Source organism: Vigna angularis, chromosome 11, assembly GCF_016808095.1.
Source record: "Vigna angularis cultivar LongXiaoDou No.4 chromosome 11, ASM1680809v1, whole genome shotgun sequence".
NCBI classification, from domain to species: Eukaryota; Viridiplantae; Streptophyta; class Magnoliopsida; order Fabales; family Fabaceae; genus Vigna; species Vigna angularis.
The window spans coordinates 19,676,520-19,748,608 of NC_068980.1; the positions used below are offsets into that span (position 1 = coordinate 19,676,520).

General features: G+C 32.0%; 5 protein-coding genes and 2 long non-coding RNA genes across 9 annotated transcripts in view; 4 read left to right on the forward strand and 3 right to left on the reverse strand.

The window, feature by feature from the left end:
- The window catches only part of LOC108333904 (uncharacterized), an 8,587-nt gene extending 4,578 nt beyond the window's left edge, over positions 1 to 4,009 (forward strand). Inside the window, exons 7-13 of one of the 3 annotated variants that reach the window (XM_017569405.2) lie at positions 1 to 118; positions 357 to 521; positions 966 to 1,145; positions 1,631 to 1,859; positions 2,415 to 2,683; positions 3,056 to 3,220; positions 3,641 to 4,009. The exon at positions 1 to 118 is cut by the window's left edge and continues 151 nt beyond it. In XM_017569405.2, the coding sequence (XP_017424894.1) occupies positions 1 to 118; positions 357 to 521; positions 966 to 1,145; positions 1,631 to 1,859; positions 2,415 to 2,683; positions 3,056 to 3,220; positions 3,641 to 3,847 (1,333 nt within the window). In that variant the 3' untranslated portion in view covers positions 3,848 to 4,009. Of the gene's footprint in view, positions 119 to 356; positions 522 to 965; positions 1,146 to 1,630; positions 1,860 to 2,414; positions 2,684 to 3,055; positions 3,222 to 3,640 lie in introns of those variants that run through there. The other 2 variants (XM_017569406.2, XM_052871251.1) reach the window with 2 other exon arrangements.
- A 630-nt stretch (positions 4,010 to 4,639) lies between these two features.
- LOC108333906 (COP9 signalosome complex subunit 6a) lies at positions 4,640 to 14,286 on the reverse strand. Its single transcript, XM_017569407.2, has 9 exons — positions 13,799 to 14,286; positions 13,222 to 13,310; positions 11,034 to 11,127; positions 8,116 to 8,177; positions 7,920 to 7,998; positions 7,281 to 7,373; positions 6,333 to 6,433; positions 5,533 to 5,588; positions 4,640 to 4,953 (listed from the first exon to the last, which is right to left on the reverse strand). The coding sequence occupies exons 1-9, from the start codon at positions 14,103 to 14,105 to the stop codon at positions 4,872 to 4,874; spliced, it is 963 nt and encodes a 320-aa protein (XP_017424896.1). The 5' UTR covers positions 14,106 to 14,286; the 3' UTR covers positions 4,640 to 4,871.
- A 14,002-nt stretch (positions 14,287 to 28,288) lies between these two features.
- LOC108332658 (uncharacterized) lies at positions 28,289 to 30,074 on the reverse strand. Its single transcript, XR_008246266.1, has 3 exons — positions 29,903 to 30,074; positions 29,237 to 29,792; positions 28,289 to 29,083 (listed from the first exon to the last, which is right to left on the reverse strand). It is a non-coding gene; the product is annotated as an uncharacterized LOC108332658 (long non-coding RNA).
- A 2,649-nt stretch (positions 30,075 to 32,723) lies between these two features.
- LOC108333908 (uncharacterized) lies at positions 32,724 to 33,530 on the reverse strand. Its single transcript, XR_001832622.2, has 3 exons — positions 33,342 to 33,530; positions 33,218 to 33,262; positions 32,724 to 33,042 (listed from the first exon to the last, which is right to left on the reverse strand). It is a non-coding gene; the product is annotated as an uncharacterized LOC108333908 (long non-coding RNA).
- A 9,141-nt stretch (positions 33,531 to 42,671) lies between these two features.
- Positions 42,672 to 45,494, forward strand: LOC108333907 (immune-associated nucleotide-binding protein 9-like). The gene is made up of 6 exons (XM_017569409.2): positions 42,672 to 42,771; positions 42,987 to 43,196; positions 43,738 to 44,006; positions 44,802 to 44,966; positions 45,055 to 45,150; positions 45,282 to 45,494. The coding sequence occupies exons 2-6, from the start codon at positions 43,004 to 43,006 to the stop codon at positions 45,459 to 45,461; spliced, it is 903 nt and encodes a 300-aa protein (XP_017424898.1). The 5' UTR covers positions 42,672 to 42,771; positions 42,987 to 43,003; the 3' UTR covers positions 45,462 to 45,494.
- A 3,008-nt stretch (positions 45,495 to 48,502) lies between these two features.
- On the forward strand, positions 48,503 to 50,079 carry LOC108332657 (uncharacterized). Its single transcript, XM_017567973.1, has 2 exons — positions 48,503 to 49,036; positions 49,966 to 50,079. Exons 1-2 carry the CDS (start codon positions 48,503 to 48,505, stop codon positions 50,077 to 50,079), a joined length of 648 nt encoding a protein of 215 aa, XP_017423462.1.
- A 14,515-nt stretch (positions 50,080 to 64,594) lies between these two features.
- On the forward strand, positions 64,595 to 69,047 carry LOC108334206 (receptor-like protein kinase BRI1-like 3). The gene has a single exon (XM_017569914.2). It carries the CDS (start codon positions 64,920 to 64,922, stop codon positions 68,541 to 68,543), a length of 3,624 nt encoding a protein of 1,207 aa, XP_017425403.1. The 5' UTR covers positions 64,595 to 64,919; the 3' UTR covers positions 68,544 to 69,047.
- The last annotated feature ends 3,042 nt before the right edge of the window (positions 69,048 to 72,089 follow it).

A 72,089-nucleotide genomic window follows, 5' to 3' on the forward strand; every position in this document is an offset into this window, starting at 1 on the left:
GTTTGGACAAAAAATTATTGACTACATGGTCATAGTGTTCACCGGAGGAGATGAGCTTGAATATAACCAAGTGACACTGGATGATTATTTAGGTCAAGAATGTCCAACAGCTCTTAAGGTATCTTATTATACTATTATTTAAATAAATATGTACAATTGTTTATTCTTGTTATTCCTAAATCTATATTAGTTGTTATTAAAAAATTAACTTAATCAAAAAATTTAGAGTTTTAAATATATATTCTTCAATTACATGCTTATCTAATAACCATCCAATTAATACTATTTTATGCTAATTGTTTAGATTATATATTTAGAACTTTGATGATTTTGATAGAGTTCTAATACTATTGTAGGATATTTTGCTCCAATGTGACAATCGCAAAGTACTCTTTAACAACAAAACTAAGGACAAAAAGAAGCAACTACAACAAGTTGAGGAACTTCTCAATCTTGTGAACATGGTTATATTAAAGAATAATGGACAACCATATACAAATAGAACATTTGTGAAATCACAGGTAAAAGATTTATAAATTTTGAAAACATTTCTTAAAATTTATTAAAATAGACTCCACAAAAAATGATATTTACTTAAACATATTATATACTAAAATGCAAATGCAAACAAAAGGGTTCGATGAGGTAAAAAAAGACTTTGGACTTCTGAAAACAGCGATTGATTAAATTAAGTTGAAGTCATTATTGTTTTATTGTGTTAGATTGATCAACTCAGTGGGGTGAATTGATTTTGTTATTTGTAATTTTGAGTATTTTTCAATATTATATTATATGATATTATAACATAAGTAATAAATATTCTCTACAGCATAATAAAAATATTAATATAGTTGTATATAAGTATTTGCATATGTAAAAGAATATATATGAGTATGCATATTGAATGTTACTTCATTATTTTTCTTTTGTTATTAGAAATGATAATTTTATGTGAGTATATATAGGAAGGGTCAAAATTGAAGCAAGAAACTAAAAATCTTTGGGAAAAGCTGGAAGAAGAAAGAGTTGAAAGACTTAAGATTGAAGAAAATTTTAAGTTAACAGAAGCTAAGTTGAATGATAAAATTCAAAGTTTGAAGTATAATCTTGAGTCAGCAAATAGAAGACAACATATATCCCGACAAGTAATTTCTAACTGTCACCTTTCTGATTTAGTATTATTTTATCTTCTCAACTCAAGTATTTGAAAAGTTATGTGTACGTATAATTATACTATGTATACAATGTACGATGTATGTGTGTGATGCATTGTCATACACTTTCGTATTCTACCATTCAAAGTTTTCTATTCAAATATTAAGTTCTTTTTACAAGTTGATAATAAATGTGCTTATAGATTTTCGTTAACTTGTTCATATTAAATGAGTTTGAAATGAACTTGGAAATTTATATTATATATGTTTCGGACAATCACATGGATCAACTTGGAAATTTATATTATATGTTTTAAAATGAAAATTATGCAACATATGTCATTATAAATATATATATATATATATATATATATATATATATATATATATATATATAATTTATGTTTTAAAATAGATTTTCAATTGCTTCTACATTTTACTTTTTATTGTTTATTTATGTTATTTTTAACATGCAGTTGCAACCTCAATTTGATATGATAGAACACAGAAAATCATTGGTTATTGAAAAGAAGACTCTAGTTTTAGTTGGAAGAACTGGAAATGGTAAAAGTGCAACAGGAAATAGCATTCTTGGAAAAAATGCTTTTAAATCAATCAGATGTTCTTCCAGTATGTCACGCAGTTGTGAATTACAACAAAATGTCACAAAAGATGGATCAATTATTAATGTTATTAACACCCCAGGTAATATATTACTTGTAATTAGTTGAATCATTTATATTTTATTTATATTAAAATAAATGTAATTACCTTGATTATTTCAATATTGATGAATGTTAAAAATATTATTTTTTAATTAAAAAAAATTTCATCAAAATTGCATCCAAATTAAAACAATTGAAACCCTAATCAACACCTTAATATACATATTAGGAAGATAATTATTAACATTTTTCTCCAACTTTTGCTATTTGATATTTTTGTCTTGATGGTTAAGTATATTTTTAAGGCCAAAAGGAAAAGGGTTTTATTTTTAATTTCTTTTGATTTTGTTCTTATCTTTTGAAAAATTTTAGTTTCGAAATTTTATCATTAACAATGAAATATGTCCATATATATATATAAATTTTGTTTTATGGTCTTTGAAAAGTTTGGACTTTATTTTAATTTTGCTTATTGTGGTTTTAATTAAAGTAATTATGTTATTGAAAGTCATAGTGTTGTCTTCTTGTAAGAATCATTAATATGCATAAATATAAATGATTTAATGTTAAGTTTAAAGCTTAATATATTTTGTAGGATTATTTGATGGAACTGATTCTGTCGAGAAAGAAATAATCAAGTGTTTGGATATGGCAAAAAATGGAATTCATGCAATTCTTGTGATATTTTCTGTTAGAACTCGTTTTTCTGAAGAAGAACAAGCTACTTTACGGGTCTTGCAAACTTTGTTTGGATACAAAGTTATTGACTACTTGATCATAGTTTTCACCGGAGGAGATGAGCTTGAATATAACAAAGTGACACTAGATGACTATTTAGGTCAAGAATGTCCACAAGCTCTTAAGGTATTTTATTGTATTATAATGTAAATGAATATATATAATTGTTTATTTTCATTATTCCTAAATCTTTAGGTGTTATTGAAAAATAATTTATTAAAAAAAATTATGTTTTAAATTTATATATATATATATATATATATATATATATATATATATATATATATATATATAATAAAATTAACAGCAAAATAAAAAATATTCTTTAACATATATTTTTTATATTCAAACAATATTTTAAATAAATAAAGAATTATCATATTATAGCCATATTGTTCAATCACATCCTTAACTATTAGTCATTCAATTAATACTATTTTATGTTAATTGTTTAGATTATTTGTTTAGAATTTTGATAGAGTTCTAATACTATTGTAGGATATTTTACTCCAATGTGATAATCGCAAAGTGCTCTTTAATAACAAAACTAGGGATGAAAGGAAGCAATTACAACAAGTTCAGGAACTTCTCAATCTTGTGAACATGGTTATATTAAAGAATAATGGACAACCATATACAAATAGAACATTTGTGAAATCACAGGTAAAGAATTTATAAATTCCGAAAACATTTCTTAAATTTTATTAAAATAGACTCCACAAAAATGTTTTTTATCTGAAAAAATTATAAACTAAAATTGAATGAAACAAAAGTATACTATGAGTTAAAACAAGACTTTGAACTTCTGAACCAGATTGATTAAATTAAGATGAAGTCATTTTTGTTTTATTGTGTTAGATTGATCAACTCAATAGGTGAACTGATTTTTGTCATTTGTAATTTTGAGTATTTTTTTCAAATATTATAACTTAAGTAATAAATATTTTTCTACAACATAATAAAAATAAAAGTATACTTGTATATAATGTTTGCATATATAAAAGAATATGAGTATGAATATTGAATGTTACTTCATTATTTTTCTTTTGTTATTACAAATGGTAATTTTATTTTATTATATAGGAAGGGTCAAAGTTGAATGAAGAAACTACAATTCTGTCGGAAAAGTTGGAAGAAGAAAGAATTGAAAGAATTAAAATTGAAGAAAATTTTAAGTTAACACAAACTATGTTGGATGATGAAATTCAAAGTTTGAGGTATGATCTTGCGTCAACAAATAGAAGACCAACTATATTCCGACATGTAATGTCTAACTGTCATCTTCTCTGAGTTTAATATTATTTTATCTTCACAACTCAAGTATTTGTAAGGTTATATGTGTGAAAAATGTGTGATGTATTGCCATGCACTTATGTATTGTATTTATGAACAGATAAAATAATGTGTGAAAAGTACTGTATTCCAATAAGTAAAATGTATGATTATTTATGATCCAAGAGAAATTTTCAGTCTCTAATTTTAAATATTTTAGGGTCATATTAAAGGGTGGAGAAGTTTTGTTTTTATTTATTAGATTTTTCATTAACTTATGTTATCAAAATATTAATTTGTTTTTTACCAAGTTTAAATAAATGTGCTTATAGTTTTTCATTAATTTCCTAATGACTTACGTGCGTAATACAACCCTGATACTTCTCACAAGTCATTTTACAATGAAAGAACAATTTTGTGATTTCGCTTAAAAATTGTATGCTTTAAAATGTCATATGACCTTCTATCTGTATGCTTTAAAATGTCATATGACCTTCGATCTGTATAATTATATGTAAAAGAAAATTGTGAAAAGAATAATCATTACTACGAATTTTTAAAACCAATGTCAAGAAATTCCCATGACAAACACTTGACAATTTATAAGTGTAAAAATGATTATAATTGTTTAACAAAAATAACTACAGATTGACTCATTAATGTGACTGTAATTCTTCCTCCGAAAGAATTTGGTCTCAAAGCACGAAAATGAAGGTTGGTGACTCAACAAAGAATCACAAAATGAAAATTCAGATCTTGTCCTTCAACTCTTCGTCCCCTCAACATCGCAAACCTTTTATAGAAAAATGCTAAAACAAATACCTTTTTTTCCATTTTAGTTGAAGGGGGCAATCATATGGTAACTTTCCATTTTTTTTTTTCTTTACTACCTATTCTCTAAAATGTAAGCAATACTAAGCTTCAATAACAAGTGCCTAACCAGCAAAAAGAGGTGAAAAAACAAAAAAAAAAAAAATCTAAGCCTACAAAGTTGGAAAAGTGCTCTGAGGATGTCCACCAGAAATAAGCAACCAAGTAGCTCTCACATAAAAGCAGTTCGTCCACCCCTTCTGGTATGCCTATCATAAGCGGTATTAAATTTGTCCACCAGCTCATTCATTCCACTACACGAAGATAAAAATGAAAATTTGTTAATACTATGTGCATTCAAGGTCACAGACTTTAGAACTGAAAGTTTTCACATTTCTTTTCTCGAAAATATATATTTATACATATTGGAATACATTGGGATAATATGACAATCCGATGGAGTCCCAACCACCAGAGAACATTTTTGTAAAGCAAAAAGCGAATAAAGTATTGATATTGTTAGACTAAAAGGGAGGATTCATGACAGATTGAGCTTCATGATTCTACAATAAAAGATCGATCATAATGTCATAGTAGAATCCATTTATATATATAAAAACTAAAGACCCAACTAAAATGACTCAAACTTCCTCCCATAGGATGTACAGGTATAGGAATGGCAGGCAGAGTAAAATGGAAGCAAAACTTATCAAATTGGTAATGGTGTTTCTAACCATTGCTTCATTGGATAACTACAAAAAATTGTCCTACCACACTGATTTTCAAGGAAGTTTGGCTAAAACAAACACTTGGAGCTTTTTCTTGTTATAAAAGAGGAGGAAAATTAAAATTACAAAACCTGAAAAAGAAAAAAGACAAAGTACAGGTCATACCTTGAGCAGTTAGTAAGCATTGCCAGGTAACTAATCAATAAGGTATCATTGTACTCCTACAAGGGGGGAAAATATTGTAAGCAAAAGAAAAGATTACATAAGCATTTATACTCCAACTGCAATATTTAGTTCACAACAGAGCTAAGCCCTCGTATTGCAGAAATATGAAATCTTCATGACAACCAACTCTAGATATCATTATTTAACCAAACAAGGAATGATGCATACGAATGGTGGATTTCTTGGAGAGATTGGGTTTATGGATCTCTACCTAGGAAGTTTTAATCACATTACCGTTAAGCCCACTCGTGAATTAACCAACAGAAGCAAAATGACAAAATTTGGGGAAAAGATTCGGCAAGCACATGTATCCACCCACCACGGTAGAACTAGAGAAACATCTTACCAAGTAGGTATAAATTATAATTACTTCGATAAAAATTTAGGCATAAGTAGCATCTATGATCCAACTTGTAGGGGGGAATACTATGCATGTGATTGATGGGTGAAGCATATTTATGTCCTCTGTATACTAATCATGCTGCTAGCGTAGGGTACTTATTACAAAGACCAGCACCGACATAGCTTTCACTTGTTATATCTATTCTGTCATTAGGATTTAGGAACCCATAAGCCCACTCTCTAGCTTAAAGAAGGGTGCTCATCACAGTTCATGACGGTTTCTCAAATGATTCCAAGTAAGAATACTCAAGCATAATAAGATTGCTCATTACACGCAAAGGCTAATTTTAACACACCAACAAGCATGCCATCAAGTCCAAAATTCAGCATGAACAAACCATTAAGAAATCATCTTGAAATTTCCCGGATTCAATAGCAGGCAATCTTCTCAGGAGACTTGACACTTGTCTTAATAGTGAATTTTCACAAGGAACATCACCTGCTTTTAAACAGTAAGATTAATGATCACATCTATTGGAATATCAATATATGAACATGTATGATTTATAGTTGAAGCAGGAAATGGAAATATTGCTCACATTTACATTTAATATACTGTTTTGAAACAGTGATTTGTGAATACGAATATAAATACTTAAAACCATGCCATGCAGCTAAAACTTGATTTCTTACTTTGACAAACCATTTCTGAAAACCTTAAAGATAATTGGTTGTTTTCACTAAAAACTAAATGTTTTAACATTTCTCACAATTTAAGAAGATTTTGAGAAAGAAACTCGACAAAAAGATACTTAATAAAAGAGTTTATTTCAAAACTTCAGCAAATCCATGAGTGTTTATGATTCGTTAATCCATCCTAAAATTTAGTCTATTATAATTTGTAACTGAGGATCTAATTTTCTAAAATAGGAAGATGTGCAATAAGATATATATGGCAATGATAACTAGAAAATTCCCCTGCTTCCGTGATTCCCCTTAATCCTAATCATACATCGATTATAAATTCAAACAGAATCTTGTCTCTAACTTATCAAGATAATTCAACTTATAATATATGTAGAAGATTTTATTTGCAAGTCACCCTCTTTGCAACAATAGAGAAATATACACTTTGAAACTAAGCCAAATATTCAATTATTATTCTCTATATAATTTCTCACTTTTATTTATTTATTAAACACTATAATAAAGATGTGGCAACTTGAAAAGCATACAAAGTTGAAAGATCGAAAGAATAATTCTTTTTATTAGACTTGAAAATTTTCTAATAGCAAAGAATATCTTATTTTCAAATGCTTACTTTTGTAGAGAGGATACCCTCATACCTTTTTGCATTGCAAGAAGATAGTGGTGTAGCACCTTTATTCTGCTATGAAGCATTTTGATGGCACTGTGTATACCAGTAAGGTGAGCAGCCACTGCGATAAGAAAGTATGACAGTGTTAGATAAAAACTAAAAAATCCAAAGCTTATCCCACTAGGTGGAGTCAGATAACCAACAACATTGACTTCCACAAAGACCAAAATTCAGGAAACCTTGATCTTCAACCACTTGTTTTAATGTGAAGATCGTCCCAATTTAAGTGCTTTATTGATAGGAACATGGGAATTATGGGGTGTCCAAGTCCCACATTTTGTAGTATGGGATGCTCGGTTGGGAGAATTTAAGTGTTTGGTTAGCTTTTGAGGGTGGGTTCCCCAAGTGCTTGGGCACTTATCATTTACTTACTCAGACCCTCCCTGATCTTAGTTGAACAAGGTTGTAATATATTAAACAGATATCATGTTGACTATCAACTTCATCCACACTTGTGACAAGCAATGTAAAACTTCTATACAAGAATATAATAACATAAGTATACTTACCTAACAGTAAGAATAAATCAAGTATTCTCCCTACTCCAATGGCTTAATAATGAAAGATAAGACCATGATGCAAATAAAATTATAGAAAAAACACTCACGCTGTGTAGCCGCTGAACCACCATCAGATGGCTTAAGATGAGCAACATGATCAACTGATATCCGTTCTGCTTCAACAGTCTTCAACAAAGCAAGAGAGAGAGAGAGAGAGAGAGAAGGAAATCCAAGTCAATCAATTAGTTGAGGAATAGCGATTTAAAATGTGAAAAAGGGTATAACAGAAGTCATAAAACCAACCTCAATAGTATAGCTTGAGAGAACAAAGATAAGTTGTGGAATCCCATCTATGACATGCAGTTCTGTAGCAAATTGTAATTACAAGCACCAGCAGACAATTTCCTTAGTACAATAACCAGCAGGCAATATGACAGCAAAGAATCGACCAAATATATACCAATAAAATAAAAACATAGTCCTTCATTAGAAAGAATAGAAAGCAGAAGTTCAAATGAAAAGAAGGAGAAAAAAATTGCCAAATTAGCCTACAAAAGAATTTCTTCACAACTCTTACTCCATGACCAAGGCTCTGTGTTGGGTAGTCATCATCTCCCCAGGTATGATATTATAATGCAAACAAAGTTTTTTCTTTGATTCTGAAAATTTAAAATTTGAGAGCACGATACCCAACTTAGTAGATGATAAAAATTCTCTTTCCTCTTTCCAGATGAAGTGTAAGCTACTGTAAAGATAGCTAATAAAAAATCTAGGATAGATTTACATTTCTACATTTGCTTCTACTAGGTCATAACCCCTCGTAAACTCTATTAGGGCCAAGGTGTGTTCCCTACATGATAATTTAGACCCTCACCTAGGTAAAACTAATTCTCCTGATGGTATTCCCTGAATTACAGTATTTAAATCCTCCAAAATTTTATTTTGCCATGCTCTCCTAGTCATACCTGGGTTGTATAGCAGTACTCATCATATGAAAGGTCCCCCCTTCCTCTACAAGCTTTTAGAACAATGATCCAATCTCCTAACTTTTTCATATCCAAAAAGTAATTCCTCAAATACTTTTCTACAATTATACCCACCCCCAATTTCTTGATCTAATTTTTCCAGTGTACCCCAAATAAATCCAGGGGTATTTAGTTCCTTTGAGTTTTCTCCTATCCCCTTGATTTCTTGTGAATAAAGTATTTATCCTCTTAATCATAGTGGCTACGGTTTCCATTGACATACCCACAAGTGTAACTAAATTAAAATTGCACAGTCCAAAACAAATCCTCCTCACATCAAGTAACTCCATTGCCCACACTTTCTCATGAAAAAGAAGGACCCTTGCATATTTTTCACCACACCTAGGTTTCAATGACAATGTGCACAAGTCATAATATGGGTGTTTCTTCGGCATAATAACCTACCATTAGCACTATTAGCTAATTGATCCCTACAAATATATTCAACAATGTTTTTAGTTGTTTGTAGACTACCTAATACAACCCTCACCTTTTACTTAAGGACCAGCTAGATAAAGATATGAGGAAAGCAAAGCACAGCATAGGCACATTAAGAGTTGTGGGCAATTTTATTCCAGTAATCCTATTTATGAAATTGAAAGTTCACATAGAGTAAATAAATTCACCAAACCACCAAAAGTATACGCCAAAATATTACTTTAGAATAGTTATCAGCAATAACATACTCATTTATGCAAGCAAATATAACAATTCTATACCCAAACAAGGATTAATAGGTTTCTAGGCACGAATGAAAATACAAAACTCTCATGATGGCAAATGGAAGAACAAGTGTTTGATCAAACAATTCAAGGGGATATTAGTTAGTGATATTGGAGGTGTTGCAAATGAATTCACCACCCTCAACTCGAACCTCAATCAAAAGAGAATTATTGTAGAACTTTAGTGGTAAGCTTGGATTGATCCCCATTTCAGATGACAATGTTGTTTGGTTGGAGAGAACTTATGACGACTCTCTTCATTGAAGAGTAAGTACGAAAGCTGTTGGCACTAGGTTAAGGACTGAAGGTAAAGTTCCTGATTCTGATGATTAAACAGTGGCTTTGTTCAAGGATATTTCAATATTGTTAAGGGTGTTTCTAATGGGAGATTGTAGAATTCTTTTCCTCTCTATGATAATACGAAAAATGGTAACTGCACTGAATAACTGCGGCACTGTAGAACCAGAGTAAAGTAGATGTTCTCTGCTCCAAGGAAACTATCACATTGCATTTCAGCATAGCAGGCATGACGTCAGTTGTCACCGCAGGAGTTCGCAGCCACTAGCAGCTGTGGCAGTGAATCTAAAGCTGAAACCCCTAATTATGTTGTTTGGTGGACTAAATTTCTTCAAATTAGCCCCCTTTTAAAACTCATCTGAAAGCACTATATCATTTGATGTTGCTCCTTTTTCTTCTAATATTGATGAGAAACTGAAACCTTTATCTGTTGTTTCTCCTTGCAAATCTTATTTTCAGTTTCCCATACATTATCCCATGCGGGAAAGATTTTCTTTGGAAAAGGAAATTTGAAATTCATAATACTACTACTTAGCTCAACTACTGTTTGAACAGCTTTAAACAATACAAAAATACTCATGTAGTAGGTTACACAGCCTCAAATAGATCAATCTCCCAAGATTTGTCATGAATCATCCATGTCTGACACTTCCTCACACATGGCTAAATTGCACAACTGTGCAATTCCTTTAAGAAAAATGGCATCATGTTCCGCAGCAGCAGGTCAATTAGTCCTAGTTCACTGGATTAGTTTCACAAGTTTGTTTTCAAGGGTTAGGAAGTAAAATCTTGTGGCAATGTGTCATATGAGAGATTCTATGGCTTTTGCAGTTCGAAAGCAATGCCTCAATCATCAAAAGTAATTCTCACCTCTGAATTAGAATGCTTTGGTGTTCACTGTTCGTCACATGGTCTGTGTTAAACATACTTCACTGGCTCTGCTTTTTACTTTTGTGTTACCTTTGTTGAGGATTTTTTATCCTCCAACCTTTTGTACTTCTTTTCTTTCCCCAATAAAATTTATTCTCATATTAAAAGAATCATTGTAAGAAATAAAAGAATGGAAATACAGTACAAGTAACTAAAAATCTTTCCTAGTTAATTTTTGCTTTTTCAATTTTGCAACTGTGGTTGAAAAAATGACATAGTAAGCAACAAAATGGTAAAGATTATGTACCACTTTCATAAATACTGACTGGGAGATCCTTCTGAGAGTGATTGATAGAAGGATTGAGAAGAACATAAACTGGGCTTTCATTGATATCCATCAGCTGTTCCAGCAGAGGTTCAGAATAATCAGAAACTACAGCAACTTGAATTTCAATGTATTCATTATCTGAATAATGACTGACGGGAAGAGAATTTTCAATAAACAGGCACAAAAATTTAAATTATTGTAAATAACAATCGAAACCAGAGATATGTCATCATTAGCATGTACAAAATAGAAGGTACAATATAGCATTAAAGGAAAGTACATTCATGTTCAGCATAGCGATGACACTTTGTAATAATAGTGCAGTAAGGTCTTATAAAAGCCCACAGAGCATGACAATGACACTGGGAAACATAGAAGGAAAAAATAGTGAAAGTTGCAATTGTAAAAATAATTTGAGAAAGATGTTTTAACTTTAGATGGATGGAACCCGCTGTCTAAGAAAGCTATGGGGTGGGAAGCTACAAAATTTTTCTTATGCCTTCATTTTGGAATCATATGCCTTTTACTCTCAAAGTCATGGCTCCTTTTGTCCATGTACTTTTGTTTTGTGGATGGAGAAAGAAAAGTGGTTATAGGCTATATACATTAAGCAATGGAGAAGGTCAAGGAAACAATAATGCAGTTTTTCAATAACAACGAAAATAAATACAAAGATGTATTTACAATCATTGATAATTGTTAGGTTCCTGGGTTTGGAACCTAACAAGAAAACACTCAAAAGATAGAAACAGAAATGAAAGAATGAGTTTTGCTATTATTCACTCGTAAACTCTCCATCCCTAACAATAATACCGTTCTTGTTAGGTTCCAAACCCAGGAATCTAACAATAATAGATAGGCATGTCAACTTTATCACTTTTTGAACTCAGTTCTATTATCCCAACCCAAAAATGGTATATGGTAAGGAGGTTACAAACGAGTTGTATGCTTGCATCAAGAAGTTGGTGTGCCGTAAAGATGTGCAACAAAAAAATTTAACTGAGTCGTTTGTGACAAGAGTGGAAGTGAACTCTTTAATGATGACTTTTCCATGCCAAAAAAATCAAGGAAGAAGACAAACCCTAGTGAGACAGTTAAACACTTTCATAGAGGCTATTCTGAGTGTTCTAAATTGTGACAAGTTACAATGTTTAAAATTACTTTTTTTGGTTTTATAGCTCAATACAAAAGAATTGTGATCGCACAACTTTAAAACTTGCAAAAGCTAGTGTTGGAATTAGTATTAAATATGGGTAGAAATTAGTTGTGTTAGGAATTACTACCTTATGTACCTATGAGTTGTACCTAGTTCTGTACCTAGGCTCCTAATGCAATTTTTTGACCTTTCATTTTCTCGTTGTATAAGTTTTCTATCATTGTACATAGATCATAAGAGAGGTCTTTCAAGCCCTCCAATTTTATATTTTCTCTCTTATTAATCTCAAATTAGTATCAGAGCAGGTCAATCGATTGAGTTCCTCAATGACGGGGAAAGGAGAAAGGGGTTGCAAAAGACCTACATTTAGTGAGAATCCTTTTAACCAGAATAAACATCTATTTGCTTCACCCTAAGCCAAATCATAAGCTAGCATTTTTCTCTAACTAGATTTCAATTTATCATAACCTAATTCAAAACATATATCAAATAAAATCATCTTCAAGAAGCATATATTCCTCTTCCTTGGGCATTGAACTTCTCCGAAACATGTTAATCCCGCTTTGGATAGATATAAAACTGATTTACAATATATAATTGAAGACAAATCTTATATTACAAAGTCAATTTAATGATGTTGAGTTAAGAATAAACTGGCTTAATAATATGGTACCATAGCCATTAATATGATATCAAAGTTATAAGTCTAAGACCAAGTTTGTTGGACTTATCATGCCACCTACTATAGGGCCTCAATTGATTTTTACACTCGATCGCCTCAGTGTGAGGGATTTTATTGGAAATTTCATTTCGTCTAAAGATAAGACCAATTCAGAGCATATAAGTGAGAGTATATCTAATCTCACAGAACTGGTTTTGTAGGATTAGCTTTAAATTCTACTATTTTAATAAAACACTGTCAAAACAACTAAAATGTCCTCGTGAACCCAAACCAACCTATCAACCACAGGAACACTCAAATTGAGACCAATTGAAATAACACAAACTTACAGCTTTGTGAATATGCATGTCTGATTCCTCCGCATCACTTCCAGTCGAATACCATCCCAGTATGTAGAAGTGTGGGAACACCTTCTTATCTGGAAAAAAAAATCATCAAATAAATAGATCACAAATTTGAGACAAAAAAAATTATGAGATCCATTAGGATAAACTTCTTCGTATCTAAGAAAGTTTCCACAAATTAGCTAATTTTAACTTGCAGAAGCTCGTTTCATTTTTCCTTCTTATTTTCTTGTCCAATCAGGGCTTACGGAGAAGTTGTTCCAAATAGACCCAGCTCATTGTAAAAAACGAAGCTGAGAAATTAACGCCACGCCAAAATTGTAAACCACACAACGCCAATGTTAGGTCAAGGTCGTTAAAGGTTTTAAACTGCGCTCATGATTTCATTACGATAATGTACAATGAAATTGGGGAAAAAGTGCCACCACAATTGCGATCGATAACAGAATCAAAAATGTTGACACGCGAACCATAAAAAAAAAAGACTGAACTAAACTTCATAAAATTAAAAAATTTGAAAGGGAGAGAGCCAGAGAGAGAGAGAGAGAAAGGAATACTAAACAGAGTTCTTGCTTCTTCTCGAGGAAGGTGCGATCGAGGGAATGAGTGGAAGGATCATAGAGGAGTTCGAAGCTGTTGAAGATCTCCACGGTGCGGCCCTTCTGCACTCCTATGACACATCCATAGACCCGGGGAGGGAGAGTCGAAACGACGCCGTCGCCACCGTTGGGTGCGGCGGCGTTGTTACCGTGCGATGGTGCAAGGGTTGGGTTCATCTGAGACTTGACCCTCGTGTAATGGTCGGAGATGTTTACTATTACTAGAGGATGCAGCTTGAACGTCAATCCGCTACTCGAAGACGAAGCCATGACCAACGAATTTGGGGGTTTAGGGTTTATAGCTGGGCTTCAAAATTTGAGCGTGAAAAGAAAGAGAAACGTTTCAGGAACACTCTTCTTCTTTCTCTGCTTCTGTGTCTTCTTTTGTGTAGAACTTCTGGTGAACCAAAACGACTATTGATACAAAATTGGTCCACTTATTAAGAAACTTTAACTTCTGACTTTATACAGATAATTTTATCATGTTATATAAAATAAAAAGAGCAACTTTTAAAATCTAATTTGTAATTAATTTTCATAGAAAATTCACACTATTTTCTCTTAATTTAATATGTTAATGTGTTAATTGATGTTGATTTATTGTAGAACATTTCTATTTTTTACACCCAGTTTTATATAATTAATTTAAGTAAAATATATATAAAAATATATAATTAATTTGTAAAATTAAAATATTTCTAAAATCAAATTCCCATTACAACCACTTGCAGAAAATTTAATACTGTTTCCAATTTACCCTTGATATTATAACAATTCTAAAATTAAATACATAAAATCTAATTATTTTAATTTATTTTTAAATTAATTAATATTTCTCATTTTTAATTTTAAACTATTATAATTAATGATGGAAACTAAAAGTGTGCTTGATCCTATGAATTTTCATAATTTGAAAAATATATAAATATAATTAAATATTTTAAATAAAAGATGAAAGTGTTTATTAGTTATGATTTTAAAAATTATTTTATTTAAAAATAATAAAATTTGGTAAATAATTAGTTAATTAAAAAATATTATTAGATATTATTAGTGATATTAAATATTGTTGTATTGTTACAAATTAAAAATATCTTACCATATTCTTATATATATTATAAGATATTATTCTTCACTGTTATATATTATTAGTATATAATAATAGTATATGATAAAATGATGTATTTTCCTTTTATATATATATATATTAGGTTTATAACTATGGACGAATAGGTTCATGAAGAAAATTTTAATAGAAATGATGACAAGTTTAAGAAAAAAGGGAGAAAGTTTTAAAGGTAGAGTTTTGAATTGGAAGAAAAAAGAAAAGAAGAGAAAGAGTTAGAGTGAGTTTCTTATTTGTATGTGATGCATTATTTCATATGAGTCTAAATTACAAAGTAGATGTTATTTAGTAAGATCATGATAATATGTTAATATGTGCTTGTTTGAAAATGTAAATGTAAGCATGTGTGTGGTGACTAGATAAAAGGTAGTGAAGGGTAAGTCTATGTAGTTGTACTAGAGGCGAACTTCGTCAGAGCTTCTAAGGAAAGTAATCGGAAGTGTCACATGTATATTTTGCTAGGACTTCCAAGGAGAGTAATAAGAAGTGACATGCATATTTCGTTTGGGCTTTCGAGGAGAATTATGGGAAATGACACATGTATACTTCGTCATGGCTTCCGATGAAAGTAAGGAGAGGTGACATATGTATTGGTAAACTGCATGCAAGACTTACAAATCAGCTCTTGACTTTAAGTTCCCTGGTAGTTGTATTATTTGTGGTGATAACATGTTTTGTATGTTTGTATGAATAAGTCGATTTAATTTGATGATGTTCTAAGACACGTGGCTATGGCTATGAAAGTTATAGGTAGGTTATTATTTTATGATTGATGTATATTCTTGTTATGATATTTTTGTTAACTCTCCCTTTTATTTTGATGGTTGTGGTTTTCTCCCACAATGATTATATTTTATACAGAAGCAAATGATAGTACAAGTATTGAAAAAGATGCACAACATTGGAGGGTAGTCAATATCGAGAGATATTTGGGACAATCTTTTAGTCTTAAGTTTTTCATTTTTAATAAAGTCTATTTCTAAAATAATTTCTATTTTTGTTTATTGAAATTTTCAATAAAAATAGGAGTTAAATTTATTCTATATTATGTAATTTGTATTAATTATAGATTATAGATTTTAGGAGGTGAAAATTTGGAATGTTTCAAAATGCTCACAAAGATACATTTGTAATTATATAAATACGCTTTTAAAACCAAATATTACTTTTTTTATTCGTTAATAATAATAGGCAACAATAAATTATAATTATTTTCACAATAATTCTCCTAAACTAAATTCCATAGTTGTAAAATACATATTCTAATAAAAATACGTGTGATTTTTCTAAAAGAAAATAATGAAATTTCTGTGTTTATTATAATTTTAATGAAAAAATATTGTAATTTCTTACCCAAGCCTTTATCAAGTAACATTCAATAATTATTAGATTTAATGCATAATGTGGTAAATAATTGTTCATAGACATATCAATTCGGTTCAACTCATAAAGTTTGCTTTTCGTCCACATAGATTAGGATAAAAAATGTTCATAGCCAAAAAAACACACGAAAGAAAAAGTTTATCAAGCCAAAATAGCAATAAAAGTTCCATGGGTAGGTCAACCCATTTGTCAATTTTTGTGAGTCAATATTAAGTTAAATAGTCAGGGTTGGGTTAAGCTCAGGATGATTCGGCTCCACCTTTAGCTTAGGTCAGCTAAATTTAACCATTAGTTTGTGCCGACCTGATTCTACCTTTGATCCGAGCTGACTCGTATCGATCTTTAAACCATTTTGAGTTGACTCAACCATTACCTTAGACTGATTCTTCTCAACATTCAATAAAGTTGGGTTCCATCGACCTTTGACTTAAGTAGACTTGACTCGACTTTCAAAACATACCAACTTGACTCGTATTTAGCTAGTGTTGACTCACCTTGATCTTTAGCCTAATCTGACTCACCTTAACTCTCTCGTCCGGGATGACTCATCTCAATCTTCAATCAAGGCCGCTTTTCTCGAAATTCGACCTGCTTCGACTTGTCTTGACCTTCAGCCCAAGTCGACTTGACTCAATTTTCAACCGGACCAACTCGCCTCGACCTTTGGCCAATATCAATTCACCTCGACACTTCAGCTAAGGTCAACTTGCCTTGACCCTTGTACCCCTGGCCAACTTGTCTAGACCTTTCAATCTTGATTGACTTGTATAAACGGGTATTAAAGTACCTACTATCCGCAGGTAGGTAATACCCACCACAGGTAGCAATTATCAATCGCAAAATTTATCTGTGAATATCTGCGGACACGAGTATTTTTGTCATCTCTATTCAAGCCCAATTAGTTTGAGTTGGCTCGTCTCAAGCGTGATTTGACCTTCAACTTAGGTTTGCTTGGCTCAACCTTCAGCTTAGACCGACTCAACTCGACCTTAGGCCTAGGATGGCTCAACCCGACCTTTTAGCCTGGGCAAACTTTGCTCAACTTTTGGTTTAGACTGACTTGTCTCGACTTTTGACTTAGACCAACTCGAATTGACCATTAGCTCGAGTTGAATGTATTGTATTTAGGAGTTAACTAAAGTTTTATACTAGGGTTAAACTCACTTTAACCTTAATTCTAACTTTAACCCACTTTAATTGGTAGATTTTTAGTTCTAAAGGCCCCTCATTTGGTGGTCCAATAAAATGAAAACTTGTTTAAAAGTGGATTGGGTCTCATGAGTCATGGGTTAAATTAACACCTTCACTAGTTTAAGGTATAAATATATCTATATTGTATTTTTATTATGACATAGTTCAATTATCTAATAAAACAATTTACAGTGAAGCATATAACATACTATAAATCATTATTGTAGCCTTTCTCTATACATAAAAATAAGTTCACACACACAAATATCTAAAGTAGCAAAGAATATAAAAACAATTCATGTTAGAATTCTAAATGCAACATACAAAAATAAAACTAAAAAATAAAGCTTTGGACTTAACATGTAAAATCATTTAGATATAACATACAAAGATTGAACTAAGTCTCACAAAAGTGTTGAATACAAGTGTCACAAACACTAGAAAATCCTAAAAGGTATCACATTCAAGCTAATAGATCTTGATACACTTAAATTCAATAAATGGCATATACACGTGGATAGCATCAATCATTTTTGTCCGTATGCAAGGTCATATAATCTTAAGAGAAACTTGCACCTTCTAAAGATGATTTGGACATATGAATACCTAATTCTTGAATTTGTAAACTCATTTTGTTTTAGAAGACCATAATAGCTATAGAGAGAATTATTGTTGTTCACCATACATTGAGTGATAGTGGAAGCTACCAACTTAAAGTCAATACGTTTTGAAAAATCTTTAAAACAAAGATGGGTGCTTGAACAATAAGGATCTTAAATATTTTTAAATAAAAAAAATATAAAATAGAGTTTTTTTTATAATTATAAGTTTTGAAAATTTGAAATTTACTCATATTTTTATTCATGTGTTAAATATATTAAGAAAGTAATTTTTGTATTTATGCTTATTAAATCCAATAAGGCTATGTGGGTGTGAACATTGAAAGACAAAAATGCAAGGACAATTATGAAACAAATTAAACCTAATGTGACCTAATAAATATCGGTCAAACATGCTAGTCAAAGCCAAATAGAAGTGAAGGAGAAGTATGCATGAGAAGTATGAATGAAGCATGGGAACTGTGACTCAAGCATGTTAAAACACCAATTAATCTAAGTCATTGATCTATATCTAAATTTGAATATTAAATTTTAAAAACTTCCTTCCTATTTGTTTAAGATTCTCAATAAATTTGAGTCTAATTATATGTACATTTACTTATCATTAGGTTTTGAATTTTCACATTCAAGAGGCTATAAATAACTTCTCATTTTTTTTTCTTTTGTAAACAACTTTTTATATATTGAAGAATTGAGAAATATTTTTTAGAGTTTTCTTTTTGAAAAAGAAAGATTTCTTTTTAATTAAGTATCATCTTGGATCATTAAATCAAGTGATAACTCTATCAAAACTTATCTTAGAGCTTCTCCAAGTGACATAAATACTTTTATAAATCTATAAGTTATTCTGGTCCTCTCTTTCTTTAACTCCTTCATTGGATTGAGTTTAATTCTTTCTTTTTTAACTCTTAAGACACTCTTATATTTGTTATATATTCATGTTCATCTTTTCATCTAAAAACCAAGCATTCACACTTGAATAATGCTATGGATTAATATAGTGTTTAATGACAAACCTTTTAGTGTTTTGGTTATTTTTTTCTCATTGTGTTGTTTTTGTTCTACTTTTTTAGTCATGTTCTTGTTTCACTTTTAGATGTAAACGTTCATACTTATATGATTTTATAGATTAAATTTGTATATAGTAGTAGTTTCATGTTGTTCTTCTAAAAATTATAACAAATTTTAATTCTAAAAGTAATCAAATTGTAACCGGAAATTTGATCTCACTTTATCAAACTTACGTAGTTGAGTATTTCCCACTAAAAATATTTATATAACAATAATTATTTTTCTCAAGAATATTAACTAATTTTCCATTAACAATATATATATATATATATATATATATATATATATATATATATATATATATATATATATATATATATATTCACTAGTGGAATATTGAACAAGTGAAAAATAATTTAAAGAAGACTTATAAGTAACATAGTTCAACAAGCTACTCTTAATCATTTAGATACTAATCTACTTGGTGACCACTTTGTTATATTCCTCTATATTCCTTGTCTTTCATATTAAAGAATATCAAACTTTAACTTCCTAAATGAAAACACTCATACATTGTTGTTGTAAACTAAAAGCAACTGCTTTAACTCACGAGTGTCAGTCATTGTGCGCTTCATGCACCACTTATATACTCTTTTACTACCTTTTACTTTAACAAGATTGAATAATACAATTTACATTTTCATTCTATTCTTTGCTCTCTGCTCTCTCTCCCTCTCTCACTCTCTACACCACTTTCATCTCGCATACCCTGCATCAGCCACGTTAATAGTGGTATTAAGAGCAAGGTTCGAAAACCTGGTGGATCAGTAACCGATCAAGAAGAAATGGCTGGCGTGATACATAGTAATCTTCCGATGTTCGACAGAAAGGGATTCGACGACTGGTGTGTAAAGATGGATGCCATTCTTGGATTTCAAGAAGTGGATGAAGTGGTCAAGAAGGGTTTTAAAGAGCCATTGAAGGGAGATTCTGAAGAAACAAATCGATAGTGTAAAGAGAACAAGAAATTAGACTGTAAGGCCCGAATGTTATTGCACCAATGCGTGTCAGCCACCATCTTCCAGAAGGTATCAAAGGCAGGCACGACGAAAGAGATCTGGGACATTCTTCAAGAAGGCTACGGCAACACAAGCAAGGTCAAGAAGATCAAACTATAGTCGCTCCAACGACAATACGAACTCTTAGGCATGGGAGAACAAGAATCGATTGTTGAGTATATAGGCATGATACAAGTGGTGGTGAACGTCATGATAGCGTGCGATAGGGTGGTAAAGGACACGAAAATCGTGGAGAAGATTCTTAGAACGCTAACTCCGCAGTACGATCATATTGTTGTAGCAATTGAAGAAAGCAAAAATGTGGAAGACATGAAAGTGGAAGAGTTGCAGAACTCGCTGGAAGCCCATGAACAACGTCTGCTTGAAAGAAAGAAAACCGAAAATGAAACGGGTAGAATCAAGCTTTACAAGCAAGAAACAACTTTAAACCCAGAGGACGAGGTGTTGGAAGAAGTAGAGGTCGAGCATGGGGAGGTCGAACCGGAGGTAGAAACCCGAATGTCTCTGATCAGAATGCTAAAGAGGAATACAGTGAACACAAAGATGGAAGCAAAAGAGGCGAAAATCAAATGAGAGGAAGAGGAAGAAAGAATGTTGATAAGAGGAATATCCAATGATATACCTGCAGTAAGTTCGGCCATTACTCGTCTGAATGCTGGCACAATGAGGCCGTAAAGAAGAACAAGAGTGATGAAGCAAATCTTGCCCAAGATACAGGTGACTCTGATTCAGATCATGTATTGTTGATGTCCATTACTGAACGGGTGCAGACAGATGATGAGACCAAATGGTTGTCTTCCGAACGGTCGCTTCTTGAAGTTAACAAAGAAACCGAACAGTCTCTACTATTGAATGAATCAAGCATTGCCAAAAATCGAGCGGATGTTGAAGCAGATCGAACAAGTGTTAACAATCGGATTCCATGTCAAACCGAGCGGGTGTTGAAGAAATCAGAAGGCTATTTTCGTTCAACCGAACAGGAGATAATGGAGAAACCAACAAAGAAACTAGACGAGCATCAATGGATATTGATGAAGAAACCGAACGGTCGTCTAACCGAACGGTCATCAACAAAGAAATTGGACGAGCGTCAACGGATATTGATGGAGAAACCGAACGGTCATCAACAACGAAACTGGACGAGCGTCACACAAGTGTGAACGAGCGTTGCATATGTGTCAAGAATTTGAACACGTGTTGATGTCTATCAATACGAAGCATGTAGAAGATGACAACTACTGGTACTTAGATACGGGCTACTCTAATCACATGACAGGCAAGAAGGAGTGGCTAATAGATCTAGATTAGAGTGTTAAAAGCAGAGTAAGGTTTGCTGATAATAGTGTGATAATGGCCGAAGGCGCCGGAAGGATTATGATCAGAAGCAAGAACGGACAACCCGCGTACATGAACAACGTGCTATACGTACCAAACATGAAGAGCAATATGCTCAGTCTTGGGCAGTTACTTGAAAAAGGATATACTATGAACATGCATCAAAATCATATAGAAATATTTGATGATAGAAAACGTCTTGTGCTCAAAGCTCCATTAGCCAGAAACAGAACTTTCAAGGTGAAGCTTAGTGCTACAACTATTCAGTGCTTATCATCTATCAATACCGAGGAAGAAGAGTGGTTGTGGCATTACTGCTATGGACATCTAAATTTCAGAAGCTTGATACAGTTGAAGGATAAAGAGATGGTGATAGGAGTTCCTGAGATTCATTCACTAGAGAAGGTGTGTGAAGGTTGTGTAATTGGAAAGCAAACCAGGAAACAGTTCAAGAGAACAACACACAAGAAGGAAAAGCAATCTCTTGAAGTTGTTTACTCAGACGTGTGTGGACCCTTCGAGCAAGAATCAATTGAAGGTAATAAGTATTTCCTTATTTTTGTTGATGAATGGACCAGAAAAATCTGGACTTATCTGATTAAGGAAAAGAAAAACGTTTACTCATGCTTTGTCAAATTTTGTGTCATGGTAGAGAGACAATCCGGACTGTATGTCAAACTGCTTAAAACTGACAGTGGAGGAGAGTTCAATTCTCATTAAATGAACAAGTACTATAGTGACAGAGGTATAATGCATGAAGTTGTAGCTCCCTACACTCCATAACACAACGAGCTGGCTGAACGGAGAAATAGATTGTTGCTTGACATGACTCGATGTATGTTAAAATGCAAAAGATTACCAGACTGCTTATGGGGAGAAGCTGTCTCCACAGCAACATATCTTTTGAACAGAAGTCCAACAAAAGCATTGGAGAATTGCACACCAGAGGAGGCCTGATCAGGTATTAAACCAACTGTTAAACATCTTAAATTTTTTGGCTCAGTATGTTACAGGCACATCACAGACACGAAGAGGAAGAAGTTAGATGATAGAAGCGAGACTTTTATCTTCATAGGATATCATTCTACGGGTGCATACAGGTTATACAGTCCGGAGAATAGACAAATTGTGATAAGCAGATATGTTATCATGGATGAGAGAGCCACATTTGATTGGAAGAAAGCTGAAGCAAATCAGAAATGTTAGACTGGAACGCATGAGAAACCTGTTATTACTTCAAGCTGGCTGAAAGATAGAACCTCTGCTGATAAACAAGCTAAGATACGTGATGATATTGATAGCAGAAGATCACAGAGGACGAGATTTCCTTCATCCAGATTAGCTGATTATGAAGTGTTTGCTGACAATGATGCAGCTGACCCTGGAGATTAAGCACAACTCGCGTTTCTTGCTGATGCATAAATAATCTCCTGAAAACAAGCACTTGATGTAAAAGAATGGAGAGAAGCCATGATTGATGAATTAAAGGCCATTGAGAAAAATAGAACTTGGGAATTGATAGAGTTACCTCAACATAAACAGGCAATTGACGTCAAATGGGTTTTCAAGACCAAAGTATAAGCCAAATGGTGAAATTGCTAAACACAAAGTGAGACTCGTTGCAAAGGGATTTCTACAGAAGCCGGGAATAGATTTCATTGAAGTGTTTGCTCCAGTCGCAAGGTTGGAAATGGTGAGATTGATAGTAGCTCTAGCAAATCTTAAGAGCAAGGAAATACATCAGCTAGATGTTAAATCAACCTTCTTGAATGGTCCTCTGAAGGAAGAAGTTTATGTCAGGCAACCACCTGGTTTCGAAAGGATAGGTGAAGAACAAAAGGTCTACAGATTGAACAAAGCACTGTATGGATTAAGGCAAGCACCACGAGCTTGGAATGATCACATCAACACATTGCTTCTGAAAATTAGTTGTGTGAAGTGTTCGGTGGAGTCTGGAGTTTACATAAAATATGCAGCACAGCAAAATGTTCTGGTGGTGTGTTTATACGTCGATGATATGCTTGTAACTGGAAACTCTAAGATAGCTATTGAAGAATTCAAAAGCAGGATGAGAGCAGAATATGATATGACTGATCTTGGAAAACTTAACTACTTTCTCGATCTGGAGTTTACTGAAACTACAAGTGGAGTTTTCCTGCACCAGAAGAAGTTCATCAGTGAAGTCCTGAAGCGTTTCAACATGACTGAGTGTAACAACACTACTATCCCAGTTACTGCTAACCTGAAGTTGACAAATCAACTTGATGAGAAAGGCGTGGATGCTTCGCTATACAAACAGATCGTTGGATCTTTGAGATATATCTACAACAACAGACCAGATATAAACTATGGGGTTGAATTACTGAGCAGGTTCATGAATGAACCTAGACAATCTCATATGTCAGTAACGAAACATGTTTTGAGGTACCTAAAAGGAACAATTGACTATGGTATTTTATTTCCAAAAGCAGCGAACAACTTGGAGAGTACTCTGGAAGTCTGGAGTGATTCTGACTGGAGCGGTGATCAGGTTGATAGAAGAAGAACCTTCAGATACATCTTCAATATGCGGGAGCACCCATCTCCTGGTTTTTGAAAAAGCAAAACGTGGTGGCACTCTCTTCGTGTGAAGCAGAGTACATAGCCGCTGCAGAAACGACGTGTCAGTGCGTACGGTTGGAAGAGCTTCTCATGGACTTAAAGCTTGAATACAGACGACCGATTCAGTTTACGGTGGACAACAAGTCCGCAATTAGTTTGTCGAAGAACCCAGTGTTCCACGGAAGGAGCAAGCATATCAGCATAAAGTTTCACTTTCTGAGAGATTTAGTGAACCAAGGAAAAATTGAACTGGTGCACTGCTCGACTGAAGCACAAGCTGCTGATATCTTTACAAAGGCCCTCAAGCAAACTAGATTCGAGAAACTTAGAGAAATGTTGAATGTTAAGTCTCTCAGTAGTTTAGTTTACAGGGGCGTGTTGTTGTAAACTAAAAGCAACTGCTTTAACTGACAAGTGTCAGTCATTGTGCGCTCGATGCACCGTTTATATACTCTTTTACTACCTTTTACTTTAACAAGACTGAATAAGACAATTTACATTTTCATTCTATTCTTTGCTCTATGCTCTCTCCCTCTCTCACTCTTTGCACCACTTTCATCTTCCATACCCTGCGTCAGCCACGTTAATAATCTTATCATAAAAAACACTCATACTTTTAATATTTTAATTTAGTTGCAAGCAAATATAATATCATATTTAAAAAATATATATAAAGTAATATATTGATAACTTTTGCAAATGTGTTTGATTAAAGATTTATTTATCCTTATTTTAGTATTGTTATTATTATTTGATATAAGTTTTTTAAATTATAAAAGAATAATATTTAAATCATCTTTCACAACAACAAAATAACACAAGAATTAAAGCAAAAGTTTTAAATAAATAATTAGTTGGAATTGGGATATGGCTACAAACAAATTAAATAAAAAAATATAAGTGAATTAAAAAAATAGTACGATATTAATAAATAGTTAAATAATAAGGACATTAAAGAATAAAAAGGACCACTATAATAGTCGAAGTAAATTAAATAATAAAAAACTTAAACTAATAAAGAAGACAATATATAATTAGAAGAAAAATAAATAATAGTATATAATATTAGTGTAAAAATAAATAAAATAAAATAAATATAAATTAATAATAAAAGGTGGTAACATCATCATAAATAAATTAAATAAAAATAAATAAATTAAATAGATAAATACAAATTAATATAAATTATGGATACATAATTTGAAATGGCATAATTTATATGAATATAAATTAAACAAAAATTTACGAACATAATTACATATAAAGTAAATAACATCAATATAAATTAATAAAAAAATTAGTCTGAAAATGATTACGTTGGACAAGTATATTAATAATTACTTATAATATTAAAAATATAGTGAAATTGTCAATTTGATGATATTAAGATTTATGAGACCCTATATCACATTCAATACTTATCTATACTTAACTCAGTATTTTAAATATATTAATTTTTTAATATATTAATATCAATGTATATACAAAATTTGTACTCTTGCTCCAAATTAACTGACCTTTGGTTAATTAATTAAGTTGTTATTTTTATATCTATATAGAAAGTAAGTATTCATTAAACTCTAAATCTCCTATCTACACTACAAAAATCTCGAATTTTAACAAAGGTTTTTTTTACATTTTCGATGGTTTTAATCCCTGAAAAATGCATTTCTCACTATTGAAAAAATCGCTGGAAAAAGCATCATTGACAAATATTTTCGGGCAGTTTTGTAAAAATTGCCAGTATTTGCGGAAGTTTATGAAAATCGTCAATATTTGTTGGGGTTTTGTGAAATGCACGTATTCAAACTACCGCCACTAGCACTTTCCTTTGATCTTTTGACTAGTAATTTTTCCTTCACCTCAGGAGGTTTAGCACCAACTTCAATGTTGCCTGGGTTTAAAGCTATCAAATAAGCCCCTTTAATAAGATTTGGCCCTAGTCCATGTGGGTTGGGGCCAAAAAAGTCCACAGGACCAAAATAACTCTTTATTAAAAAAGCCCACAGGGCTAAAAATCCCTAAAGCCCTATAGGCCAGGGCTAGCCCATGGGCTTTCCTTTTTACAAAATTTAAGTCCAGAAACATAATATCATCATACAAGTAATCACAAATCATGTGTATTTTTTATCCAGCTTTCATTTTATCTTTGTTAGTAATAACTTATAACCATAATTGATTCATGTATAATTATATTTTTTTACCAATAAAATTAATTTTCTACTTCATAACTGTTTCTATATTAATTAGTTTAATAATAATGCTTTTATACAATTATTTCTTAATTTCCAAATTTTGTTTTGATAATTTTTTCATCTTAATTTTGGTTTGTAAATTTGACGGTTTAGAGATATCCACATAAAATAGGTTTAAAAGTTAAAAAATTTGATTTAATTTGTAAAATTTTGATGGACTAACGAATTTATTTATAGATGATAATCTATTTTGTCACTAGGTTAAATCAATATCATTCGATTAAGATTTGTGATCAAAATTACATTATTTTTAATTGGTGTGAACATGTTAAAATTTTGACTTAATAACTTTTTAACTTTTTTAATTTTCCAAATTTAATAAAATTAATATTTATTATTTACAAAGTTATATAATTCTTTTAAAAAAAATTTATGAAACGTATAATTTAGTCATTTACATCAATTTATATATTTTTACGTCTTTTTCATATATTTTATATTATATTCATTTGTCTTTTTTATTAGTTTCTTATTAAGAGACATTGATGTAATTTATTTATTATTATAATTATTATAATTTTTATTTATTTTATATGTTAATAATTAAATACAATAATAATTTTAATTTTAGTATTATAAATTATAATATTATATCTATTTAAAAATATTGTATCTATTATTTAATTATTTTTTATTACAATCGGTTCAATTATGATAAATAATTCAATAAAAACGATCTTTGTTGGATAAAGATAAGTATGATTTTAAAATATTAATTTAATCTAAAAGGTTAGAAAAAAAATATGATTTTATAACCACTGGGATTACATCTAGATCTTGTATACTAACATATATGATATTCATAAGAATTTTGCCTAACAAGGATTTTCACTAAAAAGTTAGTTATTTTATTACGTGAAATTAATTTTAAACTTTACAAAGTTTGTGGTTTAATTTTTTAATGTATATATATCTATACAAAACATTCAACAAAAGAATTTTATATGACAAACTATAAAAAATAAAAATTTTACACCGATATTAAAAATTCATCCAATCAGTAGATTTGAATTTAAAATCTATCCATAATTAATATTTCAAATATTTATATAGATATCAGAATTCGATTATTGAAAAATCAAATTTTCAACTGTGTTATTTTTATAATTTCTTTTTTGAAATTTTTTTCATTTTCTTTTAAAAATAATAATAAAAATTTTCTTTTTTAACTTTTCAAAATAATAAAATTATATATTTAAAATATACTAATAATTAAAAAATTATTTTAAATAAGTTTTTATAAAATCAATATTTATACATTTATATTTAATTAAAAAGATATTAAATATCATGTAAATTTTGAAAATTATTGAACTTGTAAAGTAAATAAAAGAAATAACTAAAAAAACATTAAAAGTGAATTAATTTAGTTTGGGAGCTAGCCCCATCCTAACCCTACCCGAACCCACTTTATGTGGGGCTTTAGGGGTTGGGGCTTTTAAAAAGCCCCCTATTAAGGGGGCTAGAAAATTGGGGCTTGATTTTAGAAGGGGTTAGGGTCAACCCATGGGCCAGGGGCTCAAATGACACCTCTACCTGGGTTATTAATTTCTGTGAATGTCAACTTGTAGGTTACTTTTACTTGGATAAAAACAATTAGCGCACATGAAGGAGAAAAAAGACAAATGCAAAACACTAAAAGATACTATTGGAGTTTGTTTACCAAAGGCCACTCAGTTTACATTAACATCTAGATTGAGAAAGCTTGTCAAGGAGAAAGGGTTTGGTTATTTTTTTCACTTGGGGATAGTGATCAGCTTGCAAAAAGGATTTTGACAAAGCTTGAAAATTCAGTACCCAAAGATCAGATAGAATATATGAAACCTCAATGAAAATTTCCAATTATAAGCTAAAAGTTAATCCGAATCAGGATCTTAGACATTAGAAGCTTCAATGATTTAATTAAACAAAAGTAAGGATAAACAGCATCTCCTAAGTCAATTTACAACCAAACAATAACAACGACAGTGTTCCAAATCATGATGTGCTGTAATAATTATGTCTGAAAAACATGATAAAAATATTGAGAAAAGGAACTATAAACATGGAAACTATACAGAAATAAAAGAAAGTTAGGGATACACTAAACATAATATAAATAGTTTAACAATTTATTCAGATGCAGTTTAGATCATTTACACCCCAAATATAAAAATGACCACAAAATGAAATATACACAATCACAACAACATCAACATTCCATCTTATTATAGCAACCACTAACAAATATAAATATTCATAAAGCATTTTCAAATCTAAAACTATTACTTGGCCATGAGTTTCAAATAGACTGGTTTTTGTGTTGATATACCTTGCACAAGCTGAGTTGGATAACAGATCGAAAAAGAAGAAATTTGCACATTTGATGCTAACAGTTCGAATTCTTCTCATCAAATCGTAGTATACAATGCAGGTTGAAAAAAGTGCATATTTCAAGGTCATCATGCATTTAGTACCTGTATCTTTGTCTAGGGAGAGATACCAGATCTGACCATCTTTAGTGGTAGTTCCAATTGTAACATCATATGTTGTTGTTCTTCCCTGCTTAGATTTATGCTGATATTTCTTAGTTTGTTTAATTATATTGCATGTGCCAATGCCCAATTGTACAAATTTGCCCTTTTTGAATACCAATATCCCCAGTGTCCTAGAGATCTCACACATAAAAATTATAAAGAATTAGTAAGTATATAATTTGATTAAAAATTATGAAAAAGTGTAGTGAAGATTAGAATGAAATGTATATATACATTATCGAGTGAGAAAAGAAATTAGCTTTGGGATAGATCTAAAGGCATACATATCTGGATCTGGGCAAGTAGTTTCCTTAGAATTGCAGGTTTCCCATCCGCGTACTTGATCAGACCATGTTTTCTGTTTCAGAGAATTTGGAGTAAGCATCAATCTTTGATAAGAAGTATCATACATTGGGATAAAATACAGTTATATTCTCTTGAATGGCTTTGGTGAAGCTATTTATGTCTAAGTCATAGAATCTTTCTTCGACTGTTTCAATTATGTTGACATCCCAAACCTGTGTAGCAAAAAATTGGTGAGTAGAGTAGATGGTGATATAGATCATACAGTAGTAGTGAATGAACCTGAGAATTAGACTTATATGGTGAAGATTTTGCTTCCTTCTATACCGGTGAATGTTAATTAAATTTCCTCCTTTGTCAGAGGTAAATCCCACATGTAGAGGCGGCAGATTTACCATGCAAAAGAACCATTACAATAACTAAATTGGAAAGTCAGATGCTAGCTTAGTATATGGTGATTTTCGTGCTTTATCATGCTCACCTGATGTACATCTTCCATAAAATGAGAGAGGAACAGAAGAGCTTGTGTGAGGTTATCTGATATTATGATTTCACCAATTCAATAAGAATTTGGTCAGTGAGAGAATAAGATATAAATAAAAAAATTGGGAAAAAATAGAGGTTGTAAGCTCATAGCAATGGTTTACATTGAGTGTCTTTGCCATAGTCCAGGAGCTGGTTTGTGTAATTCTTAATCGCTCCCACAACAAATCTTCCCTTCTCACCATCCTGATCCTTGCAATCCCCTGAATTTTCAGACAACTGATCAAAACTATCCCACATCACCCCATCACCGGATTTCTAATCTATAAATTTCATAATCCCAAAAGCGAATCAGATTTATGTGATTCTGCACTATTAGCAATTGATGATTTTTTAGAACTGTACAAATAATGTATCCTATAATAGTGTTAGATTATTTAACACAAACACAGAAAATAAACACCAAAATCCTAAGGGGGACAAACATGGATATAAAATTAGGAGCCGAAGATGAGAAATGAACTTATTGTCATATTGATAATTGCAATGGTTGTCTGGCGTATCAGCAAAGTGCAATGCAGAAGATCAGTGCAAATAAACTTCGAGTGTTTGGCCAAATAATTATGAAATCACTTCGTAGTCGTAATAGTGTTTCCAGAGTGCGAAAGAAAAGAAACTAACATCAATTCCTATTTCCATAATATCATGTCAAATTACCAATTTTAATGAGATCATTCATTATTCGAGTGTTGTGGTCAAAATCTATTAAATATATACATGTTGCCTTAAGGGATGGCAACGGGTCGGGTCGGGCACATGTAGTACCTACTCGTAACCCGACCCGTCAAATAAAATTATACCTGCTACCCGTCACTCGTTTAAAAAATACCCGCGAATATTTTAAAACCTGTAGATACCCGCGGATACCCGCAAAAAAAAAATATTTAATACATATTTAAAATAAAATTTAAATAAAATTATAAAAAAAAAAAAAAAAATATATATATATATATATATATATATATATATATAATATAATATAATATAATATAAATTAAAATTTAATTTTAATTAAATTTAACTTAATAAAATATAATTTTATTTTATTTTTAATTAATTTAATTAAAAATTATATAAATTATTTTTTTTTTAATTTTTTGCGGGTAGCGGGTACCCGCGGGGCGGATAGTATACTACCCGTACCCGATCCGTTTAAAAGCGAGTATTAAAATACTCGCTACCCGTTACCCGCGGGTAGTAAGTATCCGCGGATAGTTACTACCCGTTGCGGATCTTACCCGCGGATACACATGCCCGCAGGTAAAATTGTCATCCCTAGTTGCATTAGGATATTGAAAGCAAAGCCATAATAGGAGAAATCATATAAAAGATAAACTTACTTCATCCCAAGACTTCCTTGTTGATCGCACCAGACAGAGTGTAACGCAGCGGAACAAAGCCTAGAGTAGCAGAAAGCGTGTTCGGTCACCTTTTTAAAATAAATTGGTATGTTTTTAGAAAATCAATTTTCTTTTAGAAAATTTATCAAATAGTTGATATGCGTAAAAGATAAAAAATGTAGGAAATAGAAAATCACACGAGTAATTTTTATACTTCAACAGAATCTACGTCCAGTCGTTAATCACTATAAAAAGTGATTAACAGTTCCACTAAAAAGATGTTTCATAGATTACAACAAATAATGAATAAAACAGATAAATAAACCTTCCTTCGTCGAACGAACCAGAAGAAGAACACTCTGCCAACTCGAAGAGAACCGCTCCGACTATCGACAAACGAAACGCGAGCTTCTCCTATTCACAAGACCAGGCAAAGCACCTTGCTAACTCGAAGAGAGCTTGCTCCGACTATCGACACACGAAATGCGACCCTCTCCTGTTCACGAGACCAAGCAAGGGAACTTGAACTATAGCTTCTGAGAACTTCCTCTGACAAATAGCATTCTGCAAGAGCTTCTGTTCAACAACAACCTCTTTTTGAACTTCACAGAAACCCAATATATAGCCAACTGTTCTGAATATCTAAGGTTAAGTCCCAACTGCCACGAATAATCGATTATTGTAAATGATAATCGATTATTCAAGTCCGTTACAGGTTTTTCAAAAATGTGATAATCGATTATATGAGGTGATAATCGATTATTCCTGGATGACTTTGTGATAATCGATTATTGTCATTCCATAATCGATTATTGGAGTTAAAAATGCAAGTTTTACAAAGTTTACAAGACTTTCCTACTATATTTAATTTCTACAAATTGCTTTTAAATAATTCTAATATCTTCTTCAACTAAAACTTCTTGCAGCATCATCAAAATAATTTTCATCAAGATTTACCAATACTCCTTATTGGTAACATTCCCCTCAGCAAGTCATGGATATAAAGGCACCTTAGGATTGACAAATGATATGAAATTGGAAACTGCCACAAGCTTAGGCTGCATTGTTCAATCATATGACTCCAAGTCAGCCAAAAAAATCATATACATTTAGTAAGAATGGGAGGGAGATAACAGGTTAAAGTAGTTGTCTCATCTACTTGCTTTACTCATAACCCTTCCCAAATTTCAAAAGAAAGTTTCTAATGTTACTACCTTCTTTGTATGGTCTAGAAAATGTTCAGCATGTGTTATTTGCCCAGTTTTGTTAGTTGTCATCTCTAGTAGCTTTTAGATTAGTAGTAAACTTGGCATACAATGTATTTATCCATTGTATTTCATCTCATAGACAATAATACTAACCTTGTTGAAATTGAAGATTGATCTTTATAGTACACTAACAAAACATCTATAAGCTAAAATAAAGTTAGAATGTTACTCTGCAAAATAAATTGCTGCTACTCATATGAGTTATTTCAGAAATTAGCAAACTTCAATTAAACTGGTCAAACTCTACTTAAATTCTACCTTCCGAGTCAACTCAGAACCAAACTCGATTTTGATATAAACTCGGTGGGCTAAAATTGTTGAACTCACGATTTTGCAACGGCGAGATTAAAGGAAATATTTTTTAAACAGTGGTTTGGTGTGCGAGAATGAAGAAAACTCACTGGTTCGGGGAGTAGGGTTCCACCCTTGTTCTTCTGCTACCCCGCATTGGCCTTCCTTTGAACCGCTCGCCGTCGAGTCACAGACCGTCGCCCTCGGTCATCGTTGCGCGCCCTTGTCGTCGTCCCCTACAGCAGGTTGAGTTGCGCTAGATTGCGTGTGAAAGGGAGACCACTCTTGTACTGTTTTGCTTCGTGTAAGGGTGAATTTTGGGAAAGCCAAAGCCGGTCCATAAAACTAGGAATACAAATGAGGTTATGGAGCTTTCTAAACATTAGAGCCAAAAGAGAAAAGAACTCAATCATAATTTTCTCTCTCTCGCAGTATACTACACTTGACTATTCATTCTCATTCTTCGAAAAAAAGGTTTTCTAAAATTTTGAAAAACTTCACATATGACGGAGTAAAATACCTGGATGAGCAGATAGATGGTAACTAGCCCTAGGAGCGACTCTTTCTACAAAGAAGAAAAACAACACTCTTCAAAACACAGTAGAAATGGTTCGGATGACACAGAATGAGATTTAATAACTCACCTTCACAATAACACCACGAACACAAATAGCGCCTTCCTAGTTTACAATACCTTCATCGATTATTGTAAAGGGGAGAGAATTGAAGGAAATGTAAGAAAGGAGACGAAATCTAAGAGCCAAATAAGCACGCTTTTCATTTGGACTGCCTTCAAGATTAGGAGTTATGGATTTGCATAAGAGTAACTAAAAAATTCCAATAAACTGTTAAGACGGAGTGAAGAGGATGGAAATGAAAAATGACAAAGAAGAAATAGAGGGAAACCTGATGCAAGAATTTTTTTTAATAATTTTGAGCAGTTTTGGAAGAAACCGCCGGAAATTATCGGAGATTATCAAAACCACCGGAAATAAACTTTTCCTATAATACATTATTTTTGGGGAAATGGTACTTTAACAACAGGTTTTGACAACATTTTGACACCGGACAGGTGTCAAAATGTTATTGCTCCACGTGGATAATTAATTGAAAATGTTAAATGATGTGGAAAGGGAGTGCAGAAGGGGTTTCAAGTTTGTCGGTTTCAATTTCACCTTTCAGAATTTGAAATTGGGAGATTCGTAGAGAGAGAAGAGAAGCTTGAGAGAGAGAGTTGAACCCTAGATAGAGAGGTCCGACGGAGAGCCGCTGGAGTGCCGTCGGAGTTTCGACGTTCGGTAGGCTTACGGACAACGTTGAACACTGTCGTATTTCTTCCACCCAGCCAGTTCCAATTGAGGGTCGCCGCAGCTCCGGCGTTCGCAGATGAAACGAAGACGGCATCGTCTTCCCTCCAACCCAGCCAACTAAGGGCGCGTTTTGAGTCTCGATTCCTCCCACCCGCTTCCTTCCCTGTGCCGGACCCTTGCGGTGGCCGCCGGAGTGTCGCCGGACCCTTTCAAGGTATGGTTTAGTGTGGGTTGAAGTTGTGTAGAAGATTTAGTGGTTGATGGCGTTTTTGGGTGGAAAGTATGAAGTTTTTTTCTATTTTTTTTTACCATTTACTGGTTTAGTTCTTTTGACACAATTATTATGCCATTTATATACAATTCCATGTCCAAGGAACCATTTTTTGTAAAACTCATGGTGCAGAAACTGCAGTGGTAGCAAAGACAAAATAAGTGAGGACTTTAGACAAATGTTTTGCACAACCAGGTCAACTACGTTGCAAGTACAACACTTGCACACTCCAAGCCAACCAAACTTGTAAGTTTTTAATGCTTATTTCTGCAAATAAAAAATTTTATTGTTTCATTGATATGTTAAATAACATTATTTGTATTTTGGACTTTGTTTGATGTCGGTATGATTGTGGAGTTATTGTTTTGAGATTTATGGAGTTGTGGGATGTCGCTGAGGAATACGAAAGCAACACAATGCCCACCTACAGAAATGTAAGGTATAAAAATTTTCATTTTTATGAGCTTTGATAGAAGATGTTGCATTTTATTGATATATTGTGCATTTATCTCTTTGTAGGAGGAACTGCAACAGGTTAGGGAGAAATATGTTTGTGATTGGATCTTGAATGTGGACAATGTGCGGAGGGATGAAGTGTTGCAAGATTTAGGCCTTATGTAGATGTTGTTGAATAGGGATTTTTGCAATATGATTGATGTTTTGTTTACAACCTTTTGAATATGTATTGATGAGGTCTGAATGTACATAATTTTTGCTAGAAAAATTAAAGTGCACGACTCTTTTAACTACGAAAATGACATTCATTTTAAAGTGCACGACTCTTTTGTTCATACTTAGTGGACATACAATTCATGTTGACGCATTCAATGAGACTTAAGCCAAATATTTTGCACCTTTCATTTTTTATTCTACATAGAACCCTATACATACAAGATTTCCTAAATAATGACATCCAAATTTCGTGGGGACTACAGTACATACATCGTACACAATGATCATTCTCATCTTCAAATTTGATTATCAATAAATGTAACCAATACATTTCTTTGAACATTTCTAGCAAAAAATATGTACATTCAGACCTCATCAATACATATTCAAAAGGTTGTAAGCAAAACATCAATCATATTGCAAAAATCCTTATTCAACAACATCTACATAAGGCCTAAATCTTGCAACACTTCATCCCTCCGCACATTTTCCACATCCAAGATCCAATCACAAACATATTTCTCCCTAACCTGTTGAAGTTCCTCCTACAAAGAGATAAATGCACAATATATCAATAAAATGCAACATCTTCTATCAAAGCTCTCAAAAATGAAAATTTTTATACCTTACATTTCTGTAGGTGGGCATTGTGTTGCTTTCGTATTCCTCAGCGACATCCCACAACTCCATAAATCTCAAAACAATAACTCCACAATCATACCAACATCAAACAAAGTCCAAAATACAAATAATGTTATTTAACATATCAATGAAACAATAAAATTTTTTATTTGTAGAAATAAGCATTAAAAACTTACAAGTTTGGTTGGCTTGGAGTGTGCAAGTGTTGTACCTGCAACGTAGTTGACCTGGTTGTGCAAAACATTTGTCTGAAGTCCTCACTTATTTTGTCTTTGCTACCACTGCAGTTTCTGCACCATGAGTTTTACAAAATATGGTTCCTTGGACATGAAATTGTATATAAATGGCATAATAATTGTGTCAAAAGAACTAAACCAGTAAATGGTAAAAAAAAATAGAAAAAAACTTCATACTTTCCACCCAAAAACGCCATCAACCACTAAATCTTCTACACAACTTCAACCCACACTAAATCATACCTTGAAAGGGTCCGGCGACACTCCAGCGACACTCCGGCGATGCTCCGGCGGCACTCCGGCGGCCACCGCAAGGGTCCGGCACAGGGAAGGAAGCGGGTAGGAGGAATCGAGACTCAAAATGCGCCCTTAGTTGGCTGGGTTGGAGGGAAGGCGATGTCGTCTTCGTTTCGTCTGCGAACGCCGGAGCTGCGGCGACCTTCAATTGGAACTGGCTAGCTGGGTGGAAGAAATACGACAATGTTCAACGTTGTCCGTAAGCCTACCGAACGTCGGAACTCCGGCGGCACTCCAGCGGCTCTCCGTCGGACCTCTCTATCTAGGGTTCGACTCTCTCTCTCTCAAGCTTCTCTTCTCTCTCTACGAATCTCCTAATTTCAAATTCTGAAAAGTGAAATTGAAACCGACAAACTTGAAACCCCTTCTGCACTACCTTTCCACGTCATTTAACATTTTCAATTAATTATCCACGTGGACCAGTAACATTTTAACACATGTCCCGTGTCAAAATATTGTCAAAACCTGTTGTTAAAGTATCATTTTCCTTTTTTTTGTAGTGTTATTAGGTAATTAGAGGTATGGGGGATTACCAACAATCCCTTTCTAAGTATGAAATTGCTTACAGATAAAAGGAAAATGAAAGTATAATAAACATTGAAATAATTTCACATTAACCAAAAATGAAACATATAATTAAAACTACTCCATCAAACCTCTATATAGAGATTATTCAGCCATGCACAAGTAAATGATATAACCTAAAATAATTGCATAAAAGTAGTCTTCACCTCCCATGTATCACTCTCTTATGTTTAATGATGCTAAGGAAAAGTCCACGTTAAAAGTAGTAATTAATCAATCAAAGTTATGAATTTGTGTCTATTTTCATCAAACCCAAAATTTAATGAGTGATATAGCTTGTCACATAAAAAACATCATTTAAGATAAGTCATCAAATGATATTTACAAAAATTTTGAGAATGAAAATAAAACACAAGTCAATAATCATTTTCTTTTTCTAATTTGTTTTCAATCAAAAGTTTCTTTTGATTCCTGTATTATCTTCTTTACATATATATCTCTTTGATAAATTTGATCAAATCCATATTTTTTTTTTAATATAAATGTTTTTTACGTTTGTCAATCCATAATCACTAATATTCTAAGGAAAACAATGTATATAAATTTAAGTTTTCGTGAATTTCATAAATGCCAATAAAAAGTTTTTTTTCCAAACAAAAACACAAAAAATACCAAAAAACAAATTCTGCCTTCTAACAATTAACATCCTTCCCATATCCTCTAGCAGAGAGAAAAAAAATCATATAATACTTTGTAAAGAGGAATTGTCTCTCATTGACCCAAATATTTTCAAACCACGTCAAGTTTCTTTCAAAGATTTAAGTGTGTGAGAGGTTTATTACCTTTTGTCAACATAATACATTCATGCAAATGATTTTTGAAAATTCAATCCTTTTTTCTTTTGTTTTTCTTTATATTTGTGTAATTTATTTTCAATCAAAAGTCCATTTTGGATCCTTTGTTATATTCCTTTTATATCCTTAGTAAATTGTCAAATCTATGTAAAAGTTAAAGAAAAAATGTTCTTCACATTTTTCTATTCGTAATTATTCAAAAAATTTCATCACTAATGAAGAACATTATCGTCATTACTCTATAAAATCACCCTACTTAAAGAGAAATAAGATTAACACAAGATACACAAAATATAAATGAAATTTTCAAGTTAAGAGAAAACCACAATCATTATCTAATGACAACTTGAGAATAATACTTTCTGAAATTTTTTACAACATATAGATCATTTTCTTATGTCCTTTTAGCTATAGTACACATACTCTCCAAAGCACAAAATAACTCTAACCTTCCAACAGCCTATTACAAAAATATAATAAAAATCAAATAGATGCATAAAGTTTCGTTGATTTGGGGAAAGAAACAACATAGACTTAGAGTTCATTATATAGTCACAAATGTCCACTCTCTAACTTATCTTAGGCGATGTAGGATTTTCTAAGACGTGTTATTTTCATCAGCCCAACAATAATCACTCTTTGGATTCCTCTTTCTTGTCTTTTTAATTTCAAATTTAATGTTTGTCCTTCATATTTCTTCGAAACTATATTTTATGCTCCTAAAATAATTATTTATAATAAATAACTAGAAACCAAGAAAGTAATCTAAAGGCAATGTAAGATTAAATAAATGAAATAATTCAATTATGTATGAAAAATATGCATCCACATTCAACTTCAACACATATAAAGAACTAAATTAAATAATAGAATAGAAAATAATGGAATAATATAGTACATGGCTCAAAAATAAATATAAGATTAAATAAATGCATAAAAATTTATCAAAATTAATATAACAAAGGCTTAATTTAACTGTCCTCTTACCTTCTAAATATCAAACTCAAGAGGATAAAGAAAGAGAATATGGTAAGAAAATAAAGATGATGAAGAAGGGAAAGAAATATGGTAAAAAGAAACCAAGAAAAAAATCAATAAGAAAAAATGGACAAGATAGATTTTTGTAGAGTTTTTTTAAATTATTATCTTACAAATTATAGCTAAATGTCCTTCCTTAATTATCATTTTCTTATTACTTTTTTTCCATTAATAGGCTCACATTCTTTAAGAATCGAGTTTAAAATAATTTAAATATATTTTTTTCTCTTTTCCTCCTTTCGAGTGTCTTTTAAAGATACTTGTTGTAAGACCCATGAAAAATATTTACCTTAATAGTAACAATTTTATTACTAGTAGTAATAAATTTCTTTGTGAATAGAAAATATAATAAGTTTATGTAAAAATATAATGTGTAAAAATATAATGTGTAAAAATATAATTTCAAGAACATGGGTTCAAATTATTTTCTACCTTTTGGTTTAAAAAAAATATTAAAATATTGATAGTAGATAAAGCACTCCAGATTTTAAGGCATTATTGAGGGATCCAATATGTCAAGTGGTGATTAAAATATTAATATAATAAAATAATATTAAAATAATAAATAATATTAAAAAATTGTTGAATAGTAAAAATTTTGGACTATAAATAGCCATGAGAAGGGAAGCTATTATGCACAAAGAGAGGAAGAATCAAGTGAGAAACCTTGAGAAATAAAGAAGAAAGAGTTAGGAAGAAATTTTTAGTTGCAAGAAGAGTAGAGGTTCTGGAGGGTTTTCGGGGAAACCAATTTTGAGCAAGAGATTAAGTCTGGAATAGAGGTAGGGGAGCTAACCTTTCTAAGCTTTTATATTATGATTTAGTATTGTTTTATTACTATTCATGTCTTGAAATTCTGTGTGAATACTGTTAATGAAAAACATAGGTGCTTGTTATATATCTATCTATATTGAATTTCTGTGTTAATGTTATATGTTGTTGTTTTGAATTTGTAAATAAGAAATTTGTTAAAACTAGTTGAGGAACACTTTGGCTAAGGAAAGACTTGGTACTTAAGTTGTCCATTGTAACATACCTCTCTTTCCTGGAAGTCTACTCGACAAGTTTTTAACTTAAATCTTGTTGAACATATTATGTACTGTTAAATTATTGTGTAATATATCTCGTTGGAATGGAAATGTCTGATGAATTCATGTTATTGTGGTAGATATGAAATTATGAATTATAATTGTGATGGTAGGATAGAGGAATCTTAAAAATCGGAGTTGGTACATCCCTGATCATAGAGCAGCCCTGGTCAAATTCAGTAAGTTGTGACTAGTCATATGTATTGGCGTTTATGGTGAGTTTGATTCGTCAAACATTTGATTCTTCTCCGGTGACCATTTATGGTGATATTTTAGTATTGTTAATTTATTTTGTGATATATTCATTTTGTATGATTTCTGTGATGATTGTATTTTATTATATTGGATTTGAATTTATGCATCTGAACATGATATGAGTATTATGGGGAGATTTTGTAAGGGTATAATGTGAGTTGAGGAATATGAGTATGGTATGAGTCTCATGGAGAGATTCAGTAATGATATGGTATTTGTGTATATATTGATGTTGAGGGTCCTATAGTTGAAGGTTATCCTGATACTTTAATAATCATCCAATCTCAAGTAGAGAAGGATGAATTATGTGGTGAGAGGGGTAGGAGGTCTTGGTCTATGTGTCGGTTTTGGACATAGTGTTGAGGACTAACCTTGTGGATGGTATGGAGTATTTTGGAAGTGTATTTGTAAGAGGAAGTAGAAGTCATCACAAGTGCATAACCTCCCGTGACCGCTCATCAACATATCATCGGAATGAGTGTCTATTGGGTATTGTGGAATGAGTGTCTATTGGGTATTGTGGAATGAGTGTCTATTGAGTATTCTGGAACGAGTGTCTATTAAGTATTGTGGGATGAATGTCTATTAGGAATTGTGGTATTGTGGGATGAATATCTATGATGCGATTGTGGTATGATGGTATGAGTATCTATGATGCGATTGTTGTATGATGGTATGAGGGTGTCTGACATAATTATTATATGAGGTTTGTTGATTGTATCAAAGTAATGGATGAGTATCTATGATACGATTGTTCTATGATGGTATGAGGGTGTCTGACATAATTATTATATGAGGTTTGTTGAGTGTATCAAAGTAATTATGCATGTTTTATAAATGATTGGTTGCATGTTAGCTCACCCTACTTGTTTGTGTTTGTGTATGTGCGATGATCGTATAATTCGTTATACGGGAGCAGATGGAGGAATGTCGTCTGATTCAGTGCCAATGAAGAAAGAGATAGAAGAATAAATTACAAGAATTCGAGTTATATTTATGAGTTTGTAGTTGAAATTTGAGTGTAATATATATATATATATATATATATATATATATATATATATATATATATCAACTATGAATTATCAAGTGTGAGATTAAGGGATGTTACCTTAAATATAATGTTACAATATATTAATTATGAATTATCAAGTGTGAGATTTTGAGATGTACACTTGTGAAAAAGCTCTAATATGCAAAACAAACAACACCTTAAAAATACGATGATTAATCTTAACAATTATACTTAAAATACTTGAAATAAAAATATCTTAACAATTATACTCAACAGACTCGGGATAAAAATATTTTTATTTCATTATACTCAATTTTAAATATTAATTGATTTACTTTTTTATGTTCAGACTTTAGTGTGGATTAAACATGAAAGTTTTAATGTGTAGAACTTTTAAAATATCAATTAATAATCTAGTTATTTAATTTTTTTATAAATTTTAAGTTTAAAATAAAGATAAATTAAATAAATAATCTAGTTATTTAAAAGGAAAGATGTTAGAAGCATCATTAACTTTCATCTTCAGTATTAAATTTTAAAAGACAGACAAATAATTTTCTTATAACATCTCCACATTATGACTTATAATATAATGCTTTTAAACTTTTTTCAAGCTAATCATGTTTAATCAATATAATGCTTTTAAACTTTTTTCAAGCTAATCATGTTTAATCAATATAATGCTTTTAAACTTTTTTTTCAAGCTAATCGTGTTTAATCTCAATATATCAATTGGAGATATCACATAGAAATGTTCTTCCACTCTTTACAAACAAATCATATTAATTAGTGTGTCACATGAATGAGTCTCTTTAGTAGTTATAACTCTAACTATGATGATATAAATCCATCCATGACCATTCAAAAATAATATTATATAGTAATGATCAAGTGTAACTATCATGGATTATATTTCAATTTATTTAAGTCTACATTAAAAACAATACTCTTTAAATATATTTCATGTTATATGTTAGTAATTATTTTTTTACAAGTAAGAATATTCTTTTCTCATAATCATTGCAAGCTTTACCTAATCTTTTTAAGTTGTTTACTCTCAATTTAGTCATTATAAGTTGCTTCACTCTCAATCTAGTCATCTTTAGTTTCTTAAGTTGTTAAATTTCATCTTTCTAAGCTTTGCATATTGTGATTATTCCTTTATTGTTGAATGTTACTCTTAGTTCTTTATGAAGGATGTTACAAAGTCTACCTTATCTTTATTATTTTTCAAACAAAGTTTTAATAAATAAAATCACCAAAGAAATATATCTTTGATATTTTTCAAACATTTTTTAATGAATAGTGTACAATGAAAATCAATAACGAATCCTAAACTTGAGTTGGTAATAACTCCTAAAATTGTTAATAAATGTATAATGAAAAAAAAAGTAAACCACCAAAAAGGATTTGAAAAAGAAATGGGAAAATATATGAGAAAATGATACAAGTTTAACATTAACCTATATTTATAATTTGGAACCACTTAATATTCTCTATATTTATATTAATCAAGGGGCTATCTTAATCTTGTATAGATGAATTTTATATTATTTTTATTCTAACCTACCATTTAAGTTTGTCCAATTTATTCCTTTTTTGGTGTATTAAGTTTCGGATTATTATTTTCTTGTTACTCTCAAACACACTTTGATTTTATTTTATGAGATGCTTGGCTTTTTGTATAAATGTTTTCTACGTGAAGTTTGTTTCTAGTGCAAATATAAAAGGACTTTAATGTTACAAAGTTCAAGTCATCATATCATTGAAACTAGAAAGAGCCTTTGAAATACATTCTATCTTTTTCATCTTATTTTTCTAAATTTGTGATTTATATCACATATTAACATATTTCTTTAACATATTTATAGGCAAGTCATCATTAATTCATGTTTTTATTGATAACAAAATTATTTTTATTGTAGAATCTTTCTTTCTTTATCATACCATAACTAATGGTTGATTTAAATCACACTTATAGATCTTATATTTGAATATAAATGTTTCACAATATTTATTTTCTATAAAATCTTTGTTTATTTTGTTTGTATATTTTTTTTATTTAGAATATTTTTTTTTCTTACAGTTTCCAAATTTACTATAATGGCACAAATTAAGGAAAAGACACTAGTTTTAGTTGGACGTACTGGTAATGGAAAGAGTGCGACAGGAAATAATATTCTAGGAGAAACACATTTCAAGTCAAGGACAGGTGCCTCTGGTGTAACACGGATTTCTGAAATGAAGCAAACTACTACAAATGATGGACAAATTATTAATATTATTGATACTCCAGGTGAAGAATAATAATACATTATCATTCACTGTATGATTATAAATTTAATTTAAGTCTATGTATTTGCTCCTTCTAATTTTATCATATGCAAATTTAAAACTTAAACACATTCAAGATTTTTTAAACGTGCATGAGTGTTAAACTCTCCTAATATTTTATCTTTACTCTTTTATCTTTTCAAAATTTATTATCACATGTTTTGGTTCTTGTTATAATATTTCATTAGCAAAAATCTTTTTTTCATCCTTCTAAATTGAATAATTATTTTTCATGTTGTGACATAACGATGAAATTTACTTGTAGTATTTGTAAACATATTATTTTCATATGTATGTCTGTCCTTGCAAAATAATGTACTTATTTCCAATTGCATTGTGTGAAAAAAAAAGCAATAAAAAACATATATAACTTGTATTTTTTGTATTTTTAGTGTGAAGATAAAAATAGAAAAATAATTACTGAGACTAAAATAACAAATAATCATATCTAGAAGAATATAAAGATTTTTAATTATGAATCTAAAAGTTAACAAATTTTGTAGGACTATTTGATGGAACTAAAGCTGTCGGAGATGAAATAATCAAATGTATTGATATGGCTAAAGATGGAATTCATGCTGTGATTTTAGTATATTCTTGTAGAAATCGTTTTACAGAAGAAGAACATGCTACTTTTCTTACTTTGAAAACTTTATTTGGAGAAAAAATCGTTGACTACATGATTATAGTATTTACTGGAAAAGATGACTTAAAAGCTGATGGACAAACATTTGAAGATTACTTAGCTAATCAACCGGAAAAAACTCTCCAGGTTTCTCATTATCATCACCTTCACTACTATATACTTATTTCATTCTTATTATCAAGTGTCTATTTTAATTATTGTGAGAAATAGAAAACACATAAATATAAATATTCAAGCAATAAAAATTAATTTTTATATCATCTATATTTGTGATTGTAAACAATAAAAATACCGAAGGCTTGTGACTCTCGGTAAATACCAAAGGCTTGTGACCCTCGGTAATTACCGAAGGACAGAAGTCCTCGGTAAATGTTAGCGACAAGGGATTTACCGATAGTTTTTTGGTCGTCGATAAGTCGTCTGTAAATATTCTTTTCCGACGACTTCTACCTGTTTTCGGAGGATTATGGCTTTCAGTAATGACTTTTTTTTTTTTAGTGATTGTTACTTGTCCCTTTTTCTCTATCTTTATTTATTTTGTGTATAATAATGTTTTATACTTGTAATATATAATAGATAAACATATTTAGCATTTAACATGCTTATTATTTTTTCATTAATGTATTTGACAAACTTATATATTGTTGATCGAGTTGAGAGAAAAAACACATATCAGCATTAAAGAACTATAGATTAATATAATATTTATTTCTTAAAGTGTGTATACATTATTTTAAACTATATTTTTATACTAAATAAACACATAGCATTGTACCTTTTCTTGTATTAAACTAATGATTGACATTGCTACTTTTAATACAACATGTATCTAATATGTTGAAGTACAGACTTATTTGTGTTCTAAATTTACAATTAAATATAAAATTTTGATGATTAAATGGATGTTGAATATTTTTGTAGGATATAATCGTTTCATGTGACAATCGAAAAGTACTTTTCAATAATAGAAGTACTGATAAAAAGGAGCAAAGGAAACAAGTTCAAAAACTTCTTAGTTTTGTAGATGCAGTTGTATTAAAAAATGGAGGACAACCTTTTACAAATGAATTATTCAAAAGATTGAAGGTGATGAATTTTCATAAATATTGAAAGTATTTTTGAAATATTAAGATTTTTATAAATAATATATAATATTTATCACTTGATATTGCAGGAGAGAGCAACTGCAACTGAAAAAGCAGAAACAGCTAGAATGAAAAAACGTCTACAAAAAAGATATGATATTATGCTTGAACGAATGGCTCGTGAAGTATATTACTATACATTATATCATCTCATTTTTATTTCACAACATTTGGTTTTGATTAATTTAAATATGTTATTGCTTTATTAATTTTATTTCTTCTATTTTTGATATAATATTTTTATTTTAATATATAGATGAAATTAAAGTTGGAGGAAGAACTTGGCAAGCTTAGACAATTGTTAGAAGAAGAAAGGAGTGCAAGACTTGCAGCTGAGGAAAATTATAAATCATTCCAATTTTCATCGAATAAAGAAATTCAAAAACTGAGATGGGATCTTAATGAGGCAAATAGTAAGAGATGTGCCATTCTCTAATTATGATACATTCAAATATTTCTATTTTACCTTTATCAATGTGAGTGTGTGAGTGTTTGTATTTGTGTAAATATGTTGGGATACTCTTTGTATATATTTACTATGTATATATTTATTATTGTATTCCTTATGTAAATTAAATTATGTTTGAATTATATTTTATTTTTATTTTCCTTATGTAACAAAACGAGTTATTTGATTTAACCTCATTTAATTTATTATTATGAGTTCATCACTTAATAAATCAATTCAACTTAATTTATTTATTAATAAGTTTAAAAATTTGATATCCATCTGAGTTAATAGATTAAATGAATCATAGTTATAGTTTTTTTTTCAATCTTAATACTAAATTATAATTTTTTCTAATTAAAATTTATATAAAATTTAATTCAAATCTAAAACAAATCATAAAAATATAATATAATTCAATAATTCAAATATATTTACATACAGTAAAACATTTTTTGTTTAAATAGACTTTAAGTCCAATTAAATATTAAAAAACAACTTGTATAAGGTACAATTTACTATATATATATATATATTTTTTTTTTCTTTTTCTTAAATAGATTTTTATAATGGATTAAGAAGTTCCATCACTATTGATTAAATATGTTTATTTCTAATACTAGTCCAGTAAAGGAAAAAAACAACAGTTATTTTTGCCTATTTGTACCGGTTCTGTAATCGAGGTATATACAGGCAAGACAAAAACCGAATCAAAAAGATGTATGCTTTTGCCTCAATTAAAATGAAATCGAGGCGGTAAAGGGGGAGACTTTTGGTTTCGGGTTCTGGTGAACCGAAGCGGTAGAAGGTTTTTTTTTTTAAACATCAGGTCATTAACAAATCCACCTTCCACAAACTTCCATGAACTTGATTAACATTAGCTTATTGTCATTTTTTCTGTTGCATCATCTTTTAATCTCGACTTCGTAGAAATCTGAAGACAATCTTCTATACCACAACCAGAAAAAGAGAGGAAAATATCATAGAAATAATAAACTTTAAAACTCATAACCAGGCTAGAATCATATTCAGATCCTTTCATAACATAACAGAATCATATAACACAAAAATAAAAAGAAACAAATTTTGCTTAGCAAGTTCATCCCCCTTCAACCTACACGGAACACACCACAAAAGCCATATCCAGAGAGGAAAACATCACTTTCTCCTTCAATTCCTCCCTAACAAAACATGCTAGAATGCTCGTGCTCTGCTCCTTGTTCACCTGCGTAAAATGGAGCCAACAACCAAATGAGATAATGAAATTAAGCCTCCACGCCTCTCTATTCATCTCCAATCACCAACAAAAGAGTTGAATCCTTAAGCAAAAACCAAAGGAGATTACCTTAGGGTAGCAAAGGTAGCGGTCGAACCATCGTACATGGCGCGACTTCCTCCAACGTGAGCAACGGTGACTCCGACGACTGGCCTCAACGAAGACATGGCACGAAGGAGCAACGACGTTTCTCTCTCGGGGAGTTGGCTTATGGGGTAGAGCTGAGTGAGGTTGCAAACGACACTTCCCCAGGCACGAATCTGCGAAGAGGTATCAGCTTTGGAGACGATGCGGGTGAGCTTCTGGAACTTGTTGTGGACGTTGGGGATGGAAGAGGGGTCTTTATGGGTGAAAGCCGAGCCTTTAGATCTGTAGATCTGAGATTTTTCACCGCTAACAGCCACCGCCAACAGCCACCGCTTGCTCTTCACTCCAGAGGCGACGCACTGGCAGGTGAGGTGGAAGCTGGGCTCGAGCCGTCGCACAGGACGAGGTAGTGGTAGCTCCCGGTAGCAGTGGGGCAGCGGCAGGGGCACTTAGAGCAGACATCAGCGAGATTGGAGCGTAGAGAAGAGAGAGAAGCAATAAAAATAAAAGGGAAATGAGAGAGGTGTTAGGTTTTCCTGGCTTGAAGATTTGCACGGTCCAAGCCCAAGTCTTAATAAAAAGCCTTATATGCTTCGATCCATCTGCCAATCGAAGCAGTATCTCTTTCACCTGAAGTATATATCTTGGTTCATTCTGTCAACCGAGACAGTATTCCGTTTAGACATTGATTGCTTAATAACCAAGACATAAATGTTTGAAAATTACAAAATTGGATCACATTTTGATAAGTTTTGATTCTGGAAAAATCGAAGCGTAATGTACGTGCCAATTAAAAATGCAATTTGTTTAACGAGGCTGTTTGAATGAACGCTGAATAAAAGTTATTCCATAAAATTATGATATGTTTATTCTGTTATGGTTTTGAAATGTATGCAGTTTTATCTAAGTAAATTCTCTAGCTTTTTAAAAAAGCAAAGAGAAACGTAGAATGACTTACTCACCTAAATAAATGAGAAGAAAACACCTTTTTTTTAAGTAGAAAATGGAACGAAAAAATGAACTCAATAACCTTTTGTTTTAGTTTAATAAATTAGATTTTAAAATATATTAAATTATGTTAGACTATTAGAATAAATTATCTAATTAACAGATATTAAATAATAATAATAATAAATTATGTAAAAATAATTGGTTATCTTAAAAATTAATATATGTTAACTGGGTGAACAATTTTTTGTTAAATATTTTGTTTTCTAAATTAAAAATTAATAAATATTTAGTTTACTATAATATTTTAAAATAATAATAATAAAAATAAATAATAATAATTGTTTTTATCATTATTATTATTTTTATTATGTTGATTACTTTTATTTTAATTTTAAAAGATGTAATTTATTACAACAGACAAATTCTGTTTTGTACGGTGTGCTGAACGAAGGAAAAACAACTTTTAAAATTGGTTTTGTGTTTTTAGGGTTTTTCCCCTATAAAAAACCCCTCCATTTCCTTCCTTTTCATCTTCCCCGGTGCCCTGTTTCTTTCCCGGAGCGTCCTGTTTCCTTCCCCGGCGTTTTCTTCTTCGAGTCCCTTTCTTCTATACCGTGGTTTTCTTCTCCGAATCTCCTTCTCCTACAACATCATCATGGCTACTCTGCTTAAATTTCTTTCTTCCCTTCCAACCAAACTTTCTAGAAACATCCAAATGGTTGGGCTGGTGACAACCGCCGGCATTGCTTCCACCGTTTACACGGTAGACCTTGGTCATACTGCTGTAGTCTTTAATGGGATATCTAAGTCCACTTTTTGCCTAAATCCAGGTATTCATTTCCTTCTTCCATGGATACATACACCCCATGTCTTCGATGTAAGAGCAACCATCCATACTTTGCAATCCACCTTCTTTACCAAAGATGATAAAAAAATAAGCCTTCAGTTTCACATTGTCGCTCGACCAAACGTTGAACATTTACCCACCTTGCTTAACCGGAGAGGCTTTAGGTATTACGAAATATTATTGCCCACTCTAAACAGTGGTATGAATGATTTGGGGAAAACTTACACTTTGTCTCAGATTCTGGAGGATGAGATAATTTTCTCCGAAACCATTCCATCTCTTTTGCGCGAAAATGCCCACAAAAACGGTATTATTCTCGATATAGTAGCGATAACATCCTTTGAGTATCCATCCACCCGAAAGTGGTTTTGCTCCCGCTCTCGATATATGATGTTGCACAAGGTTTTGGGTGCATGAATTACAGTTATCCTTGACTTGGGTTGTAAAATTTAGATGGATTGAATTGCATGATTTTGAAATTGTGATATATGTTGAATTCAATAAATATTGTGTTTGAATTGGTATTGAATTAAATGAACCTGATAAGGATCTCGAAATGAATTTGGGGACCACACCCAACAGCTACAGATATTACAGTATTATTAGCTATTTTTTTTTATTTTTTTTATTTTAGATTTAAACCTGGTACTTGTATTTGTATGGAAATCTCAAAGTGAGTCTTTATATTTTCAATTGTCTCAATTGGGTTTATATATTTACAAAATATCTCAATTAGATTCAAATATTTATAAAATTGAGCCAATTTTGCCCTTGTCACAAACTGAGTTATAACTGAAATGGATATGCTAAGGTGGATATTTTATTAAAAAAAATATAAAATATGTTGCCAATGATAACATGAAATTTAATAAATTTTAAAAAAATAATACGTTGATGTCAAAATATTTTATTGCGTGTTGAGCATTCCTCTTCTTTCTCCTATTTTTTTACTAGTAGGCGATGACGCGACTCGGGGAGGCGTCATTTCTTTCTTTCTTCGTTGGGCTTGGTAGAGTTCCTCCTTTCTTGTGGTGCGGCGAGGCGTTTTGGGTGGATGATTTTGATTTCCTATTCTGCAGGTTTTGATTCACGGCGCAATCCTCTTCCTCTTCTAAGATTGCGATTAGGGTTTCAGTTGTTCTTGAAGATTTGGGGGTTTTCTGTTCGATCATTTGATTTCTTCTGCAACTTTAGATGTAGGGTTTCATTCCATTTGAAATTGGGTTTCCCACGTTCTTGTGGCTTGATTAAGGTTGATGGCTGCGATACAAGATTCGTTTCTGGAATTGAGGATTATATTTTGAGAAATTTTGGGTTTTTATGCGTTTTAGGGTTCTGGTTCGGGGTGGTTGTGGGTGGTTGCTGCAAACAGAGCAGCCATAGAGGTTGCGATGATGGATGACCGTGGAGTTCCCAGGCTTGGGATGGACTGGCAGATTTCCTAGAACACAAATGAATAAAATCGAACGTTGTTGATCCAATCCTTGCTGGCTTAGCGCTCGGGTGCCGCCGCGACGACGGAGGCGGAGCGAACCTCCGAGGAGAAGAAGCAGAAGTCGCCGAGGGTGCAGGACTCTCCAACGAGGGTGATGACGTAAGCAAACTTTACGATGACGATGAGAAGGCCGATGATGAGTAACTGTGTCAAAACATTTTTGAGTAAGGTCGGCTTCTCTGTGGTAGGCTCCATGGAAACATATTGTACACTTTTCTTCAAGAAAATAATAATTACGAGAAAAAAAATAAATTAAATGAAAATATGCTTTCAATATTTCTTCAATTTATCGTAGAAGCGAGTGAAGGAGTGGTTAGCATCGAAGGATAAAACAAGATTCATGGCTATGGATTCCTGTTTGAGTTCAATGAAATAGTGATGAAGAAGAAAGAGAAGAAGTGTGGAGCTTCCAAATTGCATAATTTTTCTAATTTTTTTTTAATTTATTAAATTTCATGTTATCACTGACAACATATTTTTTTTAATAAAATATCTACCTCAGAATATCCATCTCAGCACATTTTAACGCCGTTTGTGACAACTTAACGGTTATGGCAAAATTGACTCAATTTTACAAATATTTGGACCAAATTGAGATATTTTGCAAATATATAGACCCAATTGAGACAGTTAAAAATATGAAGACCCACTTGAGATTCTCATACAAATACGAGAACCATCCGAGGATTTAAACGTTTCTTTTTAATATCTGAGAAGTCTATATTGGCATTGAAGCCTGATGGCTTAGTTTTAGCAGGTATTCTTGGTGGAGAAACGTTAAAATAAATAGCTTGTAGGTTAACAAAGATGGAATTGAGCAAAGGCAGATAAGAAGTTTTTGCAGAGATGAGCATGGTCACATTTTATTGCTTACCGATAAAAGCCACAAAAACCATGTCACCTCACAACAATCTGGTGGCTAAAAGAATAATAGAATTTCCGCTTGTGAAGATGCTTGGAGTTTTTTCACCGAAAATGTTCAAAGGATGAGACTGAGGTTGATCACTATTTATTATGATCAAGAGTTCGTTGTCATATCTTAACCCAAATTTTTAGATTAACTATATACGCTGATATACATTTTAATATATTATCACTTATAATAATGCTTTTAAACTCTTTTCAAGCTAATCATATCTAATCTCATATCCATGGGTGATAAATAAAAATGTTCTTACACTTTACAAACAAATCATATTGATTTATGTAATATCCCAAAATATAGTATAAAACTATATAAGATCTATCACATAATATAACAAGAAAAATCAACAAAAGCTTAAAGATAAAGTTATTTATCGTCATATACATAATTATAAATTTAAAATTTTATTTACAACATCATTAACCAAAACTATATATAAGACCACTAACTAATGCTACTAAACATCAACAACTCACCCATCTAACGCATGCTCCAAAGAAGTCTCATCATCATCTGTTCACACCTACCGAATGATCATATCAAAGCAAGAAACACAGTAACATACAACAAAACACAAGTAAAAGGGTAAGCTAGAGTAAACCAAATTATCTTAAAACATTGAATACATCACACAAAAGCCATTTCAATATATATATGTAATCACACATATAGCACCTTTAAATACAACTAGACTTGACTTATCCGGATAAAGTATGAATGTTGAACTATTGTTGGCTTAATCCAAGCTACAATACAAGGTTAGTCCTTTCAAGTGTCTTTGGCCAAGGTAAAGCCCCTAGACAAGAACCTCCTGCTACTCTCACCACATGCCTCATCCTTCTCTACTTGAAAATGAATGATCATTAGAGTGTCGGGATAAACACCAACACTTAATTCCATACATTCATACACTGGACACTCAAGAACCATCCATAAGAAGTTCCTCCTTGGAACCCCCTCTCCATCATTTTCATTCACATATAAACCATATACATATCCATTCGCTTTTACATTGCATACCAACATATAAAATTGATGATAACATTGTTTAAGATCATAAAAGAACAATGAAAAATATAGATCATATACGTACTAGTGAATTTAGTTTAGATTAGTCAAAATTTCACTTTACTGGTAGAAATAATCTATTAGATTGGTAATCAAATATGTTAGGACAAGTCAGAATTCACATAAAGCAAAATAGACAAAAACTACTCATTTTAATCTATTATGTTACTAACATAATCGATTAGACTGTAGTTTCTATTTTAATCTATTATGTTATTAACATAATCTATTAGACTGTAGTTTCTGTTTTAATCTATTATGTTATTAACATAATCTATTATACTGTAATTTCTCTTTTAATCTATTATGTTATTAACATAATCTATTAGATTATAGTTTATGTTTTAATCTATTATGTTATTAACATAATCTATTAGACTGTAGTTTCTGTTTTAATCTATTATGTTATTAACATAATTTATTAAAACCAAAACTATGGCCAAAACAATTATTATAACTTTGAACACTTTCCCCACACCTATATCAATCCACCAATTATTGCATAACCAAATTTAAATATACTTGCTAGCACACCTCAAAACCTCAATTACTCTTAGCCCTTCTATTTGAAAACCTCACCATGTAAAACCTCAATTTAGAATAAAAACACCTAAGAACTCACCCCAAGATGACACCAACTATTCTACACCAAATATTTCTCATTTAACCGCTTAGACAAGTCCTAATAGGTCCCATATCAACATCTAAACTACCCAAAATTGTTTACACTCATTACTTCAAAATCTCACTACTCAAAACCCCATTTTTACACTAAAAACACCCTAAAACTTCAACAAATCACTACTCCTTTTATTCCATAACAAATTTTAATCCACTAACATCTCTAACAAGTCTTAAATTACTTCATAACAGTCCCAAGACAGTAGTTCCCTCTCACCAGCCCCTATTACTCAAACTCACCCATCAAAACTCCTCTTTCTAACCTTGACCAACTATGATTTGATCACTATTTTCCCCAAACATTCTAAATTCAATTTTTAACATCAATATAACTTCATTACACACTAACATAATAATATCAACATAAATTTCACATAGTACCAGGCATTAAATCATCCGACAAACATTGATCATCATTCAAACTCAAACATTACTAGAACAATCACTTCTAATACATGCAATACAACTTATTGTACATAAAGATACTAAATTCAAACCACCAAAATAATATAAAACAAGGTCTAACTTCCCTTACCTCATAAGAAATTGCCCGACTTTAAGAATGTTCCACTGATTGCTTGAAACACCAGGAATTTCTAAAGGAACTTACGAAACACCGAAAAATGATCGAAAAGAGTTCTTAAGACCTCAATTTAACTAAGAATCAAAGGAAAAATAGAAAGGCTATATACAAGGGAAGATTCTTGGACAGAATCACAAACTAAGAATGAACATAAACACAGGTATAAACTTACTTGTTCTATTCTTAAAATTAATCGGCTAGAGGTGGAGATAACTTAGTTGTGATGTCTTAGGAACTTCTTGATCATTAAACAAATGATCAAATGATGAGAAATCTTCACTACTACAGAATTAGCTATAGATAGCGCTGAATAGATAGCGCTTTTTTAAATAAGCGCTATCTATACCTATGATAATAGATAACGCTTTTTTAAAAAAACGTTATCTATAATTAATTAACTAATATAGCAGAAACATCACTTACATTAGAGGTAACATCCCATTCACAATAAGTTTGATTATGTCAACGGGTTAGAGATGAATCCTCCTCCTTATTTCTTATTTTTCTAATCATGGAGGGAATTGTCTATGTTGTTGATAATGGATTTTCTAAACAGCGGTTCTACAATTTGTTAATTATTTTGTTATTTCTATTGAAGAGATATAATAATGAGCCCTGTAATGATTATTTCTTGTATGATTTATAAATGTAATATTTGGTTTATCTTTACTTCTATTCAAGTTTCTTTTTTGCTTTCAATATTTTAACTAACATTCAATATAACACAAGTACAAGTTTGTACATAATAAAACTAATATTTTATATTTTTTATAAATATTTTATTGAAAAATTATTATTTTTTTTAAAAAAAATTTAGATCAATAAATAGCGCTTGTTCAAATAAGCGCTATCTATTGTTTGACAGCAATAGATAGCGCTTTCTTAAAAAAGCGCTATCTATTGTCAGACATCAATAGATAACGTTTTTTTTTAGAAGCGTTATCTATGATAAAAAAAAAACGCTATCTATGCACTTTTTTGTAGTAGTGCTTAGAGAGATGTGAGAGAAAACAAGGAGAAAGAGTTTTAAAGAGATAGATAGTGTTTGAAGTTATGAAACAGAGTTTAGAACATTTTATTTATATTATTCAATTATTTTAAAATATAATATCGGTCTCATTATTTTAAAACACCTACCAACTCTAATGCTCTATTTTCTAAGTTCTTACATGTTGTCAGACCTCATTAAAAACGCACCCAAAACCCCTCTGCACGGACGCCAGGTGTCAAGCAACGAGGATCAGAAATCAGATAGTGGGATGCAGGTGTCAGCAGAAGAGCGGACGCTCGTTTTGACGTGGGAAGAAAACTGATTTTTCTGAAAACTTCCGTCCCACTCTCTTCTGCATGCAACCTTCTTCCCATACTCCGATATTCTAATTTTCTCCTCCTTCTCTCTAGAAGTCCTCCCTTCTCTCTACCGAAACTCACCAGTTCTTTACTCCGATCTCCGTTCAGGCACCGTAGGAATACCCCCGGCGTCCCAAGCTTCAATTTGAACCGAACAGCTTCGAGTTCTGAAACTGGTAAGTTTCTTGTCTCTAGCGGTTCGTTCTTGTGAACATGCAAACCAAGTTCGGGTTGCATGAGTCCTTAGTTTCATTCTGAACCATTTTGGTCTGTTATTTGATTTTGGGTTGAAGAGTCGTTGAGCGTTGAGGGTAGAGGAAATCGTAGTTCGGCAAACTGAATTTCGGTCTGTAGGACGTTCGTTCACGCTCAGAGGTAAGGGAAGCTTATCTAATTTAATTGTATGTTGTTTATACGTTCGTTGATAATGAATGCATGTTGATGAGTGGTTGAAGGTATATAAAGTATGAATACTGATATGATTGTTTATGTGGAATATGATTTATTAGTATGATATGGATTGTACGAAGTATGCAAATTGATTATAATATGAATTTTATAAAGTTATGAAATTATGTATTGAGAAATGAGTTGAAGATAAACAAGTCATGAATATGAAATTTTTCTATGATAAATGTACGTTCGTCATTGAACGGTCCTTGACCGTTCGGTGTTTCTAATAAACTTGGTTGAAATCGAATTATTTCATTTGGAAAGAATTCTAGTTGAGGACGAACGTCTTCTTGTGATAGTACTGTGCTTGAGCGTTCGGCCAAGCGTAGTTACATCTGAGTATTCGGTGATGAACCTAAATGTGGTGAATATATGTATTTGTATATCTTAGTTATTCTTCAATCCCACTCAAATAGTATCTAATTATATTGATTTAAAACCATTTTCTATAAGCTTAATAACGCTTGGTCTCATACCAAGTGTTCGTTCTATGAAAGTGTTTGGTCTCACCACAAAATGCTCGTACGGAGTAGTGTTCGGTCTTACACCAATCGTTCGTACTCGTTTCTTTTATAATCTATCTTTATGAAAATAGCGTTCGTCCAACTTCAATAAGAACTTTCTTCTCTACCGTGCTCGGTTATTGACTGGCATTCGGATTGCTTGATGTAAATTCAAATAAACTAAGTACTTTTCAGCGTTCGGTTAAAACTCTCAAGGGTCAGTTCATCTAATTGACTCCCTTTGTAAGTAACGTCCGTTCTAGTCATTCCTGCGATATGCAGTTGACTTCTGTTTCTTTCGTAATCCTATAGTAATCCTTTCGGTCTTATTCTATTCTGGAACTGGAGACCTCTCTGTCTCGTTCCAAGTGTTCGTCCTCGTTTTGAGTGAGGATTGAACGTTCGGTATTGAGTATCTGTAAGAACCTTTGAACAAAGATGAGATTTAACTTATTGATAATGAAAGATGAATGTGAGAAAAAATGATAATGAAAGATGAATGTGAGAAAAAATGATAATGAGAGATGAAATTGAGAATGATTAAGAATGTGATATGAATTGAAAATGTTGGATTTTGAACGAGCGTTCCAAGGAGGAACGACTCATGGATGAATAGTGGAATTGGTAAAGTATGACTGTGGTAATGCTAAGCTGTCGATTCATCCTGATGTTCCGTGAGTACTCGTCCTCACGTAGAGGAGGGTAGGTCATGTGTGGGAACGGCAAGAGGTCCTAGTCCTTAGGGGTACTTTGGACAGATAGGACTAACCTCGGGTGACATCTGATGAGAGTATTCCAGTTACTACATCACCCGAGCGCACGAACGTCGTAGCTACACAGATTTCATACAGTCCGGACAGTCTGTCTAGTAGTAGGCCTTGCTTGAAACGTATGTTGAAATGTAATTAATATGTTTGAATATGAGAAGTGTATGTTTATGCTTGAATTAAATTACATAAGCTTACCCTGCGTTTTCCTGTGTTGTCTTGTTTTGTACGTCCGTCCTTGTCATTGCAATGATCATCCTTGTGGATGTGAGCAGAAGGAGACGAGCTGCTGGAAGAAGCGCTGGAAGAAGAAAATTTGGTAGAGGTAGAAGTGAAGGCCGAACAATAGGATGTTCGGTCAGTAGTTTAGTATAGAAAAGTGATCGTTCGATCACCTCCCCTTTTGTTTTCATTTGATCGTTCGATATGAATTTTGTAAACCGTTCGGTTAAACTTTCTTATCAGGTTTGGTCACTTTTATAACTCTTTTATGTAAGGTCGTTCGGCCATGAGCGTTCGCTCCTTTTTTGTGTAAGACTGAACTGGAAATATTATTAAATGTAATTATTCTATTATATAGTTTATTGCTGTATTTTTGGGATGTTACACATGTCACATAACTATTATGAATGCTCATATACATCCACCCATGACCATACTAAAATAATAATCTATAGTAATTATTAAGTGTAACTATCATGGATTATGTTCCCATTTATTTAAGTCTACATTAAAATAAAATACTCTTTAGAAATAATTTTTTTACAAGTAAGAATATTCTTTTCTCTCAATCATTTCAAGCTTTACCTAATCTTTTTAAGTTGTTTACTCTTAATTTAGTCATTTTAAGTTGCTTTACTCTCAATTTAGTTATCTTTCTTTCGTAGTTTTTTAAGTTGTTAAATTTCATCATTCTTAGCTTTGCATGTTGTGATTAATCCTTTATTGATGAATGTTACTCTTAGTTCTTTATAAAGGATGTTACAAATCTACCTTAAATTTGTTACCTTTATTATTTTTGAAACAAATATTTAATAAATTGTACACAAATAAAATCACCAAAGAAATCTATCTTTATTATTTTTCAACAATTTTTTTAATAAATAGTGTACAACTAAAATCAACAAGGAATCCTAAATTTGAGTTGGTAATAACTCCAAAAATTGTTAATAAATGTATAATTTAAAAAAAGTAAACCACCAAACAGGATTTGTAAAAGAAATGGGAAAATATATGAGAAAATGATACAAGTTTAACATTAACCTATATTTATAATTTGGAACCACTTATGAATATTCTCTATATTTATATCAATCAAGGGGCTATCTTAATCTTGTGTAGATGAATTTTATATTATTTTTATTCTAACCTACCATTTAAGTTCGGCCAATTTATTCCTTTTTTGATGTATTAAGTTTCGGATTATTATTTTCTTGTTACTCTTAAACACACTTTGATTTTATTTTATGAGATGCTTGGCTTTTTGTATAAATGTTTTCTATGTGAAGTTTGTTTCTAATGCAAATATAAAAGGACTTTAATGTGACAAAGTTCAAGTCATCATATCATTGAAACTAGAAAGAGCATTTGAAATACATTCTATTTTTTTCATCTTATTTTTCTAAATTTGTGATTTATATCACATATTTCTTCAACATATTTACAGGCAAGTCATCATTAATTCATGTTTTTATTGATAACAAAATTACTTTTATCGTAGAAATCTTTCTTTCTTATCATACCATAAGTAATTGTTGATTTAAATCACTTATAGATCTTGAATATGAATGTTTTACATTATTTATTTTCTATAGAATCATTTGTTTCTATATTTTTTATTTAGAATACTTTTTTCTTACAGTGTCCAAATTTACTATAATGGAAAAAACACTAGTTTTAGTTGGACGTACAGGTAAAGAATAATAATACATTATCACTCTCTATATGATAATATACTTTATTTAAGTTAAGTTTATCTCTTTGCTTCTTCTAATTTTATACATATTTAAGATTTTTTAAAAGTGAATGATTTATGTGTTCAACTCTCGTAAATTTGTATCTTTACTCTTTTATCTTTTCAAAATTTATTATTTGGTTGTTGTTTTAATATTTCGTTAGCAAAAATGTTTTTTTCATCCTTCAAAATTTAATAATTAATTGTTTTTCATCTCGTGACGATGAAATTTACTTTAATATTTCAAAACATATTCTTGTTATCAGTCCATGCATGTGTGTCCTCGCCTAATATAGTATTTTCTAATTATATTGTGTGAAAAAAGAGCAATAAAAAAACAACATTGGCGTAAAACACATCATTTATATTTTTGTATTTATATTGCGAAGATAAAAAATAGAAAAATAATTATTGGGACTAAAATAACAAACAATAATATAAACATTTTTAATTATAGATTTAAAATTTAATAAATTTTGCAGGATTATTTGATGGAACTAAGACTGTGGGAAATAATCAAATGTATTGATATCAAAGTAATGATTGATATTGCTACTTTTAATACAATTTATTTAATATGTTGAAATACAAACTTCTTTGTGTCGTTCATGTGACAATCGAAAGGAAACAAGTTAAAGAGCTTCTCAAACTTGTACATAAAGTTATGTTGAAAAATGAGTTGTTCAAAAGATTGAAGGTAAATTTCTCATAAATATTGAAAATATTTTTAAAATATTTAAATTTTTATAAATAATATATAATATGTATCTCTTGATATTGCAGGAGGAAGCAACTGCAACCGAAAAAGCTGGAACAGCTAAAATGAAAAAGCGTCTACAAAGAAGATATGATAGTATGTTTGAACAAATGGCTTGTGCGACTATACATTATATCATCTCATATTTTTTTTCATATTTGTTTTTATTTATTAATTCAAGGTTAAACATATTAATATTATCTTAATTTCTGAAATGATATTTTATTATATAGATGAAAAAAAAATAGGCTTAATTAAAAAAATTAGTATTAAGGAAAAGTTCATGTTAAAATTAATAAATTAGTCAAGCTATAAAGTTGCATTTGTTGTATTCCATCGAACCCAGAATCCACTCACTCACTGATGGCTTGTCACATAAAAACCACCATCTTACTATTAATCATTATATAATATTTACGAAAATTTTGAGCAAGAAATTAAAACACAATTCCAAATAAGTTTATGTTAAGCACTTTCACATCTCAACTATGTTAACCTTTCCAAAATCCAATTGTCATCGTATGATAATTTTATTAAAAAAATAAAAAAAGAACAAAATATATAGAGACAATTTCTCATATTCGACATCCACATGTAATTGAAAATATTGCCTTCAATTGTCAATATTCATCGATAAACCATGTATATGAATCTAACATTGAGTTTTCATAAATGAAAATAAAAAATCATTTGTCCAAGCAAAAACATAAAGAAAACCAAAAGATAAAAAGTCCTTTGTTCTTGTGATCCTTCGTAAGAATCTATGTAGAAATACTTACTTAGTCCTGTACTCACGTATATATATATGATTATTGCAAGTGAGAACCAAAACACCGCAAAAGAAAATAAAAGATAAACTTATATTATTTTTATAAAGTTCTATCACGCATTTCATATTATATAATTCAATTTTCAATCATATATTTATTATTAAACTCATCATGCAACATTGGACACAATTAGATCTATAAGACTCTATTTTTAAAGACGTATACATTTGGTGTCGATAATCATATAATGTCTTACACTTGTCATAAATTTACTCCATATTAAATTCAACATATAAGTCACGGTAACATTTCATACTGATTCCTCATACTAGAAACCTCTTTCGACTTTCACCATCTAAACCTCATTTTTTGAGTATGAGAATTCAGTAGAGTCAAGATGACTTCATGTTAGAATTCTTACACCAATGTATACACTACACTATACAATATGATCTTTCACCTTAGAAATAACCATATTCATATAATACATAGTAACACATTCATCATCAAAACAAAACAACTAATAACTAATTCAATTTAATCAAATTCACATATCATCATGCAACAGATCAAAAATTAGAATTTATAAATATTAATAAGCTTTCCTTACAACTACTATTATCACACCAATATCAACCATAGAATAATTATGTTATTTTAAAACAACTAATTAATTCTACAAAATCTACATATTGTAAAACAAATCAATATTTAGAACTTATAAAAATAAATAAACTCTCCTTACCTTAAATAGCTTTTTCTCAAAAGTAAGTTTCCAAAACTTAAAAACATTATCACTCACCACTAGAGATTTTGTTTTAAAATTGATCGGTCAAAAAATGTTCCATAATATCTTGGTTACTCAGAGTTGCGATCAATTTATGAAAATTATAAGTATTACTATTATTTTCCACTTATTTTCATTATTTTATCATTATTTCAATATTTTCCCTTGTGTAAAGTTTTAAGTGAGGGTAGAATTGAAACTAAGGTAATGGAGGTGTAAGAGTAAGTATGTGGTGCATGAAGTGAAATGGATATAGGCCCAAACAATTAGGACGTGTAACGCGAAGAAGAGGGTTGCACGGAGTAAAAACTTATCATTCCCATTTTTCACTCTCTTTCAAAAATCAGGAATACCACTTCTCACTCTCTCCCTCAAGCAATACACCCATGAATCACGCAAACAGCAGCCGTTGCACCCTCCATCACCGTTTATCGCCGGCGTTGCTATCGGGAGTGTCGCCGTCGTTGGGGTTCCCTGCATCTGCGTCGATCTCCCTCCATCGTCACCACCTGAAGATGCCACCGTCACAGCTACTTACGTACGCCGTCAACGCTGCCACGGTGATGTCAATCGGGCCGTCGTAGTTCTGTTCTTCCTTGCAACGAACACACGATGTCTACCCCTTTCAGATCGGGTTGTGCCGCCGCGCACAGGCGAAGTCACCGCCGCTCCCCGTCATGTCGTGACAGCGAGCGCCACCGGAAAGGAACTCCACCCGAGCCGCTTCTCCTCCAAACTTCCAGATCAGAATGCAACAGAGGAACGTTGATGCGCCTCTCCAAGTTTCGCCGAAGTTCAACCACTGCACCTGTCTTCAGGGTCGTTGCCAGCGCTGATCTTGTAGATTTGTACACATTACTCAATATAGTTAAGAACTCCGTGACATAAAAGCTGGTACTCAATTTACTATAATTTATTACACTTTATGTTAAGTGGATATTAAACTAAACCCACCTCACTCTCATACATACATATATATATTTAACTTGTTTCATGGGTTTTACAATTAAGATTTTCAAATTTTAATTTTAATTTATTTTACAAGTAAGAATTTAAAACATTTGAACATACTTTATGCAATTGCAAGATTTGAAAGTGTATTAATTTTTTTAAACGTTCAAAATTTCAAGAATTGATAAAAGATAATAAAAATATAACATTTGAATAAAAAACAAATCAATACATTTTTATAATTATTATTTTATTCTCCTTTTATGTCATTCTATACTAACCTTTCATGTACTAGTTTGTTTAATTCATTTTTTTGACCGACTAATAGGTTTAAAGTTATGGTATATGTTTAATAATACCAAAGAAGAACAATTTTCTATAAGATGAATTGAAAATTTATTAAAGCAATATTCTTCACGAAGAAAGTTAACAAGTAGATTTAAATGTCTATACAACCTTTAACAAAGATCGAATGGATATGCATGAGGAGAAAAAAAAATCTAAAAACCATAGAAAAACAAAGACAGTACAAGAAAAACTTGACGGTTAGGTGAGATTATTTTTCATAATAGTTATTTTACGATAATTCTTTTAAGAGTTAATTTATTATTTAATTCTTATAATTATAAAAACGTTTTCTTGCAGTTCTCCAAATGCATAAGTATCTTTTTCGATCTCTGCAAATATAAATTTTAATCCCTTAATTCCATAGGTACAAGAAATTAAAAAAAAATGTATGTGTGAATTAAAAGAAACAGTTTTTAAATATAGAAACTAAGAGAGAAAGTTTTGTAATTATATAAGGAGTAATTAAACCTAAATAGAGAACCTTGCCAATCAATGTCATTAAAGAACAAATAAATAAATAAATAAAATGCATTGAAAATTACTAGAGAGTACACTTCAAAATACAACTTTGAACTTTTGATTGATTCTATAAGACTTAATTACGGTACATAAGTTTGATTTGATTGAGTTTAATTTTAACAGAATTGGAAGTGAAAAGACAATTTTAATTTGGTGGTAGGGAAGAATTTGAAAATAGTGTTGGACCATGGAAGTGCCTAATGGTTAATTATTTTTAATGAAAATGTAATTGAAATTAAATAATGATTAAGAGGAGATAGGTGTGGCATGTGGTGGGAGATAAATCCAAATCCAAAGTTTGACTGAACCTTGATAGATGAGCAATTAAAGTAAGAAAATCTTGATTAGTGGGGGCACCACTTTCCCTTATTCTCCGTAACCTGTCCTCATGTTTTACCCTTTTTTTTTTTTCTCCTTCATCTCTATTCTTTTATAATTTGTTCCATTCATTCTCTGGATCTATGTATTAATTCAAATTTTAGTTTTTCCATCTCCATTGACATTTCTCCAGTTCTTCTTACCATAGCTGCTTACTGTTAAGTCCTAATTATTAAAAAGATATATTATGTAAAAATCAAACTGGGAAATTCTTCAATAAAATGAGTTTATTTTCAAGTAAAGTTCACCTCGGTGTTTATCTTAGCTTACCCCACCATGGTTGGTGCACATGATGATGAACTGTTGTGTATATTTGTCTTGTTTGAAAGCCTAAACATCCCCACAAATCTAGCAATTGTTTTTATTTAGCACAGTGCTACTAGACAGGACTTGAACATCGTACCTGCTGCACCCACTGTCTGTCAAATTCCAAAAGCTATTTTCCAGAACCCTTTCTGCATATATATATATATATATATATATATATATATATATATATATATATATATATATATATATATATATATATATATATATATATATATATATATATATATATATATATATATATATATATATATATATATATATATATATATATATATATATATAAGCAAGGTTGCATTTTTTTTTTCACATAGGTGGTCTGTGAGAAACAAATAATAAATGGCCATTTCAACTACTTTTACAGGGAAATTATTGCAAGCTCCCCCAACACACGATTTATGTGTGTCCTTCATTATGATTTCCATCTTCAATATTCTTTCATGGAAATAGTAAACGACTAACTTAGGTTTAATGGCAGATATATAATCCAGGATATATAATCCAGTAAATTTGATCGGTAATGTAAAATTAAATTAGATTTAAAATCTATTTTTTATAATAATATTAAAATTATAATTATTAAAATCACTCCTTAATATCTAGTTATATATATATATATATTTAAAATTTGTTAATCAGTGTTTAAGAACTTTATTTAATGTACAATTAATGATTATTTATTCTATTATATTTATGTTAAAAGTTAAATAATTAATTTTCCTAATTAAAATAATATAAATTTATATGACAAGTTATTTAGAAACAAATTTTTTTTTTATGCTTGATTATATTTTAATTTTTAATAACATTAAATTAAACGCCAACCAATTAAAAGAAAACGATACATCAACATTATTATTAATTATTTTTAAATTTTTTATGCATTAAAACAAATTATTAATTATAATTATATAAAACTTATACCTCTAAATAAAACAAAAGTATAGATATTGGCATAAGAATTTATTTAATGCCACTTAATATTTATTAATTATTAGTGGAGAAAATTTGAGAAACAGAGGAAGTAGGGTAGTAGTAGCTTGCATAACCCTCTTTCCCCTAATTTTGACACCGGGTTCCGTTTCCACATTTTCAAAACCCAAAGTTTGGGTGATAATTACGTCTTTGAAACCGGAAAGCCATTTGGACCACTTTTTTTAAAAGAATGGACAACATTAATATTTTTTAATATTTATAATAATAGTTATATTTGTGATTTAAAAACAATAACACCACGCGACGATTCCTTCTCTCACGTAATTTCAGCTTCCCCAGCAAGTCCTATCTTTCTTTCTTTTCTCCCCGTAAAGAAAACGTTCAAAAAGCAACCCCAAAATCAAACCTATTAGCTCAGGGTAGGTACGCGTACAGCCACACAACTCTGAAATTCGGGACAAGACACACTTCTTTTATTTATAATTTTCATTTTTCTATATCTCTGCCAAAACAAAATAAAAAACGGTGTAGGAAAAGACAAAAACAAACATAAAGAAATTCCATGCAGTTTTCGATTTGAACTCACTCTCACACGCACGCACGGATGCATACACAGTGATTTAGTTGATCAATGGGAAGGAAGCATAAGCATGTGCATATCGTATTATGCATAATAGGCATAAGCTAAAACTAATGATTAATTTTCCATGAAGCAGAGAGTGAAAAAACCCAAATGAAAAGAGCGAAACCATACCTCAGGAGGAACATGTCGTGGTCACCAACACTAGTAATTACCTCCCTTCTTCTGATTGCCTTATTCGTTGCAGTAACAACAGCAGAAGCAGAATCAGAACCGGCATCAACCTCCGATGCGAATCTCCTCATCCGCTTCAAGCAGTTCCACGTTTCCTCCGACCCCCGCGGCTTCCTCTCCGATTGGCTCCCCGACGCGCCGTCCCCGTGCGCGTGGCGCGGCGTTACCTGCTCGCCCCAGCCACCCCGCGTCACCGCCATCGACCTCTCCGGCGCCTCCCTCTCCGGCACCCTCCACCTCCCCACCCTCACATCCCTCCCCTCGCTAAGCACCCTCGTCCTACGTGGCAACTCCTTCTCCGCTTTCAACCTCAGCGTTTCGCCGTTTTGCACGCTTCAAACACTCGACCTCTCTTTCAACAACTTCTCCGGCAAGTTTCCTTTCGCAAACCTAACTCCGTGTAACCGCCTCACTTACTTAAACCTCTCCAATAATCTCATCACCGCTGGGCTCGGCCTTGGGCCTGACTCTGGGCTTTCCCTGGCCCAACTCGACTTGTCCAGAAACCTCGTCTCCGACGTGAGCCTTCTCGTGTCCTCTCTCGCGAGCTCCGCTCTCGTTTATCTGAACTTCTCCAACAACAGACTCACGGGTCAACTCGGCGAGTCGCTCGTTTCGCGAAGCGCGAACCTCTCCACCTTGGACCTCTCCCACAATCTTCTCTCTGGGGCGGTGCCGCCTCGGCTCGTGAATGACGCCGTTCAGGTTCTCGATTTCTCGTTCAACAACTTCTCGCGGCTGGATTTCTCCTCGTGCGGTAGCCTAACGCGGTTGAGCTTCTCGCGCAATGCGCTCTCCGGAGAAGAGTTTCCGCGCGGGTTGAGCAGCTGCAACAGGCTCGAGGTTCTGGATCTTTCTCGCAATGAGTTTGAAGCCGAGATTCCCGGGGAGATTCTTCGGAGTTTGAGGAGCTTGAAGTCTTTGTTTCTCGACCGCAACAAATTCTTCGGCGAGATTCCGAGCGAGCTCGGAAGCCTCTGCGGAAGTCTCGTGGAGCTTGATCTCTCCGAGAACATGCTTTCTGGTGCGTTGCCTTTGAGCTTCGTGAACTGTTCTTCCATGCTGAGTTTGAACCTTGCGAGGAACTATTTCTCTGGGAACTTCCTCGTGTCCGTGGTTAGCAACCTTCAGAGTCTTGAGTATCTAAACGTGGCGTTTAATAACATAACGGGACAGGTTCCGTTTTCGCTTGTTAACCTGAAACGGCTTCGGGTGCTTGACTTGAGCTCGAACCGGTTAAACGGCAATGTTCCGTCGTTCTTTTGCCCTTCCGAGCTGGAGAAGTTGATCCTTGCGGGCAATTACCTTTCCGGGACGGTGCCGTCACAGCTCGGTGATTGTAAGAATTTGAGAACCGTTGATTTCAGCTTTAACAGCTTGAACGGTTCGATTCCGTGGGAGGTTTGGGCTTTGCCTAACCTCTCTGATTTGATTATGTGGGCGAATAATCTCACTGGGGAAATCCCAGAAGGAATTTGTGTTAAAGGAGGGAACTTGGAGAATTTGATTCTCAACAATAACTTCATTTCTGGGTCAATTCCGAAGTCAATTGCCAATTGCACCAACATGATATGGGTGTCGCTGGCGAGCAACCGGTTAACCGGAGCGATACCTTCTGGGATTGGGAAATTGAACGTATTGGCGATTCTCCAGCTTGGGAACAACTCGCTGAGTGGGAGGATTCCACCGGAGATAGGCAAGTGTGGGAAGTTGATATGGTTAGATTTGAATAGCAATAACCTAACTGGGAATATCCCGTTTGAGCTTGCTGATCAAGCGGGACTGGTTATCCCGGGCAAGGTTTCAGGGAAGCAGTTTGCGTTTGTGAGGAACGAGGGTGGGACTAGTTGCAGGGGTGCTGGTGGGTTGGTTGAGTTTGAGGATATCAGAACAGAGAGACTTGAAGGTTTTCCCATGGTGCATTCGTGCCCATTGACGCGGATTTACTCCGGTTGGACCGTGTATACTTTTTCTTCCAATGGGAGCATGATCTACCTTGACCTTTCCTACAACTTGCTGTCTGGGACTATTCCTGGGAATTTGGGTGGCATGGCCTATTTGCAGGTGTTGAATATGGGGCACAATAGGCTGAGTGGGAACATTCCAGATAGTTTTGGTGGTTTGAAAGTAATTGGGGTGCTTGATCTGTCACATAACAGTCTTAATGGGTCCATCCCTGGTTCATTGCAGAGCCTTTCTTTTCTCAGTGACCTTGACGTCTCTAATAATAATCTCACCGGGTCCATTCCTTCTGGAGGTCAGTTGACTACTTTTCCAGCTTCTAGATACGAGAACAACTCTGGCCTTTGCGGCCTGCCGCTGCCATCGTGTAGTGCTTCGAAGAACCGCTCAGTGGGTGTTGTGGTTTGGAAGAAGAAGCAGCCTGTAGCAGCTGGGGTTGTCATTGGTTTGCTTTGCTTCCTCTTGTTTGCGCTTGGGCTTGTGTTGGCTTTGTACAGGGTGAGGAAGGCTCAGAAGAAGGAGGAGATTAGAGAAAAGTATATAGAGAGTCTTCCCACTTCGGGGAGCAGTAGTTGGAAGATTTCCAGCTTTCCTGAGCCTCTGAGCATCAATGTTGCCACCTTTGAGAAGCCTCTGCGGAAGCTGACTTTCGCACATCTTCTCGAGGCTACTAATGGTTTCAGTGCTGAGAGTTTGATCGGCTCTGGGGGATTTGGTGAAGTGTACAAGGCTAAACTCAAAGATGGCTGTGTTGTTGCCATCAAGAAGCTCATTCATGTGACGGGTCAGGGAGATAGGGAGTTCATGGCTGAGATGGAAACTATTGGGAAGATTAAGCATAGGAACCTGGTTCAGCTGCTGGGTTACTGTAAAGTTGGGGAGGAGAGGCTTCTTGTGTACGAGTTCATGAAATGGGGAAGTCTTGAGGCTGTTTTACATGAAAGGGCAAAAGGAGGAGGTTCAAATCTTGATTGGGGTGCAAGAAAGAAGATTGCCATAGGGTCAGCAAGAGGTCTTGCATTTCTTCATCATAGTTGCATTCCTCACATTATACACAGGGACATGAAGTCCAGCAACATTCTTCTTGATGAAGATTTTGAGGCTAGAGTTTCTGATTTTGGCATGGCAAGATTGGTCAATGCCCTCGATACTCATTTAACTGTCAGCACACTTGCCGGAACACCGGGTTATGTACCCCCTGAGTACTACCAGAGTTTCCGATGTACAGCTAAAGGGGATGTCTATAGTTATGGTGTCATACTGCTTGAGCTTCTATCAGGTAGAAGGCCAATCGACTCTTCCGAGTTTGGTGATGACAACAATCTTGTTGGTTGGTCTAAGAAGCTTTACAAAGAGAAGAGAATTAATGAAATACTTGATCCTGATTTAATTGTGCAATCATCTAGTGAAAGTGAACTATTTCAGTATTTGAGAATTGCCTTTGAGTGTCTAGATGAGAGGCCCTACCGTCGGCCGACCATGATACAAGTGATGGCCATGTTCAAAGAGCTTCAGGTTGACACAGATAATGATACGCTTGATAGCTTCTCTCTGAGAGACAGTTTCATTGATGAAGCATGAAAATAGGATATTTACTGTGAGACTCAAAGCCTTTTGACGGTTGAGGAGGAAATAGAAAGTTTTTCAACATTTGGAGTGTTGCTGGACAGAATTGACAATTCTGGTGACACTTATCTGTCCTACCTGAAATTGGAGGAGGGTTATTGCACTTTCTTTTCTGTATATAAGACATACAATGAAACCAAGAGATCGAAGGCAATCATGGAAGGATGAGACTTGAGGTTATAAGCAGAGTTTTGTATGTTACTTTTGAGCTGATCAAGTGTTCAGTCACTTGAAATTGGTAGATATATACACTTTTTTCCTATGAACTTCTGTTACTCCATCATCATCACCCACACTTGCTGACGGTCTTGTTTGTCATTTCCATTGGGTTCTGATATCACCACAGTTTTGCTCATTGTGTTTTGGTTCGTATTGCAAGTGACAATTTTTATTTTTTCTAGAAATCTAGAATATGTTGTAAATATAAATGAAATGTGCTACATTGGGTATGCTTTTCCTCACTTGTATGGAACTATAACTGCATAACGGGATTAACACCAAATGATTATCGTTATGTAAGATCAAATAGAGGTTGAAATTTGAATGCCAATAATAGACACGTTTTCTGGTTTCTTACCAACTACTCAAATTTCAAATAGAATCCTTATAACCCTTTTATAATGCATATTTGATAAATTCATAGCATAAGGAATGATATTTCGTGTATTAACATTGTAATGATCCTGGAGGTTAAATATCATGCATCACTAGTCTAAGGTTAACAGGGTTAATATCTAGGCAGATACCCTATGCTTTAAACTGTACTTTATTTAAAAATAAATTTAGGAAAGTTGACTACTATTATGTTTATTATTAAAAGATGTAATAATCAATTTTCTGTGCCTTTAACAAATAGAGAATATTTAACAATGTATTCTTCGTCCGAGGACAAAGAATACGGATATGGTAAAGATAATTTCCTTTGAATACCCGAAAGAGGTAAAAATCTTCTCTATAGAATCCAACAAGGAGGAGTTTTCTTACCACACCTGTATGTAAATCACCTGTATGTAAATGAGGAGTGAAGAGAAGGAGTTGCGTGTTAATAGTCATATTCTATATTTGTTTTTTTGTTTTCTGTTATGTTTGTGTAACCTCTTTAGAGATTTTGGAACCTATGTATGCTCTGTTTGTGTTCTCTTTTTGATAAAGTGAACAATATTCAGTTCTGTTTTTGTTAAGCTTTTCCTTACCTTTTCTGCATATCAAAATTCTGATATATCCATTAAACTCTAAAAAAAATATATAGTACAAAACTTGCCAAAGATAAAAGTGAAACTCCAAATGTATTGTTCAATATGCACCCAACCAAGAATTAGTACGAGGATGTTGAAGCAGATGCAAAAGCAAAAATCAAAGACTGAACATTTTTTTACATTTTCCTGGAAAATCCTCTTTGCATCTACAAGAATAAGGATGTGTTAAATAACCCTTCCAAATACCTTTGCACAGTCTTGTAGCATTCATCTAATACAAAAACACCTTCAAAATTTTAAAAGCAATATTTGTACAATTCATGTATACCATTGATGAAAAGCACCATTCTGATTTTCTTTGCACATAATTCGCATTGGACATGTAGCCATGCATCTTAAAAAAATCATCTGAAGCTTCAATTTCAATCAAATTGCGAACAACTGATACACCATAAACAGATTCGATGGCATCCAGCCTTGAAGACGTGGCAACAGTTTGAACATCAGCTCTAACAGCTGCATGCTGATTGCAATAAAAGTCCCAAACAGCCAGTGAAAAAATAACATACGTAATTTACAATGCAGCTAGTTAACAAGATTAGCTTAGCAAATACATTTTGTAGCTCAAGTGACCAACCCTTTTGTAACTCAATAAAATTTGTTTTTAAACTATTCCAAATGACTTTTTAACATAACAATAGTATGCAATTTAGCCTGTTAAAACTTTTAAAAACAAGACAACATTGATGAAAAAAAAGCAACGACCTATTATGACGGATGAAAATCACCTATCATAATAGGTTGACCGGTGACAGAATTGTAATAAATGTAAAACATATTATGACGGAGTTTGACAAATCAATCATAATATCCAACGTTGTGATAAACTAGTAAATAATTTTAAAACATATTATGACAGAGTTATAAACATTAATCATGATATGAAATGTGGTGAAAAAGTTGTAAATAAGTTAAAAATGTATTATGACGTAGTTTTGGACAAATGTTATAATATATGAGAGATAATGTTCATCATGGCTCCCTTTGTTCAAGTTTGATAGACACTTAAAGTAACGTGTTTGGTCAGAATTTTGTCTGTGAATGGTATTTGCCACTTTTGTCAAATGAATTAGCTGTCTTTGGGAAGATTAATTGCTATACAGATATAGAACCATCTTTTGCACAGTTATTTGTTTTAAAATCTACGAACGAAGTTGAGAATCATGTAAGGTTGGCTGGTATATTTTGAAGTTTAAAGAAAGATCACCATCATACTGCAGTAGAAGAATATCTATTCTACATCTCCTTGTGATGATTCTATTAGGGAAAATTTTAGCTGAACTGAATACTAAAAACTTATCAGAAACAAGGTAAGTCCTCCTAATGTTCAAAGAAAATTAACAGATATATGCCAACACAATTGTCAAATCAACAGCAATATTCAAACTTTAGTCCTTATGAGATATCAATGTAGCTTGGGTTGATTTTTCTTAAAAAAATATGTTTAAACAAATATGATTTTAGCTTTTAAAATTTAATGTAAAATTAAAATTTATTTTTATTCATTTGATATCCAAATTTTAAAAATTAATAAATATAATCATTTTAATTAAATAAATTAAAACTTGTCATAAAATGTTTCAAAGTAATATTTGAGCTGTTTATAAGATTTGATACAGTTCAACTCAAATATTAATATAAAAAAACTAATTAAACAAAATACTCTATATTTTATAATTATATTTATTTATTTTTAAAATTTAAATTCTAAATATATCAAAATTTAACAAGATAATTTTAATTTTTTATTTAAATTTATTAACTACAACCATATTTAAAAAAAACTAATTTGTGACATGGCTATAAATGTAATCTAACAGTTTAAATGTTGATAGTAATATATTTTACAAAAATTTACACTGAAATTGAAACTTATGATTTAATAATTCAGGATCTCTTTAGTATTAGTAGGTAAACTGTAATGATTTTAATTTACTCTAATTATTGCACATATTGTTCCTCTGTCCCGTTGTTACCTTATTTTGCAATCATAAGGATGGATTAATCAATTCTGATCTAATTCAGTCACTCCTGCATCAATAAGATATTATTATTTTTCACATTTAACAAACTTTTACACACATTTTATATTTATTATTTTACCATTCAATTTTTATTTTTTCTATAAATATAAAAGTTAACTTTTTAATTCTCAAAATACCCCAAACAGTTATATTATCAACTGGTCTAAGTGATGTAAAAAAACATTTTCTAAAAAATATTACTCTTTTGTTAAGTACAAAAC

Coding starts and splice junctions, on each gene's coding strand:
- LOC108333906 (XM_017569407.2), bottom strand. CDS start 14,105: ATGGCTTCGTCTTCGAGTAGCGGATTGACGTTCAAGCTGCATCCTCTA. Junction 13,311..13,798: donor CGAGAAGAAGCAAGAACTCT/GTTTAGTATTCC, acceptor TTTTTTTTCCAG/ATAAGAAGGTGTTCCCACAC. Junction 8,178..11,033: donor AGTCAGTATTTATGAAAGTG/GTACATAATCTT, acceptor AATTTGCTACAG/AACTGCATGTCATAGATGGG.
- LOC108333907 (XM_017569409.2), top strand. CDS start 43,004: ATGGCACAAATTAAGGAAAAGACACTAGTTTTAGTTGGACGTACTGGT. Junction 44,007..44,801: donor AACCGGAAAAAACTCTCCAG/GTTTCTCATTAT, acceptor ATATTTTTGTAG/GATATAATCGTTTCATGTGA. Junction 44,967..45,054: donor AATTATTCAAAAGATTGAAG/GTGATGAATTTT, acceptor TTGATATTGCAG/GAGAGAGCAACTGCAACTGA.
- LOC108332657 (XM_017567973.1), top strand. CDS start 48,503: ATGGTTGGGCTGGTGACAACCGCCGGCATTGCTTCCACCGTTTACACG. Junction 49,037..49,965: donor GATATATGATGTTGCACAAG/GTTTTGGGTGCA, acceptor TATGCGTTTTAG/GGTTCTGGTTCGGGGTGGTT.
- LOC108334206 (XM_017569914.2), top strand. CDS start 64,920: ATGAAAAGAGCGAAACCATACCTCAGGAGGAACATGTCGTGGTCACCA.